General features: G+C 42.3%; 2 protein-coding genes across 4 annotated transcripts; one reads left to right on the top strand and one right to left on the bottom strand.

The window, feature by feature from the left end:
• Nucleotides 1-5,457: 5,457 nt before the first annotated feature.
• ZNF830 (zinc finger protein 830) lies at nucleotides 5,458-9,968 on the bottom strand. The gene has a single exon (XM_080827303.1). It carries the CDS (start codon nucleotides 9,951-9,953, stop codon nucleotides 8,844-8,846), a length of 1,110 nt encoding a protein of 369 aa, XP_080683429.1. The 5' UTR covers nucleotides 9,954-9,968; the 3' UTR covers nucleotides 5,458-8,843.
• A 162-nt stretch (nucleotides 9,969-10,130) lies between these two features.
• Nucleotides 10,131-38,680, top strand: CCT6B (chaperonin containing TCP1 subunit 6B; the record flags this gene model as incomplete). Of its 3 annotated transcripts, XM_080827230.1 has the most annotated exons (14): nucleotides 10,131-10,267; nucleotides 11,844-11,907; nucleotides 13,165-13,299; nucleotides 17,038-17,211; nucleotides 19,793-19,896; nucleotides 24,753-24,863; nucleotides 25,203-25,362; nucleotides 27,747-27,829; nucleotides 28,428-28,524; nucleotides 29,015-29,162; nucleotides 34,250-34,383; nucleotides 36,235-36,337; nucleotides 37,890-37,962; nucleotides 38,487-38,680. In XM_080827230.1, the coding sequence occupies 14 exons, from the start codon at nucleotides 10,131-10,133 to the stop codon at nucleotides 38,557-38,559; spliced, it is 1,596 nt and encodes a 531-aa protein (XP_080683356.1). In that variant the 3' UTR covers nucleotides 38,560-38,680. The 3 variants fall into 3 exon arrangements, with proteins under 3 accessions (XP_080683356.1, XP_080683358.1, XP_080683357.1); XM_080827232.1 differs by lacking the exon at nucleotides 13,165-13,299; XM_080827231.1 differs by lacking the exon at nucleotides 24,753-24,863.
• Nucleotides 38,681-64,571: the final 25,891 nt, after the last annotated feature.

Genomic DNA, 64,571 nt, shown 5'->3' with positions numbered 1-64,571 from the left:
AATCACAATATCGCAGTGATAGAGGTGGAGGGGCCTTAGGAAGTGCCCAGATAGCATAATACCCACAGATGGTAAAACTAAGACTTGGGGAGCAAACCGACTCGATAGATAACATACAGCTTGTGAATGGGAAAAGTCAGACCATAGACTTGACTCGTCCTCTTTCTGCTGCCTATACCAGTCGTTTAGTGAACAATTGGGTCCTACTCGATTTCTTATACCACTTACAATACAACCAGCTTATAGTTTTCTTGAATGTAAGGGTCTTGTCTTCAGTCATTTGTTTAATAGTATTATTGGCCTGTACTAAAAGCATTTGCATGCACTGAATTCATTTAATCCTCTCAGTAATTCTAGAAGGTAGAAACTCTTACTCTCCCTGTAGTGGAGGAAACCAAGGGTGAAGTAGTTTACCTAACATCATGTAGTTCTAGTTCAAGAGTAGAGGACCACAAGGCCTGGTCTAACTTGTTTCCTGGTTGCAATGTCTGGGAACTGAAGTCATTCTTCTTGATCCCACCAGCGACCACTAGAGAGTAAAATTGATTGGTGAAATGGAGGAAGGTAGGGCAGTGTGGGCAGAGTCTGTTAACAAACCTCAGAAAACATGCTTCCAGCCTACCCAAGGTCTCTGAACAGCACCGGGTTTCCATAATGTTGATCGTAAACTTCCCTGACCTTAATTCTTGGTATCCTGGGGGATGCTCTCCCATTTTCCACATTTCACTATTAAATAACAGAATAGTGGAGCAGGAATCAAATTCCATCTAGTCTTTTTTTTCTTTTTTTTTTTTTAGTTTATTTGACTGACAGAGATCACAATTAGGCAGAGAGGCAGGCAGAGAGAGGGGGGAAGCAGGCTCCCCACTGAGCAGAGAGCCCGACTCAGGGCTCGATCCCATGACCCTGGGATCATGACCTGAGCCCAAGGCAGAGGCTTAACCCACTGAGCCACCCAGGCGCCCCTGGTTCCATCTAGTCTCAAAGTTAGCCATTGCTGAGTGACCTTGGAGAAGTCATTTGGTGGTTGAGATAACAGTTGTTTTACCTTTGGGGAGGTGTTGAGACTTGAAAACTGACGTGAAGGTTATGCACAAATGATACTCTCACTATGTGAGTATAAGGTGGTGTTGAATGATAATGATGCGGGGTAACACTGGGGAGTCTGGGATTGGTGCCTGGAGCAAGCTCCTTCACTTCTGCACATCAGTTTCCTTGTTTGTAAAACGAAGGTCTTATGTCACTTGCAGGGTTGTTCTGAGGATTAGAGACAGTGTATGTCAAACCCTCACACAGTGCCAGACATATGGTAGGAATCCAGTAAATGGTAGCTATTATTAATAATAATAACCTGACAACCTGGCTTGGTCGACCCTCTCTTATAACCACATTTGGCAGAAGAGCAAGCAAACAACACCCCCACACCAGGAAAACAGCGATAACCACCGTCAACCACCCAATCAGAGTGGTCCCCTGAACTCCCCTAAGAGTGACCACTGGCTCCCAAGTGCATACGAAGCTGCCCAAATGCTGTTAGCGAAATGGAGGTACAGCCAGATGGAACTCCTTTCCTCCTCAGAGAGACTAGGAGTGATTTCTGTGAAGGATGGCTGAATGCAGACTCACTCTGAAATAGCTTTGACTGCCAAGTGACAGGAGGAGAGAGCCAAATGAAATGGTGGTGGCAGAGAAAGAGGATGGAAGGCTGAGAGCAGCTGGGAAGCAACGTGTCCTCGCTGACTGTTTGATCTTACTCGGCTACTGAATCACTTTCTTCCCCCTTCCCTCCACTTCAGAGGCCTCTAGGTGGTCAGAGCTGCCCTCCCACTCTCGCTGACATATGGATATCCCTATTGCTTGTTTGGTGCCATGAGGACTTCTCATTAGCTGCTAAATGCCAAGGTGGCCTGTTACACCCCAAAGGCTGTTGTGGATACCTCCTTGCGCTGCTGCTCTCAGAACAGGTGAGAGCTTCATGTGCCAGAGAAGGGAGACACAAGGGAGGAAAAGATTTCTCAGCCCCCTGAGCCCCTGAGTTGACTTCTGTTCTGGCTCCAACTTCCATTGAGTTAGCTTGGCCTTTTACCAGTTTTCCAAGCAACTTCCTGCTTCTTTCTTTCAGTGGGTATTTATTTATTGAGCTGTTGTTGCTTGGCATTATTTTAGGTTGTGGGCAAGACAGATGAACCCGTGCCCTTGTGGAGTTTACATTCTGGTGGGATAGAGACATAATTCACATGCAAATAAACAAGCTAATTCAAGATAGCAGTAAACTTAATGAATTCACAGAATGATGTGACAGAGCAACAAGAGGTCGGGGGGATGGCTGTTTATGTCATCTGAGGAAGAAACACTGGGGCTGAGAACGGAATGGTAAAACAGCCATGCTGTTTGAAGTCAGGTTCTGGGCAGAAGGAACTGCAAGGCACAGGTCCTGACACGGCATGTCTGAGGAACAGAAAGTTCATTGGCGAGAACTGGGACGTGGAGAATAAAGGGGAGAATGCAGCATTTGAAGTTAGAAGACAGGTCACAGTGCAGTGTGGGGGCCTAGAGATCATACTCAGCCCACATGGTGTTTTTGAGATTTCATGAAAAACAAAAACAATCTTGACTTGCCATGCCTCTTGGTAATTAAAAAGACTTGGCCATGAAAGCCCACTACTGAATGGCGACAACTGATTTCAGCACAGAGCAGTAATGCTCTCCTGCCTTTTCCATTCTCTTTAGGGGGATTCAGGGTCAGTCATTAGCTCACAAATAGTAAACATTTGAATCACCAAATACTGAGCACCATGTGAGCTTAATAAGGGCCTGGATTTTTTTTTTCTCCCCAAGTGTGATGGAAGCATGTGATGAAGGGTTTTCAGTGACAGTGACTTGACCTACATTTTTAAAAGACCACTCTACTTGTTGATAATGGATTGTGGCTAGGGTGTGTGTGAGGAGTGGCCAGGACTGGAGACAGAAAGGAGCAGAGAGATTCTGGGCGTATTTTGAGGGGGAAGTGCCAGGACTTGGCTAATGCATTAGATTTGGGGGAATAAAAGGGAATGAAGGAAGACTCTCAGAAGGGTCAAGGGTAGAGATGTAATTTGAGAGTCATCAGTATATAGGTGATATTTAAACCCACAGGAATGGATGAGCTCACTGAGGGAGGAACTGTAGATAGGAAATAGCATGCAGGGGAAAAAAAAAAAAACAACAAAGGAAAAAAGAAAATAGAATGCAGAATTTTCAGATTTTTTTTCCCTGTTCAAATTTAAAGCTTCTCAAGTAATTCCTTATATTATACAGGCTACTAGACTCTAAGAATTAAGAAGCAATCTAAAATGATCTATCTGGTCACCATTCCTACCCGTATACTTACTCAAATCCCCTTACACAAACATCTAGCCAAGTAGTGCATCATTAACAGGAAACATATCATTTCATATGACCATGATCATTAGAAAGTGGCTTTTCGGGGTGCCTAGGTGGCTCATTCGTTACGCATCTGCCTTCAGCTCAGGTCGTGATCCCAGCAGCCCCGTGTTGGCCTCCCTGCTCAGTGGGAAGCCTGCTTCTCCCTCTTCCTCTCCCCCGCTTATATTCCCTCTCTCACTGTCTCTCTCTCTGTCAAATAAATAAATTAAAAAAAAAAGTAGCTTTTCTTCCTATTAAAATTTTAGGTAAGTGAGTATCTATACTTCTAGAAAAGGACAGTGTTGAGAGTGAAGGGAGCAGGGTTATTCATAATTACACCAAGACAAATGGGACTTATGGTGGGCAAATCTTTTTCTTTTTTTGTTTTAAATATTTTATTTATTTATTTGACAGACAGAGATCACAAGTAGGCAGAGAGGCAGGCAGAGAGAGAGAGAGAGAGAGAGAGAGGAGGAAGCATGCTCCCCGCCGAGCAGAGCGCCTGATGTGGGGCTCGATCCCAGGACCCTGGGATCATGACCGAGCCGAAGGCAGAGGCTTTAACCGACTGAGCCACCCAGGCACCCATGCTGGGCAAATCTTATAAGTAAAAACAACAATACTTTAGACTGTCTGTCTCCAGATAGTCAACTGAGTGACTTTAAAAATGTTTAAAAGGTGGGCGCCTGGGTGGCTCAGTGGGTTAAAGCCTCTGCCTTCGGCTCAGGTCATGATCCCGGGGTCCTGGGATCGAGCCCCACATCAGGCGCTCTGCTCGGCGGGGAGCATGCTTCCTCCCCTCTCTCACTCTCTACCTGCCTCTCTGCCTACTTGTGATCTGTCAAATAAACAAATAAAATCTTAACAAAAAAAATGTTTAAAAGGTGAGATGCCATGTCTCAGCAACATTAAAAATTTGGAGTTAAAAGAAACCTCAAGAAAATCACCTGCTCTAATTACCTCAGTTTCAAAGAGGGAATTAAGGGGCATTACATTATTAGACTAAAATCAAGTTAGCATGCGGCAGGGGAAGTCCATCTTACTCAACTTAGATGGGTTTATTGGGATGTAATCCCATGGGAAGTCCCAATAAACCAGTTGTAATAAACCAGTCATAAGTTGAAAATGCATCTAACATAACCAACCCACCAAATCATAGCTCAGCCTAGCCTACCTTAAACATGCTCTGAACACTTAACGTTAGCCTACACTTGGGCAAAAATCTAACACAAGGCCTATTTTATAATGAAGTGTTGAATGTCCCATATAGTTTACTGAATACTTCACTCAAAGTGAAGGACAGAATAGCTGTGTGGGTACAGAATGGCTGTCAGTGTATCGGTTGTTTAAACTTGCGATCACGTGGCTGACTGGGAGCTATGGCTCATGGCCGGTGCCCAGCATCAAGAGAGAATGTCATACAGGCTGCTGCTAGCCCAAGAAAAGATTCAAATTCAGAACTTAAGGGGCGCCTGGGTGGCTCAGTCATTAAGCTTCTGCCTTTGGCTCAGGTCATGATCCTAGGGTCCTGGGATTGAGGCCCGCATCGGGCTCCCTGCTCAGAGAAGAGCCTGCTTCTTCTCCCTGCTTGTGTTCCCTCTTTCAGTGCGTCTGTCAAATAAATAAAATCTTTAAAAAAAATGCAGAATTCAAAATTTGATGTACAGTTTCTACTGAATGTGTATCACTTTCCCACTATTGTAAAGTCAAAAAATCTTTAAGTAGAACCATTTTAAGTGGGGGACCATCTGTAGTAGACATACTTGTATTACATTTCAGTTTATAAACCCCTTTTACACACATGTCATGTGACCTGAGGTATTTTTTTTAAAGATTTTATTTATTTATTTGACAAACAGAGATCACAAGTAGGCAGAGAGGCAGGCAGAGAGAGAGGAGGAAGCAAGCTCCCTTCCGAGCAGAAAGCCCGATGTGGGGCTCGATTCCAGGACTCTGGGATCAGGACCTGAGCCGAAGGCAGAGGCCTTAACCCACTGAGCCACCCAGGCGCCCCATCATTTTTTTTTTTTAAAGATTTATTTATTTGAGAGACAGAGAAAGTTGGGGGGAGGGTGCGGAGAGCACAGCATGAGAGTGACAAGGAGAAGGAGATTCCCTGCCAAGCAAGGAGCCCGATGTGGGACTCGATCCCAGGACCCTGGGATTATGACCTGAGCTGAAGGCAGACACTTAATTACTGAGCCCCTCAGGCGCCCCCCACATTATCATCACCTGGTAGTAGGGAGCACTAAGGTTAAGAGATGTGACTTGCCCAAGATCACTAACCATTAAAATGTAGAGTAGGAACTTGAACCCGTGTCTTCTCTTCTCTCTTGCCAATTTCCCTGTTCTTCCTATTGCTCCATACTAATCTAGTGATTGTTACTACTAAAGGTTTTAGGCCCAAGTTAACTTTTCTCCTGGAATTTTAATTCCATAGCCTCCTGTTTCCTGGTGTGTAAAAAGCAGTCATTACTTTCTACATTAAAGGAAATATAAATATGAAAGCATTTTCCAAGTTGTAAGCCACTGGGCAAATTTCTATTTCAAGGCTAGTTCAGCTTTTTCTCCCCCTCCAGCTAGGGGAGCTACATTAAATTGTATGTGAATGGGTGAGAGGATCACCTTTCTAGCATTTACAGTAACTCTAATAAATTGTTGGCTAAATGAAGAGGTTCTGTAAAAAGAAAAGAGTGACTGGAAGAAATCCATGGGACTAAGTCTTAGAATTTGGGAATGTTGGTGGATTCACAGCCTAATGGTGAAAACTATCTGACCCAGCTCAGAGGTATAAAGGAGCTCTCCATTGTGTGGACGATCAGGAAGGAAGCACTAACCCCTGTAGCTGTTTACATTGATTGAAGATCCAACAAGGATTTCCTTGATTTTGTTTGGGGCCCCACCATTCATTCTCTGGGATACAGAGCACTGGGAACAGAGCTTTCTGCCCCTCCTGAAAACCCAGTGCTGTTTATACGTATAGTAACATATCTGGCATTCCTTAAACTCTTTTGTGTTACAATTAAGGACCCAACAACCTCAAGGGTACTCAATTGTTAAAGTTCCAACTTCTTAGAGCATGGCGTTCAAGACCTTCTACAACAGTTCATAATCTATCTTTCTAATCGTAACTTCCACTGTTGTCAGGAATAAACCTTCTGCTCTAAACTGGTCTGCTCACTACCTCCTGTGTGTTTTATTTTTCCTCCTGCACAACTTTCTCTTTAAGCCTGCACTGTCCTTTATTGTAAGCCACATATGGTAGTACTTGAACTGTAGCCAGTCCAAATTGAGATGTGCTATGTCAGATACACCCAGATTTCAGAAATCTAGAACCCCTGATATAAAGTATTTCATTAATGATATTTAAATACTGATTATATATTGAAAAGTGAATATTTTGGTTATATTGGATGAAATAAATTACATTAAAACGAATTTCATGTTTTTTTACTTTTTCATGTGGCTTCTAGGAAAAGAAAATATACATGTGGCTTGCATTGTATTTTTAAATGGACAGTTCTCTGCTAGATCATTGGCCTAGCCTCTTAAGCCAATGTAAAACAAGGCCTACTACTCAAGCCCACCTTTGTTATTTTCTCATTCTAATATACTAAAGGAACGGATGATAGAAAAATTTAAGTACATGTGGGTTTATACATTTAAGGTAGGCATGCCCTCTGCTACCATATTGATACTTCTATTACCAGTCAGCTGACAGCTCAAGAAAAGACTTTCTGCCAAAGACCACAAGATAGTTAATATGCTCAATACATGTTAGATAACTTCTTTAGGGACCCACACTAAAAACCCCCAAGCCCTTAAATTTCATCTCTATCCCTCCTGTTTTTCCTTCTATGTCTAGTCACTAAAATATTGGCCCTTTCTGTGAAAATTTTTCAACTTTATTCCTTTACTCTCAGTCTTAACTAATCAAAGTCTTGCTCACCTTGCTTTTAAAATCAGTTTCCAAGTAGTCTCCCAGCTTATTTCTCCCCATCCACATTCATTTTACAAACTGCAACTAAAATCATCTTCCATAATCTTTTTTGCAAATGCAATTTTTTGCTCTAAAACTTCCACTTTTCCTACATTGCCGACAGAGAGAATTCCTTCATTTAGCATCCAAGCAAGGCTTTTTCATACCTTCTATCTTGATACTATTCTCCATAAAACCTGGACTTTAGAGCAACTAGACTCGGTTTATGTAAAGCACTTAGAACCACACCTATCATACATTGTAAAAGCTGTATGTTTTAGCTATTATTATTATTACTACTGACTTTTATTTGAGTATGCTGTATGCATTTCTGCTGCTGGAACATTGTTAATTCCATTTTCATTTGAATACCTCTACCAATAAAGGGAAAAGGAGTGATTTAAACAATCAGTGATAGGAACAAGCTATTGTTATTCCTTGAGAAAACAACTTATCCTCCCAACAATGGACAGAAACTCTGAACCCTAATTTACAACAAAATGTAATAAAATTTAACACTGGATGAAATCTAAATAAAAAGGTAGTGTTTCTTTCATACAATAGATGGCAAATTGTCGCATATGGTATTTCAAAAAAACAAAGCCTGAAAAAATATAAATGGGTTCTGGATTTAGGGCCACATGGCTCTCCAACTTTGGTGTATATTAGAATAACTTGGGAAGATTTCAAACTAAACAGATGCCTAGGCCCCACTCCAGATTTATTGAAATCTTTAACCATAGGCCTTGGGCACACAGTTTTTTAAAAGCTCCAAGGTGATTCATATGCATGTTTTCAAAAGCTTGGTGGGTGACCTCCATGTGCACCTCATCCAGGAATCATTGGTTTAACCAAGAGAAACATTGAGGAGATCGATCTATCTATCTATTCTCCTAGTGCATGTTTTTGAAACAGAGCAGACTACTCAGAGAACTGATTTACCCTGAATGACTTACGTGTTTATGAATAGTATTCATAAAAACAAAACAACCTCCCCTCCCCCACCTTCCTGAAAAACACTCTGGAATTGATTTAGGGGATTGGAAAAGAAAAAGCCACATATGTCCCAAATACCACACTTGGTATTCATCTAAAAGCTTGTCTGTTGGCTTGGCTTCTACTTATTATAAAATTCAAAACAGAATTACTTAAGTAAATATATATTTATCTATGTATAATACTTACAGCTTACAGATTCGACAATTCAAAATTATACACTTAAGTAAATGTGTGAAAAAGTTGACATTTTAGTATACAGTAGACCAAAAATTTCAAAAACAACTTTACCTCAAAAATATTTTACACCAATTTTCAAAAGTGCTATCTTCACAGGTTCATTGTATCTCAACAACCCAGTTAGGTTATCAAATCTCAAGGCATGAAGTAACCAGTATCCTATTGAGAGACAGCACTTTTGGTACTGTTGCTGAGGCTATGAAAATCCTGGGTCTTTGAAACCCTATAACAAGGCCCCTTTTACCCTCCAATCCTGAGACAACAAATCTTGTAGTTCTCCTTCATCATCGCTGTCAACATTCTCCTCTTCCTTTTTCTGAAGTTCTTTTATCGTCAGAACCTCTTTAAGCTTATTTTTTATTTCATCCTGGCGATTCCGAAGCTTTTCCACCCGACGGTAACATTCTATCTGCTCATCGATCTCCCCAATTTGTCGGTCCAACCGTCCCTCCTCATCCTCTTCAGCAACTATAGCTTCGGAAATAGTATTGACCTGTCTCATGGCCTTTTGAAATTCGTCCCACTCTTTGTCCATCTGATCCTTTGGGGCATCAACCTTTCGTACCCTAGCATCTATCTCAGGGTCGTCAAAAAAGCCTTCCGGTAATGCTTCCGCTGTGTTTTCTCGCCTTTCCACGATTTTCTCATGTATTTCTGCCTTCTCAATTGACCCCGAATGAGGAATTAAAGGGGCCTTGGGAGGATTTGTATCCGAGAAACCGCTTGGCAGCATACTTGTTGCCTCTCTCGAGGAGGAAAGCGAGGGTTCCTTGCCCTGTGAGTCGGACGGCTGCTTGCTGGTGTCCCCTCTTTTCCCTTCTCCTCCCTCTTCTTCCTCCTCCTCTTCCTCATCTTCATAATCAGGGAGTAAACCGAGTCCCGAGGCCTTACTGAGGGTCGCTCTGGCCGAGTCCTTCCCTGCTCTGTCAGAGTTGGTGGGCAAAGCTGATGTGGAGGGCTGTACCTGAGGCAGCGGGGAGGCCTTGGGTCTTTTGGCATCTTGGCCATCCGCATCCGGCGCCTTCCTCTTGGCTGACTGGGGCACGGCGCTGGAGGACGGACCCTGGGTGGCTTCCTTCGCGCCTTTGAGCTCGGCTACTTTCTCACGGTGCTGCTTTCCCAGGACGTGGGTCTGCCACAGGAGCTCGCTCTTCACCGGGGTGTTACACAGGGCACAGCTCAGCTGCCCCAAACGGTTGTACTTCGCAAATGGAGATTCTATGCGTTTCCGATTGGTGCTCAGACGCTGCTTCTCCTTCATCAAGCGCCGCAGTTCGTCCTGATTCACCACTCGCTTCCCCGCCGGAGTGCGAGCGGAGGCGAAGGACGCCATCTCGGCGTCCGGACCCAAAGCGACTCTGGCTTCCGTGCGGGCGAGGTCTGGTAACGTCATTTCCTGTCTCGGCGAGGATTGGCTGAGGCTCCGGAAGGCGGGCGGCGGCGCCGGGATTTCTCTCGAGATCCGGGCTGAGGTTGTTTTTACTTGCCAGGCCGCAAGCTCGACGCTGCTATGGCTGCGATAAAGGCGGTAAACTGCAAGGCCGAGGTGGCGCGGGCCCAGGCGGCCTTGGCTGTCAATATATGTGCTGCCCGAGGGCTGCAGGATGTGCTGCGTACCAACTTGGGGCCTAGGGGCACCATGAAAATGTGAGATGGCCCGGCGGTTGGAACGGCGGTTAGGGCCGGGGGTTTGTTGGATGTAGCGGCGCGCTCTGAGGCAGACGTTCCTCCAAGACCCTGGAGCGACGGGATACCTTCGTTCTCATTCCTGGACGGAGGTCACCCCTGGCCCGGGGCGGGAAGACAGCCTCCCGAGGAAAGGGCCCCGAGTGAAGCTTATACACACTCACTCCTTCACTTGTGTTAAAGTTCATGTGCAGTTGCAAGTCAGTTCATCTCGTGTGTCTTGAGAAGCATAAGCCATTTAACTCCCCTGCGCTTTGGGACTATATGCCCTTAGTTTGGTTTTTTTCCGGCACCGTGTTGTAGTGGTAAGGGCACCCAGGTCTTGGAGCCCGGCAGGCATGCGTTCAAATCCAAGTTCCCTTCTAGCTGTGCATCGTTAGGCAAGTTACTTGCACACTCTGTGCCTACGCTTCTTCCTTTTTATTCACCCCTTCAGCGTATGTTTACCTAGCATCACCATTTTTTTTTAGAAGAGTGAGGAAAAGAACGCTAAAATGTCTAAGAGGAGGAGTAGATTCTAAGAGGAATGAGCAGAATTAACGGTAGAAGAGGGCGCTTGTATGCTATTTGGATGCTGGGAAAATAGAAATGGTGGAGATGATTATATTGAGGAAAGGGACTAATTACTGATGGGAGTAGGGAGAAGGAGAAGCCTCTCAGATAACAGGTGTTTGATCAGAGTCTTGAAAGGTAAGCGAGAGTTCACCAGTTGGAGAAGGGAGTAAAAAGGCCTTCTGTAGTAACTTCAGGAACAAGAAAGCCCATTGCTGTAAATCCAACAGAAATAAAAACAAGCATGCTGTGTTAAGAGAACCACAGAATTTTCCCACAAGATCTCATTTGGTAGATGCAGCAGGAAAAGTAGACATAAGCCAGACTGGGAAAGGTGAACAACTTCATCATTGCTAAATAATCCGGATTTTACCTTGAAGGTGATGGAGAACATAAAAACTCATGGAAAGATTTTTGATCAGGTAGCTAATTGAGTCACACTACTTTTTAGAAATAAATATAGTGTGTGGGGTAGATTGGAATTCAGAGATACCAGGATGCTGTCTAAGTAGTCCAGGCTAGAGATGTTGATGACAGTGGACACGGAGAGGAGGGACTAGATGGAAGAAATACTTAGGTTGTGAAATTATCAGAACTTGATGATCTAATAAATGTGAGGGGTGAGGGAAGAAACTAGGTTGAGTGAATGAATTGTACATTGTACCAAAATAAAAAAACCTACAGGAAATTTATAGTTTTGTGGTTTATAGGCTTCCAAGTATTCTTTGACTAAACTTCTGTTCATAACTCATCAGTTCCTCTTAAACTTGTAAATGTTCCATTTGGAATGAAATCATCATAGTGGTCCATATGGGAAGTGATTCTGTAGGCTGCACATGGTGGCGATTACCATGGTGTTGCCCCATGGCACTTGGAAGTTTTGAAGCTCAGTTTCTTATACTAAGGATGGTGAGTGGCAAGAACTGAGAATGTCTTGCTTAACCCTTGCCATATGAGGTTAATAATATCACTGTTTTCTGAACAGGCTTGTTTCTGGTGCAGGTGACATCAAACTCACCAAAGATGGCAATGTGCTGCTCCATGAGATGGTGAGCTGATACTGCTGACTTCAATAAATCTTTTTTTTTTTTTTTTTTTTTTTAAAAGATTTATTTATTTATTTGACACGGAGAGGTGGGGAGAGAGAGAGAGAGAGAGATAGATAGATCACAAGTAGACAGAGAGGCAGGCAGAGAGAGGGGGGAAGCAGGCTCCCTGCTGAGCAGAGAGCCTGATGCGGGGCTCGATCCCAGGACCCTGGGATCATGACCTGAGCCGAAGGCAGAGGCTTTAACCCACTGAGCCACCCAGGCGCCCTGGCTTCAATAAATCTTAACAAGCCTAGAACATAGTACAGATTGCATATATATATATATATATATATATATATATATATATATATATATATTTGACAGAGAGAGATATAGCGAGAGAGGGAACACAAACTGGGCAAGTGGGAGAGGGAGAAGCAGGCTTCCCGCTGAGCAGGAAGCCTGATGCGGGGCTTGATCCCAGGACTCTGGGATCATTACCTGAGCCAAAGGCAGATGCTTAATGACCGAGCCACCCAGGTGCCCCTTTATTTATTTTTTTTTAAAGATTTTATCCACTTTTTTTTTTTTTAAGATTTTATCCACTTATTTGAGAGAGTGAGAGGACCTAAGCTGGGGGAGGGGCAGAGAGAGAAGCAGGCTCCCCTCTGAGCAAGGAACCCGATGTGTGACTCGATGTGTGACAGGATCCTGGGATCATGACCTTGAGCCTAAAGCAGGTGCTCAACTGACTGAGTCACCCAGGCAGCCCCAAACTGTGTATGTTTAAACCAAAGCTGTCAGTTAAATATTGCAGTTAGTGATACTTGTTGGATTAGACCTTAATAAAAGATGGTTTTGATTGTTTTGAAGTCTTTATCAGTCCAAGGAATAGCTTAGGGAAACTTCCAAATTAGTTACATCTTTTAAAGTCACTGAATTGTGTTCTTTGTAATATGAAAATATAAAAAAAAAATCCTTTGCTATTTAAATATATTCATCTTAGAGATTGAAGAATTTGATCTTATTTTGGAAACGTTATTGCATTCCAAAGCAAAGACTTTTACAAAGTGTTCAAGCCTCATTAGTTCTCAATTTAAAAAAATTGGTAATGACATTTATTAAGTATTGATAATAAGAATTTGTGAACTTGTAGAATGAAGCTTATTTCTTAATTTTATTATTGGCCTTTAGGTTATCTTGTTTTCATTGGACTGTTTTTTTTTTTTTTTTAAATCTCATTCTCTCTTTTAATCTGTTGCTTACTTTTTCCAGCAAATTCAACACCCAACAGCTTCCCTGATAGCAAAAGTAGCAACAGCCCAGGATGACATTACAGGAGATGGTACTACTTCCAATATTCTAATTATTGGAGAGTTACTAAAACAAGCTGATCTTTACATTTCTGAGGTATTAGCATTTTACAGAATTCACATTCATGTGATATTTTATTTTGAATGAGGAATTGTTTTCACTAGTAAAATGTTTTAATTTTAGAGGACAAAAGTAATTTTTATCAAGATACTTTTAGACAATTATAAATGGAAATAATCATGAACTTTTTTTTTTTTTTACAAAATAATGCCTTTCATTGGAATTATATCCCACTTTTTAAAATGAAGTATTTAAGATAGATAAGAAGGTAGAAAATTAGCCATCTACCCATGAATAATGACCTAAAAAAGAAAACATCACTGATAAAGTTGAAACCAAATTATGCACCTTAAAAAAAATAGCTAGAGAAAAATAATTGAAGGTTTTCACATTGTGAATTTACCTATCTTTCTAGTTTTATTTTCCTTATAAACCGTCTACTCTAGCAAGACTCCTCCATGCTACTCCCTAGCCTTTAAAATCACTACAACACATTTCTACCTCAGTGCTTTTGTTCAATCTGTATTCTTTTCTTGGCATTACTTATCTGTCTTCTCTGATTAAGGATTTAAAAGTTTCCATTCTTTCAAGGTCCATTTCAACAAAGCATTCCTTGGTCAAAGTGCTAGAATTATTACTTCTTTGCATTTCATTTAGAATTGGGAATTGTCTAATAATTCAGTACCTGCAACGTACCTCTTTTAGGATTCTTTTGGCTTTAAGCAGTAGAAATTTGACTAAAAATGATTTAAACAATAAATTATCTCCCATGACAGAACATCAAGGTAGTTGATTAAAAAATTCTATTAGTTATCAAGTACTCTGGTTCTTTCTGTCTCTTAGTGCCTCCATTTACAATGCTGTTTCATGATAAAGCTTATTTCCATCCTGATTATAAGACTGTCAGAGGAAATTAGGAATACCTGCTTCCTTTAGTAACACTTAGCAGGAGAGCACAAGAAAGAACCATTTGCCCAATTATGGAATATAAGTCCTTTTTTTAAAAAAAATTATTCATTTGATAGAGAGAGATCACAAGTAGGCAGAGTAGCAGGCAGAGAGAGAGGGGGGAAGCAGGCTCCCCACTGAGCAGAGAGCCCAATGTGGGGCTCGATCCCAGGACCCCAAGATCATGGACCTGAGCCGAAGGCAGAGGCTTAACCCACTGAGTCACCCAGGTGCCCCAAGTCCTTTCTTTATATGATTGGGTCAACTTTGATCTGTGTCCATCCTGTTGGAATTGACTTAATCTAAGCAGGATCTACACTTTGAGCTATCTAGAGAGGGTAGCTTCCTCTGAAGACTGGAGGAAGGGATAACCTAAACAAAATTAGGGTTTTGTTAAGGAGGAAGAAGTTTAAGAAAGGGGAGATGCTGACAGACACTGATGTAATTATAAATCTGTGGCAGTATAGTGATAGAGCTAGGCACAAAATGTGATAGAAACACTGAGGAGGGAGGGATATCCTAAACTAGCCTGAATTAGGAAGCACTTCTTGGAGGAAGTAATAAGACCTGGGTTAAATCTTCAGGATGAGAGGGAGTGAGCCAGAGGAAAGACCGAGGGGTAAGGAGAATGACATTCCAGGCAGAAAGAACAACACGAGCAGAGGCACAGAGAGGAGAAGCAATGTGGTATGTGTGTAAAGCTACAAACACTATGGTATTGGCAAAGTTTAAAGTGATAAGGGTAGGAGCTCCTGGGTGACTCAGTTGGTCATCCGGCTCCCTGCTCAGCAGGGAGCCTACTTCTCCCTCTCTCTCTGCCCCTGTCATGTGTGTTCTCTCTCAAATAAATAAATACAGTTAAAAAAATAAAGTGATACGGACAGTAATGAAAGCCTGGAGAAGTAGGTGGGAGCCAGATCACAGAGGGCATGTAGTATGCTAACCAAGAAGAATGTTCATGTTTATATGTTAATGACTGATGCAGTCAGATTGGCATTTTAAAAATTTGGGTGACAGTTTTAAGGGAGTCAAGACTGGAAGATCATAGTAGTCTAGGCGAGAAGGTGTGAGATCCTAGACTGAGGTAATGTTTTGAAAATGGTTCATAATCATGCTCTAGAGTCAGGCTCTGCAAGTTTAAATCCTGGTTCCACTTACTATCCTGGTGATCTAAGACAAATTACATTATCCCGATAAGCCTCCGTTTCCTCATCTGTGAAACAGAAATAGTAGTACCCACTTCATAGTGTTGAGAGGATTGAATTAAACAATACATGTAAAGCCCTTTGTTTTTTAAAAATTTTAAAAAAGATTTTATTTGAGAGAGAGAGAGAGAGAGCACAAGAGGAGAGAGGTCAGTAGGAGAAGCAGACTCCCCACTGAGCAGAGAGCCTGATGGGGGATTCGATCCCAGAACTCCAGGATCCCGAGCCAAAGGCAGTTGCTCAACCAACTGAGCCACCCAGGCGCCCATGTAAAGCCCTTTAGATTAGTACCTGGTACAAATGCTCAATAAATGTTAACTTTAAAAAAATTATTGTAGGACTGATGTAAAAGAATGGAAGAAGGGCATAAATTAGACCCAGTTCCAGCTTTCAATAAGTTTATGTATTTTTTCCAGAATAAACAATATTTTAAAAAAAATTATTTTGTTATAATGTCAGACCTAGAGAAAAGTTTTGGGACTATTCCAAAGAATAACATTTCTCTCTCAGATATATCCATATATATGGTATATATATATACATACCTTTTCCCAAATGGTGTAAGTTGCAGACATGATTGTCTAAATATTTTAGTGTATATTTCTTAAAACCAGGATATTCTCTTATATAATCACAGAATAGTGATCAAAAACAGGAAATTAATATTAACATTGACACACTGATACAGTAGTATAACCTACAGATTTTAAAGATTTTTATTTATTTATTTATTTATTTGACAGAGAGAGAGAGAGAGATCACAAGTAGGAAGAGAGGCAGGCAGAGAGAGAGGGGGAAGCAGGCTCCCTGCGGAGCAGAGAGCCTGATGTGGGGCTCAATCCCAGGACCCTGGGATCATGACCTGAGCTGAAGGCAGAGGCTTAACCCACTGAGCCACCCAGGCGCCCCTAACTTACAGATTTTATTCCAGTTTTATCATCTGTCCCAACAGTGTCCTTTATAGCAGAAAAATATCTGGGCTCATCCATTGCATTCAGTTGTCATATCCCTTTGGTTTCCTTTAAATTGGAATAATTCTGAGCTGTGTTTTGTGTTTTACATTGCTACTTTTAGAATATAGGCCAGTTATTTTGCAGAAAGTCCTCAATTTGGATTTGACTATTTTATTGTAATTAGACTCTGGTTACAAACTTTTGGCATGAATACCATGGACATGCTTTAGTATTCTTAATGCATCGTATCAGGAGGCACGTGATGCCTATTTGTCCCATTACTGTGATGTTAACATTTGGTGAAGGTGATGTCTGTCTGTACATTTCTCCAAATCAGTGCTGGTTCTTTTCCTCCACATTAAAAGGGGCCTCTCTTTTCTTTTGTGCCCATACAGAAAAGTACCACATGGCAATGTCACGATATTTGGAAATAAAGAGGACTTTTGTAGTTTTTTTGTACTGGACTTACAATTTTTCTGTAAGTCTGAGATTATTTTCAGTATGAAGCACTGAAAAATTACTTTTATAAATTATATACATACCCATATTTAATGGCATTGATGTGGGTAATATTACTTTTTCTGGATATACCTGTTAAAAAGGGAAGATGGTTACTTTTACTTTGGATGACTTACTTTATAATTTTTAGTTCTATGTTGATGTAATAGGGCCTGCACCCTAGAATAATAGCTGAAGGATTTGAAGCTGCTAAGATAAAAGCACTTGAAGTTTTGGAAGAAGTTAAAATTAACAAAGAGATGAAAAGAGAAATCCTCTTAGATGTGGCTAGAACATCTCTGCAAACTAAAGTTCATGCTGAATTGGCTGATGTGTTAATAGAGGTATGTGACTAAACTTGCTTTCAGAATGAGTATAGACTAATGCATGATGGTATTTTATTCTATAAGATAATCAACCACTGCATGTGGTTCTTTTGTATGTGAAATAAAATATGGAAGACAAACATTTATAGACCTATCTAGAGACTAGACTTGATTGGTCAGAACAGTATGTGAAATTTTTCAAAAGTATCATAATAAACCTTTAAATTACCATGAAAGTTACTGCCTGTGGATTGCCACAGTGGCTGCCTGCGGATCATCCCTTGTGGATGCCATTGGGGTGACGTACTGGTCTCTTAAACCTAGAGGTCCATATTTATTATGTGAGGAGACACAAAGGGAATTGGTTAAGCTTACCACTTTAATGAACCATGATTAATCTGATAGATAATATTCACATCTGGGAAATGCATATTTGTTTTGTTTACTTCAAAAGGTAAAATATATGTAATATAAAGACAAGACTGGTTATTTTGGGAAGACTTATATAAGGTGGCTATAGTTTGATATCATCATTGTTCCTCAGCTTTGTGTTTTTTGAAACTTGAATATATTGGTTCATCAGGAATGATGAATTCATAACCCAAATCACAAGACATTGATATATAAATCAGAATGCTCTCTTGCTAATTTACTTTGAGAGATATAAATGACAAATAGACTGGAACCAATAGGAAAACCTACTTGGCAAATGAGATTAAGATCAGACAATTTCTTGCTCAACAGAGTTCAAATAAAGACTGCAGTTGGAGTCTTGTTGGAGTACATATATCAAGTGACCCAGAATCTTCATTTTATCTGGTTAGGGCGCCCATTCTCTTTTGGAGTTCTGGAAACACTGATATTCTCATTATTCAGTGGTTTCTGTCATTATTCCCTATTAGGCTCTAAGACCAAATATCATGTTACCTCAGGTAAAGTTTTCAAAGGTATAGTTTTTTGCTTTATTTATATTTTAGGATGGTTATACTATAGTACTTAATTTCTGTAATTAGTTGTTTTCCTATTACTTTCTTTTTTTATTTTTATCTTTTTAAAAAAGGTTTTATTTATTTATTTGACAGACAGAGATTACAAGTAGGCAGAGAGGCAGGCAGAGAGAGAGAGAGAGGAGGAAGCAGGCTCCCAGCTAAACAGAGAGCCCGATGTGGGACTCGATACCAGGACTCTGGGATCATGACCTGAGCTGAAGGCAGAGGCTTTAACCCACTGAGCCACCCAGGCGCCCCTTCCAATTACTTTCTGAGCTAAGCAGTAGGATGTATTGTACCATGCTTCTCAAATTGTATATCCCTGGGTATATATGGCAGAATAAGTGAGATAGGTCTTTATAGAGTCTCAATTTTACTTTGCAGTTTTGGGGAAAAGCATTACTTTCACATTAAAACAAGCATGTATATTATAGCATGATGTGGAAACTTTTCATGATAAAACACAAAACCTTAGAAATTTCCGGCTTGTATAGCTAACAAATTTTAGCTCTTACCTTACATTACTTTTCCTTCTTTTCCATTATTATGTTCTTTAGTGGAAAAGTTTGAGTAGTGTTGGTAGTAGAAAGAGTAGTAGCTTGGCAGTTGAAAAGAATTGAATTCTAGGGACACCTGGGTGACTCAGTGGGTTAAGCCTCTGCCTTCGGCTCGGGTCATGATCTCAGGGTCCTGGGATTGGGCCCCGCATCAGACTGCCTGCTCAGCGGGGAGCCTGTTTCTCCCTCTCTCTGCCTGCCTCTCCGCCTACTTGTGATCTCTCTCTCTGTGTCAAATAAATAAATAAAATCTTAAAAAAAAAAAAAAGAAAAGAATTGAATTGAATTCCAGTACTGGTTCAGCTACTGCCTTTTATTTTTTATTTTTTTTTAAGATTTTATTTATTTATTTGACAGAGAGAGAGAGAGAGAGTGAGAGTGAGTCACAAGTAGGCAGAGAGGCAGGCAGAGGGAGGGGGGAAGCAGGCTCCCCACTGAGCAGCCAGCCGGATGCGGGGCTCCATCCCAGGACACTGAGACCACGACCCGAACCAAAGGCAGAGGCTCAACCCACTGAGCCACCCAGGTGCCCCTGCTACTGCCTTTTAGACCCGTTTTAAGACTCTTAAGTTCTTCTTCTTCTTCTTCTTTTTTTTTTTTTTTGAGAAAGAGTGTGAGCTGATGGGGGTGGGGTGTGGGGGAGGGACAGAAGGAGAGGAAGGAAAATTCCAGGCAGGCTTCAGGTCCAGTGCAGAGCCCAATGCGGAGCTCGATCCCATGACCCTGAGATCATGATCTGAACTAAAATCAAGGGTTGGATGTTTTACCAACTGAACCACTCAGGTACCCCTAAGACTGTAACTTAAAGTTTTATCAGAGTTTACTTATCTGTAAAATGAAGGATTTGGGCCTGATGATCTCTGAAGTTCCTTTAGGTTCTAAGGTATCCATTGGCATTGGTTATTACTGGTGTCCATGACAAAGTGGCCCTTTTGGGCCTTGCTCTGTATTTTGAGGTCTGAAGCCCTTTATCTGCTTAGTCTGGTGATTACTTAGGCCAGTGATTTCTTTTAATAGAACAGTAATTACTGTTCTCATTTGCTTCTCTTTGAGGCTGTGGTGGATTCTGTTTTGGCTGTTAGAAGACCGGGTTATCCTATCGATCTCTTTATGGTTGAAATCATGGAGATGAAGCATCAATCAGAAACAGATACAAAGTAAGTTACATAAACTTTGACAAGACATAGATTCTAGAATATTTGGTTTAGTTCAGATGTTTTTTCATTAATTTCCTTACTTTTATTCAATATCAGTCTATTAATTCAGCATATATTCATTGAATACTTAACCCAAGCTAGTCATTGTTTTGAGTACTAGGGATAAAGAGTAAACAAAACAGAATTTCTTTCTCCAAGGAGATTTTGTTTCTAGTTGAGGGAGGTAATAAATACCTAAGTGATAATAAAAGCTTGAAGAAGATAGAGTGACTATGTGAGAGCTTGTGTGTGATTTTAGAATGTTTAGGGAAGGTCCTCATAGTAGGAAGATAGGAGCTAAGAAGGTGTCCGAAGAAGTAAGGAATAGCCATGTGCACATCTGGGGTAAGAGTGTTCTGAGTCAAGGGAGTAACGGTTGAAAAGGCCCTGAGGCACACAAGTGTGCTGGGGTGTTTGTGTGCCTGGAGCACAGGAAGAGGAAAAAGGAGTAGGAGATGAAGTCAGAGAGGAAAGAAAGCCAGACAATTGCTTGAATATGTAGGACCTCAGAGTATGTGGCGTCTTGTTGATTTTGGACTTAATGAATTTTAAATGTCTTATTATGGAAAATTCTAAACATATATGAAAGTAGAGAGAAAAGAATAGTGGACTCCTATACACCTGTCACTCATCTTTCAATTTTCAACATATCGTATTTTTCCTTTTATTTCCCTTATATGCCCTTTTTCCCTCCCTCCCTCCTTGTCCCAAACCTGGATTATTTTGAAGCCAATCCAGATAATCATTATTTCATTTTAAAATACTTTATTTAGGGACGCCTGGGTGGCTCAGTTGGTTAAGCATCTGCCTTCGGCTCAGGTCATGATCCTAGCGTCCTGGGATCGAGTCCCACATTGGGCTCCTTGCTCCGCAGGGAGCCTGCTTCTCCCTCTGCCACTCTGTCTGCCTGTGCTCACTCACTCAGTCTCTCTCTCTCTCTCTCTCTCTCTCTGACAAATAAAGAAATAAAATCTTTAAAAAAAAAAATAAAATAAAATACTTTATTTATTTTAATATATATGTATGTGTGGGCATCTTTATTTACCTATTACTTGACGTTTTATTTGGTTTTTCTTAAATCTGCCATGGTACTTTTTATGGTGTCCTATTCCCTGCAGATCTTTATAAGACTGCCTTATATATTTTTAAGCATATATCTGATAACATTTGAAATTTTGACTCGTCTGTTTCTGGTGTTTATTATATTTTGCTGGTTCTCCCTAACTGTGTTTTGTTTCTGTATGTGCCATTTGTTGTGTTTGAAAAAAGTATTTGTAGAAATAATTTGAGACCTAGGATGAAGGTCCATTTTTGCACAGAGAATTTGAATTTGTTGCTGCAAGGCGCCCAGGGAACACCTTGTTTTTTATTTTTATTTTTTTTAAGTAGTTTTCATGCCCAGCATGGAGCCTGTTGTTGGGCTTGAACTCATGATGCTGAGATCAGGATCTGAGCTGAGATCAGGAGTCCAGGTGCTTAGCCAACTGAGCCACCCAGGCAGCTCAGGGAATACTTTAAATTAAATCTACAGCTTGAGGGCTGTTTGTTTGTTTGTTTGTTTGTTTTTAATATCCAGCTAATTCTTTTTTTCTAAAAATTTATTTATTTTAGAGAGAGAGTGAGTGAGTGCACACATGTGAGTAGGGGGAGTGGAAAAGGGAGAGGGAGAGGCAGAATCCTTAGACAGACTCCTTGCTGAGTGTGGAGCCTGATGCAAGCCTCCATCCCAGGACCCTGAGATCATGACCTGAGCCAAAATCAAGAGTTGGCTGCTTAACCGACTGAGCAACGCAGGTGCTCCTATCTAGTTAGTTCTAACTGCTGATTGGTATAAGGGCTGCTTGCTTATACTTCATCCTTCTGATTTACACCCTGAGTATGTACCCCTGTGGAGTTCCTACTTAATGGGAAAAGTGTCTCCTGTTAGACTCTCTACCTCGGATGAGCCCTGAGCTTTTAATTCTGTCCCCTTCTCATTGTGAGGTTATTGAAAACGAAGTTCAAATTTTCCTGAATTGTCTAATGACTTCAGGGTAAGAGTGCCTGCAGTTCTTTTCTTACCCCTTGGAGTTCATGCTTTCTTTACTGTTTTATAGCTCTTCAGTGTTTTTAAGGGTTTTTGTTTGTTTTTGGGAGAGTGAGTGTGTGTGTGTGTGTGTGTGCATGATCCAGTGAGGGTGAGATGCAGGAGAGGGAGAAAGAAGATCTTATGCAGGCCCCACACAACAGCATGCAGCCTGATGCAAGGCTCAATTTCAAAACCCTGAGATTATGACCTGAGCTGAAATCTCGAGTCGGATGCTTAACTGACTGAGCCACCCATGTGCCCCAGGGTTTTGTTTTTAACCCAGAATTTTTAGTTGCTTTTGGTGGTAGGGTTGGTCCAGATTAGTCTGCCATTGCTGAGGGCAAAGCAGTTCTTGGTTTATATTTCAGAAGGATCTCTCTGGTGGTTGTAGGGAGAATGCACTGTGGAGCAGGGGATCTCCCAGTACAAGGGCAGAAGCTGGAGGCCAGTCAGGAATCTGTTGTAATTCAGGAGAGGGATGAAAACAGTTTAGACCAGGGTATACTTAGAAGAAGAAACAATAGGATCTATTGATGGTTCAACACAGTGTGACAGATAAAGAGTGAAGGATGTCTCCTGGGTTTTTGCGTGGAGCAGCTGGAAAAGGAGAAGTACTTTTTCTTGGGATGGAAAAGACTGGGAGGAAAATATTTGGGGAAATAAATCAAGAGTTTAGTTTGGGAAATGTTATGTTTTAGATGCCTATTAGGCATCCATGTGGAGATGCTGAGTAGGGAGTTGGAGAGGTGTGTCTGGAGTTTAGAACAGAGGTCTGATCTGGAAATATATTTGGGAGTTATCCGTGTATAGGTGACTTAAAGCCTATGAGAGGTAATGAGTTCATCTGGGAGGTGAATATAGATAGAAGAGGACGTTTACTCTCCCTCTACTCTTCCTCTTGCTCTCGCTCTCTCGCTCATTCACTCTCTCAAAATAAATCTTAAAAAAAAAAAAAAAAGAGGAAGTTTAAAGTTAAACCCTGGAAACTCCAATGTTTAGAAATTGAGAAGAAAAAAGGATGTAGCACAGGAGACTGAGAAGGAGTGATTACTGGTAGAGGAAAGCCAAGAGAAGTTAGAGGCCCTGAAAGCTAAGAAAGGAAAATGTTTCAGAGGGAGAATAATCAACTATGTCATATGCTGCTGAAACTTTGAGCAAGTTGTGGATTGAAAAATCACCTTTAGATATGGAAAGCATTTAATGTTTTTGGTGGCTTTGATGAGAACTGATTTAGTAAAGGAGTGGGTATGAAAGTCAGACTGAAGGTGGGCTCCACAGAGAAGGGTTAGGGAAGTGAGGATACAAGCTTACACCATTCCAAAGAAGTTAGAGAAATGGGGCAGTAGCTAGAAGGAAGTATGGGAAAGGACTTGAAGGAGAAGCATTCTTTGTTTTAAAGATGGGAATTATCAGGGCGCCTGGGTGGCTCAGTGGATTAAGGCCTCTGCCTTCGGCTCAGGTCATGATCCCAGGGTCCTGGGATTGAGCCCCGCATCAAGCTCTCTGTTCCGCACGGAGCCTGCTTCCCCCTCTCTCTCTGCCTGCCTCTCTGCCTACTTGTGATCTCTGTCTGTCAAATAAATAAATAAAATCTTAAAAATTTAAATATGGGAATTATCATGGCAAATCTGTATCCTGATGAGAATGCTCCTGGAGACAGGAGGAATTGATGGCAGTAGGGGGATGGGGTATTGCTGGAGCAGAGAGGAGAAAAGGAGTAGAGTACATATGTGCAGAGGAGCATGGACAGTTCAGTCATAGGAATAGGAGGTTCAGGTTCAAGTGCAGGTGGATTGGTAGAGGTGTAGTGATGGGACAGTGCTTGTATTTTCTCAAAGCAGCAAGGTCATTTGCTGAGAGCAAGAGGGAAAGAGTGGAGGCTTGAATACTGAACGTACATTTGCTTGTTTCTTCCTAAATATCTTCATTTTCAGTTAGAAGTTGGAGTGATTAGATTAAATTTTGTAGTTAGATTAAAATCAGTAGTTAGATTAAAATTTTGAAAACTTCCTTGTAATCATGTTTATTTTAAAAATTATTTCTTTACTTTAATGTAGAACAAATACTGGTTATAAAAAAGTAGAAATATCATTCCCTAATTGGGTATACATGAAGTTTTGAAAGTTACAAAAATATTTTCTTTTGAAAGAAAATTTGGAAAACAGGAAAAGAGCCTCTCCCACCCCCAAATTATCTGTATTCCTACTGCCCAAGCAGAACTTTACTCTAGGTTCCTTTCATTTTTTTCTTGTCAATACCAAGGTGCTTATATTTTAAAAGAATAGTTATAATCATGCTTTATAGGTGGTTTGTTGTTCTGTGTTTATCAGCTACCTATGTAAATATTTTTCCATGTCATTAAATAGTTGTGTCATTTATTTACTGAACAATGCCCTATTGTTAGACATTTAGGTTAACAATTTTTGGTTGTTCCATATAATTATTTTGAACAAATGTTCCTAAGAAACTCATTGTGTGTCTACCTTTCATTATTTGACCAGCTGTGTCATATGTTTGAGCCACATAATTTAGAGAATAATTCTGGGTTGACTTTTCATTGTGACTTCATAGTCACACTGTGTTAAGGTGGATTTTCTTTTCCAATTTTACTAATTATGTGTTAGACTTAAAGTTGGTGCAAGGAAACAATGTGTGTCCTGATCTGTTACAATTTTAAGAATACAATCCTTATTTTATAACAAATTTAGAGTGTATATTCCAAGTAAGACACATTACATATTTTTAATAGATTGATCAGAGGATTAGTTTTGGACCATGGTGCCCGTCATCCAGACATGAAGAAGCGAGTGGAAGATGCATTTATCCTTACTTGCAATGTGTCACTAGAATATGAAAAAACGTACGTGGCAGTTACTCTTTGTAAATGTTGAAACTATATTTTCTAGAAGTGTTTTTAATTTTGATTAATTAATTGATTTAGAGACAAGTGGGGGAGGGGCCAAGGTGCGGGACAAAGAAAGAATGAATCTTAAGCAGGCACAGGGCTCAAGTCTCATGACTGAGATCATGATCTGACTGAAATTAAGGATTGGCTGCTTAACCAACTGAGCCACCTAGGTGCTCCCTAAAAGTCTTTTTTAATCTCTTTCTTCCCTCCCAAATGTTTAGTGTAAACTCCTACCTTTCCCTCCTTCTTTTTTTCTCCACTTTTACTTGCTTGTTTTTATTAATCTTTTAGAGAGGTGAGCTCTGGTTTCTTTTATAAGACTGCTGAAGAGAAAGAGAAATTGGTAAAAGCTGAAAGAAAATTTATTGAAGATAGAGTACAAAAAATAATAGACCTGAAAGACAGAGTCTGTGCTCAGTCCAATAAAGGATTTGTTGTCATTAATCAAAAGGTGAGAAAGAAAGTTGAGATTTTAACTATTTGTAAATGTTTTTCAGCATTTCTTGCAGTGTGGTCTGTGGATTCCTAGGAATCCCAAAGACCATTTCAGGGAGTCTTTGAGGTTTAAAAAAAAAAATGGCAGTTTCATTTGAGATATCTTTTTTTTTTTTTTTTAAAAGATTTATTTATTTATTTATTTGAGAGGGAGTGAGAGAGTGTGTGTGTGGCGGGGAGGGGCGGAGGGAAAGGGAGAATCCCAAGAAGGCTCCCTACTGAATGTGGAGCCTGACATGGGGCTCAATCCCATGACCATGAGATCATGACCTGAGCCAAAATCAAGAATCAGACGCCCAACTGACTGAGCCACCCAGCCGCCCCCATTTGAGAATATCTTGAAGTGGTAAAACTTATTAATTAAATTTTCGTTAAATATGCATACTTTTATAATCCTATGTGACAGAGTGTGAAATCTGAATATCAAAATGTGGTTGTTGTGGGGGCGTCTGGATGGCTTAGTTTGTTAAGCATCCCACTCTTGGTTTCAGCTCAGATCATGATCTCATGGTTATGAGATTGAGCCCTGCATCAGGCTCTGCACAGAGCTGCACATGGAATCTGCTTGGGAGTTTCTCTTTCCTTTCTCTCTGCCCAGCCCCCATGACCCCCCTGCCCTCCTCATGATCACACTCTCTCAAAAAAAAATTTTTTTTAAATATAGTTGTCTAGAGGGAGAGTTCTTATATAATTGAGTTGCAATTGTATAATTGCACAATTATACATATATACATATGTATATGTGTATATGTATATATATGTATACATATGTATATATGTATAATTGATCCACTTTAAAAAAAAAGATTTTATTTATTTGACAGACAGAAATCACAACTAGGCAGAGAAGCAGGCAGAGAGAGAAGAAGGGAAGCAGGCTCCCTGCTGAGCAGAGAGCCCAACGTGGGGCTCGATCCCAAGACCCTGAGATCATGACCTGAGCCGAAGGCAGAGGCTTTAACCACTGAGCCACCCAGGAGACCCTAATTGATCCACTTTTTTCATGGAATGCCATTTTTCCTTTTTTTTTTTTTAAGATTTTATTTATTTATTTGTCAGAGAAAGAGAGGGAGAGAGCGCAAGCACAGGCAGACAGAGTGGCAGGCAGAGGCAGAGGGAGAAGCAGGCTCCCCACCGAGCAAGGAGCCCGATGTGGGACTCGATCCCAGGATGCTGGGATCATGACCTGAGTGGAAGACAGCCGCTTAACCAACTGAGCCACCCAGGTGTCCTGCCATTTTTACTTTAAAGAGTAACTGGCAGGAGTGCCTGGCTGGCTCAGTAGAGCATGCAACTCTTGATCTTGGGGTTGTGAGTGCAAGCCCCATTTTGGGCAGAGAGATTACTTTAAAAAAAAAAAAGAATAACTGACAGAAAAACTGTGGTTATTTAGACATGGGTATTTGGCAGGCTTCTCTCAAAAAGGAAGAAGCGGTTCTGTCACTTCAAGGAAAACAACTGACAGTGTTCCAAATAAATTTGAGCTTTCAAGCCAAAATTAAAATTTTGGAAAACTTGTAACTGCCTCTGTGAACTTGGCTGCTTTCCAGTGCTTAAAGGACTTTTCTGATAATATTAGTATTGATATTAGCAAATGTGATATTTTTGATATTATATACCCGTGAAATGTATCAACATTTGGAAGCTCTGTTTAACATAGTGAACCACTGTTTTCTAAATGAGTAAAAAATGTATGATTAACAAAGACATGCCTGGGTAGATAATACATTCAAAGTGTAAGATAGACAAATGGATTTTAATATGAAAGAATATGAAAAGATTATTGATAGGTCCCATATTTCACATTGATACTAACCTTTAAGGAACTGTCATTTATTCAGTTTTGATATAGTATCAAAGAAGAATATCCACATGTATCTGGAAAGGCTATTAAAATATTCCTCCATTTTCCAATACATATTTGTGTGAGTTCAAGTTTTCATAATATACTTTAACCCAAACAACATATCACACCAAATTGAATGCAGAAGCAGATCTGAGAATCTAGATGTCTTCTATTAAGATAGACATTAAGAAGATACCAAAAACGAAACAGTGCCATTACTTTAAGCCTTATATTTTTTTGTTTAGGAAAGTTTAGTAAATTTTCATTTGAAGATGTTATTTATGTTAACATAAAATGGGTTTATTATTTTGAATGGATTAATATTTTAAACATTTCACAATTTTAATTTATAATATGACAAATATTATAGAATACAGTTCACATAAAAGCTTTTTGAGTTCTTAATAATTTCTAAGAACGTGAAGCAGTTCTTAGAAGTTTGAGAACTACTGGCTTAAGATGTGCTTATAACTTTTATGCTAACTTGGTTTTAGGGAATTGACCCATTTTCCTTAGATGCTCTTGCAAAACATGGCATAGTAGCTCTTCGCAGAGCAAAAAGAAGAAATATGGAAAGGTAAGCTTACAGATTACTATGTATCCTGTTTTTTAACAGATAAAATTGAAATGATCCCATGGTATTCCTTTTAGTTTATATGTAAACATTGTGAGCAAAATAGCATACAGATTCCAAAATACTGTTTTTAATTTCAATAAATAATGGAAGTGTCAAAAATCAAGACTGTTAAAAAAAATCAAGACTGTTAACCTACCTCAGAACTTTGTTGAAGTACAAAGAAGGTTTTTATCTTAAAACATTTTTTTTGAAAGGATGAATGGGCAGAGCACTGAGGATTTTTTTTAAAGATTTTATTTATTTATCTGAGAGAGAGAGAGAGAGAGTATGAGGAGTGGGGAGGGGCAGAGGGAGAAGCAAACTCCCTGCTGAGCAGGGAGCCTTATGTGGGACTCAATCCCAGGATCCTGGGATCATGACCTGAGCCTAAGGCAGCCACTTAACTGAGCCACACAGGCGCCCCTTCTTAAAACAGATTTTAAAAACAATACAACACAGCGACAATGCGGTCTTCTGTGTTAGGTATCTTTTCACCTTTAAGAAATTAATTCTTTAGTGCTTTCTATAACAAAAGCTATGGTGACATATGTCATTTCAGACTCTCTCTTGCTTGTGGTGGAATGGCTGTGAATTGTCTTGAAGACCTGACTGTAGATTGCTTGGGACATGCTGGTCTTGTACATGAGTGTGCTTTAGTGAGTATCTCTGCTGACAGTGGTTATAAAGTGAAGAGTAAACCTTTTGCTTTTTTATTTTATTTTTTTATTTTTTAATATTTTGTTTATTTATTTGAATAGAGGGCACAAGCAGGGGTAGTGGCAGGCAGAGGGAGGGGGGAAGCAGGCTCCCTGCTGAGCAGAGAGCCCAATGTGGGGCTCCATCCCAGGACCCTGGGATCCTGATCTGAGCCAAAGGCAGATGCCCCACCCTTTTTAAAAAAAAATGCTAAGTCTTTTAATTCAGGCTTTTCCTTTTGGTGTCTCAATAATCCACAGGACAGATCTTACAATTTATTTATCTAAGTGTTTGTTGAGAGTTCAAATATAACAACTGCTTTTAACACAAATTTAGTTATGTTTGATAAGAAAAATTCACATGAAGATTGGGTTCTATTATTATAAGCTGGGTTTTCATTTCATAGTAACATTAAGTATTAGAGTTATATCTTCTTGGATTATCGTCTAGGGTGAAGAAAAGTTCACTTTTATTGAGGCCTGTGTTAACCCTCGTTCTGTCACCTTGTTGGTTAAAGGACCGAATAAGCATACTCTGACACAAATCAAGGACGCTATAAGGGATGGACTTCGTGCCATCAAAAATGCCATTGAAGATGGTAGGCTCTTTTTTGTGATGGATATGAACCTTATGTATTTTTAAAGTAGTAATACATCTATCATGATATATAGTATTTTTTATGTGTTTTTTTTTAAGATTTTATTTATTTATTTGATAGACAGAGATCACAAGTAGACAGAGAGGCAGGCAGAGAGAGAGGAAGGGAAACAGGCTCCCTGCTGAGCAGAGAGCCTGATGCGGAGCTCAATCCCAGGACCCTGGGATCATGACCTGAGCCGAAGGCAGAGGCTTTAACCCACTGAGCCACCCAGGTACCCCGATATATAGTATTTTAAAAGATATGAATGATTACTCTATTTTTTTTTTTACTAAGTTTTTTCCATTGGAATATTCTTAGTAACTATGCTGTGCTTTTTTTTTTTTTTTGAGAAAGGGTGTATGAGCACAAGTTGGGGGGAGGGGCAGAGGGAGAGGGAGAAGGACAAACAGACTCCCAGCTGAGTAGGGAGCCCAACTTGGGGCTTGATCCCAGGACCCTGAGATAGTGACCCGAGTTGAAGTCAATGCTTAACTGACTGAGCCACCCAGGTGCCCTAGTAAGCTGCCCTTTTAATTATAAATCATAAACTTAATCATAATTAAGTATGATAAAAGTATAATTATAATCATAAACTTCTGTTTATGAAGTGAAAAAGCACTTAATTTGATGCTGTAGTATCATTTTTTTATTTTTAGAAATTTATTTTTAAAAACACTAGGGTTCCTGGGTGGCTCAGTCAGCTAAGCATCTGAGTCTTGATCTCAGCTTAGGTCTCAATCTCAGAGTCATGAGTTCAGGCCCAAGTTGGGTTCCATGCTGGGTATGGAACCTACTTAAAAAAAGAGAAAAAGAAGAAATTTATTTTTAAAATCATGAAAAGGCTTCTACAGCTTAGAACTCATTCCATTACCTTAGGTGCAGTGTAATTTTCAGAAAAGTTAGGGAAGAATATTAGTATGTATTATTTATTGATAATTTATAAACTAACTCCATTTAAAATAGAATAATAAGCACATGAAAAGATGTTCAACATAATTAATCATTAGGAAAATGAAAATCAAAACCATGAAGAGATACTGTTTTACAACTGTTATGATGGCTATAAATCAAAAAGCTGGACAATAGTAAAGTTGGCAAGGATGTGGAGAAATTGGAGCCCTCAACATTGTTGGTGGGAACTGTTGGAAAATAGTAGGGAGTTCCTTACAAAGTTAAACATAGAGTTACTAGATGACCCCGCAAATCAACTTTTAGGTATATACCTATGGTATACCTTAATATTCTTTGATCAAGTTGTTCTGGCTGCATTTGTTGAAAAGATTTTTTTTTTCCAGTGAGTTGAGTTGCCATTGAAACTTTTCATTGAAAATCAGTTGTCCGTATTTGTGTGGTTCTATTTCTGTATTCTTATTCTGTTCCATTGATCTGTTTGTCTATCTCAGTGTTAATATACTGTCCTGTTTACTGTAACTTTATGATAAGTCTTGAAATTAGCAGTGTCAATCCTCCCATTTTGTTCTTTTTCAAGTTATTTGGTTATTTAAAATCTTTTGCATCTTCATATGAATTTTAGAATTAGCATGTCAGTTTCTACCAAAAAGACTTGAGATTTTGGTTGGAATTTCATTGAATCTGTAGAACATTCTGGGAATAATTGGTATCTTAATATTGAGTCATGGTATATTTATTTATTTGAGCCTTCTTGACTCTATCTCAGCAATATATATATATTTATTTATTTCAGCAATCTTTTGTAATTTTTAGTGGCATATCTTTTTTCAGATTTATGTAGTCCATGAATTTTGGTCCTTTGGTACATGATGTTTTTAAAATTTCAATTTCTGATTGTTACAATATAGAAATACAGTTGATTTTTGTATATTGATCTTAAATTCTGCAACCTTGTTAAACTCACTCATTCTAGTAGCTTTCTTATAGATTTCACTGACTTATATAAGTGGTATAAATGATCATGTTGTCTGCTAATAAAGACAATTTTACTTCTTCCTTTCTAATCTGGATATCTTTTGTTTCTTTTTTCCTTTTATTCCATGGGCTAGAAACTTCAATACATTGTTGAATGGAAATGGTGAGAGTGGGCATCCTTTCCTTGCTCCTGATCATACGGGGAAAACATTCAGCCTTTCTCTATTATGTATGATATTTAGCTGTAGATTTTTCTAGAAGTCCTCTGTCAGATTGAGGAAGTTCTCTTGCTGAGAGTTTTTATCACAAATGATGTTCGATTTTGCCAGTTGCTTTTCTGGTGATCTATTGAGGTGATTATATGTTTCTTCTCTGTTAGATTATTAATGTGGTAAATTACATTAATTTTTAAACGTTCAACCAACCTTACATTCTTGAGTTAAACCCTACTTACTTATGATATATTATCCTCTTTAAATGTAGATTACAGTTTTTAAATTATTTTTTAAAATTTTGGATATATATATGTATATAATTTGTTATTTTAATCATTTTTAAGTGTTACAATTCAGTGGCAATAAGTTACATTCTTTCATGTTGTTGTGCAACCATCACCATCATCCATCAATAGAACATTTTTCATCTTATAATACCGAAAATCCATAGCCATTAAACAATAATTCTCCATTCCCCTCTCTTCCCATCTCCCGGAAACCACTCTTCTAATTACCGTGTCTCTGAAATTGACTATTCTATGTACCTTGTTTGAGTGGAATCATCCAGTATTTGTCATTTTGTGACTGGCTTATTTCACTTAGCATAATATCTTCAGGGTTCATCCATGTTGTGGTATATGTCAGAATGTCCTTGCTTTTTAAGGCTGAATAACATTGCATTTTATATATATATAAATATATATACATATGTATATATTCTCAGATATATACGTATGTATATATATATATATCTGAGATTAGGGAAGAATATTAGCATCTATCTATCTATCTTTCCACTTGGTGACTGCATCCTTGCCACCCATTCACATTTTTAAAAAGTTCCTTGTGAGGGGCATGTATACACACACACACACACACACACACACACACACATACACAGCCTGTTACTTATCCATTTATCCATTGATGGAAACTTAGATCACTTCACTTTTTGGCTGTTGTGAGTAATGCTGCTATGTGTATTGTCTTTTCTATATATTGTTGGACTTGATTTGCTAAAATACTTCAAGAATTTTTATATTTGTATTCATAAGGGGTATTTATAAATTTTTTTTGCTTATAATGCCTTTATCTTTTTTGCTATTAGAATAATGCTGGCCTCAAGAATGAGTTAGAAAACATTCTCTCCTTTTTAATTTTCTGAAAGTGTTGAATTCTTGTATAGAATTGTATTACTTCTTTCTTAAATGTTTGGTAGAGTTTACCAGTAAAGCCATCTGGGCCCCAGTTTTTTTCATGAGAAAAATTTAAGCTATAATCAGTCCTTTTAATAGATACAGGGCTATTCAGATTATCTTTTTTTTGAGTTTGTTTCTTTGAAGAAATTTGTCTGTTTTGTCTGTTGAGATCATCAAACTGTTGCCCATGAGCTAAATCCTGTTTGCTGCCTATTTTTGGTAAATAAAGTTTATGGGGATATAGCTATACCCATTTATTCAGGTATTACCTGTGCCTCTTTTGTGCTACAGTGGCAGTGTTGAATAGTTACAAAGGAGATGGCATGGCCAACAGAGCCTAAAACATTTAAATGTGGTGTTTTGCAGAAAATTTGCTAATCCCTGATCCAAGTTTTCAAATTGATTAGCATAAGTTGTTCATAATATTCCCTTACTATTGTACTTTTAACGTCTGTGGAATCTATAGTTATAATTACCTTTTTCATTTCTGACACTGTTCCTTTTTTTGACACTGTTCATGTTTATTTCATTGATTTCCACTCCAATTTTTATTATTTTCTTCTGTTTACGTTAAGTTTCATTTGCTCTTTTCTAGTTCTTAGGGCGGAGGCTGAAATCATTGGTTTGAGACTTTTCTTCTTTTCTAATGTAGGTGTTTAGTGATACAAGTTTCTTTTTAGGTGTTGCTTTAGTAACATCCCACAAATTTTATGTGTTTTCACAGAATGGGACCAGGGAAGTTTTTACAGCTACTGGTAATGTTCTTTAATGTTCTATTTCTAAAGGTGGGTGGGAGGTACATGAGTACATTTATTTCCACATTTGTTCTTTATACCTTATACATATAAATATCCTTCTATGTATATTCAGTATTTCACAAGAACTTGAAAAATTTTTTTAAATTACTTTTTAATTCTGGTGTAATTAACATACAGTATTATATCACAAGGAACTTTTTAAAAATGTGAATGGGAGGCAAGGATGTGGTCACCAAGTAGACAGACGACTCTTTTGAGCAGTTATATTGTACAGGGAAACAGAGGAAGGGGCAAGTAATTAAAAAATAATGTGGGATAAAGGAGAGATTCTTTTTGTGTTGTTCTGTTTTAAAGATGGGTAATTCCAAGGCAAATTTGTTGATTCAAGGAGAGTCATAAACTTTATGAAAACCATATCAGCAGGTATAAAAGTCATATCCTGTTGTGAAAATTGATGTTTTTAACCAGAGCTTTTACCTTCGAGTAATAAGAACACCTGTATTTTTCCCTCAGGTAGCTGTTTGTGTTTCGCTTCAGTACAGAAAACAAATACTATCATAAGTCTCAAGAATTCTATACCAAAATGGTGACGAAATTATCTTGGCCTAAAGTTGTTGTTTTTTTTTTAAATTTCAAATCAGATACTACAATTAGTTTCCTGTCCCCAAAATTATAAATAACTACCTTTTAAATATAGTCATGAAGAATAAGATGAAGATGGAGGAAATGTCTACTCTTACAGAGAATGAAGTAAGCTGCTTGCAGCCAGTTGTCTGTACCATGCCTAATTATTTAATGGTGTGTAACTTCAGGATGCTTCATAAGGCATCTGAGTAACCACTGAACTATGCAACTTACTTTATTTCTGTATATATTTAGGTATATTTTAGGTGTCGGCGGTATAATTGAACACACTTGAATAGCTAAGTGCTTTTTTCTCCAGTGTTTCTATCCAGCATGCCTTGCCAATCTTTTCCCTCCAACAGGCTGTGTAGTTCCGGGAGCAGGTGCAGTTGAAGTGGCAATAGCGGAAGCCCTTGTTAATTACAAGCACAGTATAAAAGGAAGAGCTCGTCTTGGAGTCCAAGCTTTTGCTGATGCCTTGCTCATTATTCCTAAGGTACAACTATCCTAATGGCCAAAGAACAAGTGGTTAGACATAAGGGTGTTGGATTATAAATTGTCCATATTATCTAAGACCAGAGTAGAAAGAGTTTTTTTAATTAACATATAATGTATTATTTGCTCCAGGGGTACAGGTCTGTGAATCATCAGGCTTACACACACACTTCACAGCACTCACCATATCACATACCCTCCCCAATGTCCATAACCCAACCATCCTCTCCTACCCCTCTCCCCACCAGCAACCCTCAGTTTGTTTTGTGAGAGTAAGAGAGACAGTTTTTATTTGCATTTCCTCAGGCACTTTTGTTTAAGATATGTTACAGTTAAGCAGGGAAACTTTTGAATAATAGCTCGGAATCCTTGTCAAAGTTTCATGAAATAACTAAATTGCCCCTTTGCCTATCTCTGAGTGCGAAATTTGAAGTAAGTCCAGAAATTTCCTTCAAAAATGGTTCATGATTAATCACAATGAGAAAGTTTAGAACTTAAAATTTAACTAGACTTTAGGGTAGATTTTTATCTTGGTGGTGGTATCCAAAGTATTATCATCACTTTAAATTGTGGGAAGTGAGAACTTCAGGCTGTTTAGCACTGCCAAATATAAGCGTGCTTTTGTCATTTTCATTTTAATACCTAGAAAAGGAGAGAAACCAGATATTCCATGTGTCGAAAGAAGGACAGAGAATTACCATTCCTTTTCCTTTGCCTTAATCTGGTTGTGAACCACTTAGAAACAGAGAAGACCATGTCAAAGGTGTTATTACCATGAAGTAAAAGATTAAGAACAGTGCTAGCAAAGTCTCTTTGTTAATTGCTTTAAAATTATTCATAATTTGTGGAATCTTTGAGAATTAGATATCTGTTTTATCTTTGCCCAAAACAGCAAAATCAGTAAGTGATGGTCCGGTAGTTGACACAAACCGGTAAGCCTGGTATATAGTGGTGGTTTGGTTCTACTTGGAAATAAACCAGGTTTAGAGTGCTTTCGTCTCCATTCCTGTTGCCACAGGTCATGACTATCCTCATGTTGATGAGGACATAAAGATCCTGAAAATATGGAGGGTTCCTTTAGCAGGTGCCTAGGAAAAGCTAGAAAATGTGTGGCTCAAGGAACAAGAAGAAATAATACCATTCTACTAATTTTCCATTTATTATTATTATTTTGTAAAGATTTTATTTATTTGAGAGAGCACGAGAGAGAGAGAGAGAGCGCGAGCGCATAAGCGTGAATGCATAAGCAGGGAGGAGAGGCTTGATCCCAAGACCCTGAGATCATAACCTGAGCCGAAGGCAGATGCTTAACCTACTGAGCCACCCAGGTTCCCCCCCCCATCAATTTTTTAAGAAATCCTTTGCAAGGAGGGAAATTAATATGGGGTGGGGATGAGGGACTGTAATGTCCTCAGAATTTAGTGTAATACACATAGGGAAGATGTTTATGTAAATATAAAAACTGCTAGATACATGAAATAATAATTTGATTAAGAATGGAATTCTTTGGGGACGCCTGAGAGGCTCAGTTGGTTAAGCAGCTGCCTTCGGCTCAGGTCATGATCCCAGGGTCCTCGGATCGAGTCCCATATCGGGCTCCTTGCTCAGCAGGGAGCCTGCTTCTCCCTCTGCCTCTGCCTGCCTCTCTGTCTGCCTGTGCTCACTCTCTCCGACAAATAAATAAATAAAATCTTAAAAAAAAAAAAAGAATGGACTTCTTTGAAAGGAAATGATTACTGTATTATGAATATGTTTTCACAAGACTAGAGGGCAGAGCCTCACTTTTTATATTTGATACTCAAATATATATGTGAAGATAATTCACACACATATATTTTTTTTATTCTTAAAGGTTCTTGCTCAGAATTCTGGTTTTGACCTGCAGGAAACTCTAGTAAAAGTTCAGGCTGAACATTCTGAATCAAAACAACCTGTTGGTATAGATCTGGATACAGGTAAGAAAGTGAAGAAAAATTAGCTGCTCAGTAAAGAAAGAGGTTATACTACAGTGACCCAGAAGTTATAGTGAGGGATTGGAGATTCGGGTGACATCAATATTTAAAATTTGGGTGCCTTTAATTTGCTTTTGAACTTCTTGAAAGAAAACATTCTTTTAAGAAAAAGTTTTTGAGAGCTTGTTATTTGACTCTTGAGATTGACCAAGAACAAAAGAGAAAAAACCCCTGCCCTTCTAAGCTTCTATTATAGCAGGGAAGGATAGGCACTAAATAATTAGCTTAGGGGCGCCTTGGTGGCTCAGTGGGTTAAAGCCTCTGCCTTTGGCTCAGGTCATGATCTCAGGGTCCTGGGATAGAGCCCTGCATCGGGTTCTCTGCTCAAGCGGGGAGCCTGCTTCCTCCTCTCTCTCTCTGCCTGCCTCTCTGCCTACTTGTGATCTCTGTCTGTCAAATAAATAAGTAAAAATCTTAAAAAAAATAAATAATAAGCTTAATAAATAAGTTCCCTGAGCATTTAAGGAGTAATAAATACAATGTAAAAAATAAAAGGATCCTATAAGGAGGACTATGAATGCTAGAATGAGGGGGCGGTCACAATTTAAAGAGAGAGGGTGGGCAGGGTAGACCTCATTGAGAATACGTCTGTAGAAAATAATCAAAGGAAGTAAGAAAGTAGCCATGTTCGGGAACTGAGGAAAGAGTGTCCTGGGCAGAAGGAGCAGCCAGTGGAAAGGCCAGCGTCTGAAGTTTTTGAAGAGGAGGAAGGAGATTAGAAAAGTAACAGAGAGATCATGCAGGGTATAGGGGCCAGTCCAAGGACTTTGACTTTTACTGCAGTGGAAGAGGGAGCAATTTTTGGCAAAGCTGTGAAGTGGCCTAATTACATTTAAAAGGATCACTCTGGTTATTCTGTGGAGAGGAGTCTGCTGAACAATAGAAGGTTGGAATGGCCATTAACCACATTGGAGAACTGTGGGTAGAGCAGCTTTGGGGGAGGAGGCCAGCACTGAGCTTTGGCAAAGTTAAAATCGAAGTGTCTTAGACTTTCCAGTGAAATAGACAGTTGGAAGTATGAGTCTGGAGCTCAAGAAAGAGCTCTGGGTTGGAGATAAAAATGAGAGTCTTTGGAGTGTATACACTGGTTTAAATCCAGAAGACTTGGTGAGAATGCTTGGGGAGTGAGTATAGAGAGAGAAGAAAAGAACCCAGGACTAAGTCACTGGCTACTCTAAAATTAAGAGCTCTGGGAAGACGAGGAAGAACCAGGAAAGCCAACAGAAAAGGAGTCACTAATGTAAAAGAAAAAACCGGGCTGAGTGTGGTATCCTGGAAGACGAGTGAAGCTAGAGTAGTCGGGAGGCCGTGTTAAGTGTTGCTGATCCACGAGGCTTAAGAACTGACCACTGGGTTGCATTTGATAACATGGAGGTCATTGTGACCTGGACACTAGTAGTTCTGGTGGCATATTAAACACTGTTAGAATATATAACCAGTATTAACAGAATATGTCAAGATTGTGGTGTTAAAATAGTTTGTTTTTGCTTTGCAGGTGAGCCCATGGTAGCGGCAGATGCAGGGGTTTGGGATAATTATTGTGTGAAAAAACAACTTCTTCATTCTTGGTAAATTCATATTAGTAAAAAGGGAAAGACTTTTAGGGACATAATCAGTAACTTTAAAACTTGTTTATTGTTTTTGCCACCCTATAGTGAAAAATGGTTAAGTGTATGAAAAGGTGTAGTATCCAGTTACTAACACTAGCTTCTGTCATTTTACAGTCCTTTGTCCATTTTAATTCTAGCAGTGTCAGATTTGGAAATGTTTCCCTTACTGTTTATTTGAGGGGGAAGGGAAAGAAGAAGTTTACTGAAATTGTACCACACGTATAGTGGGGGGGGAAAGCAAATGATGTGCTAAAAATGAGCTCAGTTTTGCTGGTACATAAAGTCAAACTTTTGTTTTATCAGCTGAGGATCTGAAATTATAATACAAGGGTGATATTTGTATTTACAATAGCTTCGTCTGGTAATTTATCAGACTAACACATTAAAGAACAAAGTACTTTTGGTAGCTGAAGATTGCTGGGTGGGGGGGGAGATGAGAGCGGGTTGGTAGGCTTTACTTACCCTGTTATCTTTTTCCTCAGCACGGTGATTGCCACCAACATTCTCCTGGTTGATGAAATTATGCGAGCTGGTATGTCTTCTCTTAAAGGGTGATTGAGTTCAAAATCAACTCTTCCAGAAGCTGAGATTTAGTACATTTACATCAGCTACCATTATATAACCTGAGCCATTCTTAATTTTTGCACAATAAAAGCAGTTTATATTTGCTGGCCTTAGCAGTCTCAATAATACTTCATCAACGTATAAAGAACACAAGGACTTTCCTAGTAAAGGAATAATAATGAAAATATTTTTCCTTTAGAGTTCTAACTTTGGGGCTCCTGTCTGGCTCAGTTAGAAGTGCATGTGACTCTTGATCTGGGGGTCATGAGTTTGAGCCCCACATTGGGGGTAGAGATTACTTAAATGGTAAGAGAAAAAGAGTTCCAACTTCCTATCCTTTATTGTATGTGTGATATGAAATAATAAGAAATCATGAGCTTTTAAAACTTTTGTAATTTCCTGAGTAACAGGTGTGATAGGAGCATTTTTTGCGTTATAATATTTGGTCTTAGTCTCTGTTTCCAGAGAAAACAGAGCTTAGAAGCTTAGATCTTTAGAGGCGCCTGGGCGCCTGGGTGGCTCAGTGGGTTAAAGCCTCTGCCTTTGGCTCGGGTCATGATCCCAGGGTCCTGGGACCGAGCCCCGCACCGAGCCCCGCACCGAGCCCCGCATCAGGCTCTCTGCTCAGGGGGGAGCCTGCCCCCGCGCCCCCCCCCCACCTCCCTCTCTGTCTGCTTGTGATCTGTCAAATAAATAAGCAAAATCTTAAAAAAAAAAAAAAAAAAGAAGACCCTTAGAGCTTCTAAGACCATTGGAATTTCTGGAACTAATGAGTGTCTTTTGTATGCTAATTAGTGACTCTTGATGGGCCCTTAGGAGGGCAACTGGGTGCCAGAGGAACCAACCTTGTGGTCAGAGGGTTAGAACTTTCAGCCTCTCCCCACATGTCCCACTCCACCCTTCTACCTCTAGGGTAGGTAGAGGGGCTGGAAATTGAGTTACTAACCAGTCATGCCTATGTGATGAAACCTCCATAACAATTTCTAAACTGTGGGATTCAGTGACCATCCAGGTTGGTGAACACATCCATGTACCAGGAGAGTCGGCCCAGTCCAGCTCTCCTCGGGACAGAAGCTCCTGTGCCTAGGAATCCTCTGGACTCGCGCTATGTACGTCTTCCTCAGGTTGTTCATTTATACCCTTTATAATGTCCTTTATAATCTGCTAAATGTGTTCCCATGATTTCTGTGAGCTTCTGTAGCAAATGATTGAACATGAGGAGGCGGTGATGGGGAGCCCCTGATTTGTAGCCCAGTTGGACAGAAGTGTGAGTAAAATGAGTACCCACCGCTTGCAATTGGTGTCTGAAGTGGGAGTCTGTCTTGTGGGACTCAGCCCTTCATCTGTGGGGTCTGCCCTTCCTGCAGGCAGGTAGTATCAGAACTGATTGTAGAACACCCACTGGGTGTCTGGAGAGTTGGAGGATTGGTTTGCGTATGGAACCCACATATTTGGACACACATATTTGGTGTCAGAAGTATTGTGAGTAGGGGAAGCAGTGTTCCCTTTGTAGGCTACTGCACTTTTCATAAAATTGAATCTATTGGGATTCTTAGACCGTTGGACAACTTTTAGTGAACAAAATACAGAGCACAGGTTTTTGAGTACCCAAGTCAATCTCCGGTTTGTCAGAGGGTATAAATGTAGCAGGACAACATTTTATTCTCTCAAAATTCCTTCAGTAACTTCTTACTGCCACTGATTCCGCTTATAAGTATGACATCAGTTTGGGATGATAGCTTTGGATTTCATTGAAACCTGACATTTTATTTTGCATATAACGTATTATATCTTATCTGGCTCTTTGGTATATATGATCAGCTGCTTACACTTCTGTGCTAGCTCTCTGACCAGGTGGTTAAATGGAGCAGGTCTCATCTGGAAAGCTGGGGGGAGTGTTGGCACCAACATTGGGAAATAATTGTTTTTGGCTTTGAATGGAGCTTTCTGTATCAGTATTATAGCAATAGCTTTCTTGTTTGAAACACTAAATAGAATTAATCTGTTATATTCTTTATTATCATTAGACTGCTTGTAGTTAATTTCTTTCCACGGATGCAAGTTCATAAGAGATTAAAAGCCAAATGCATTTAAAGGAGCTTTGGTCCGTTAGTGCATAAAAGAGGTTTGTTTAACCATTTCCTGCCTTAGTTGAAAACCTGTACTTTGATACCCCATTTCCCCTGACTTGATACGTTGTCAACATCTTTCCAAGTTAATAACCATCCTTCTGAGCTGTAATTTCTTTGTGGTTATATGACATTTGATTGTATGGCTTTTCTGCGATTTATTTAATTCTGTTTTCGAATTTTTTTTCCCATTAAAAACAAACATCTCAGAGTGCCTGGGTGGCTCAGTGGGTTAAACCTCTGCCTTTGGCTCAGGTCATGATCTCAGGGTCCTGGGATTGAGCCCCGCATCGAGCTCCTTGCTCTGAGGGGAGCCTCTCTCTGCCTGCCTCTCTGCCTACTTGTGATCTCTCTCTCTCTGACAAGTAAATAAATAAAATCTTAAAAAAAAAAATCTCCTTTTTTAGCTTCTATCCTTGTTTTATAGGATAGGCCTTTTAAGACGTGCACACCAGGCATACTGCCAGACTTTGTTCTACATAAAATGGTTAAATTATGAAATATTTTATTTTATTTATTTATTTATTTATTAAACATATTTTATTTATTTATTTGACAGAGAGAGAACACAAGTAGGCAGAGAGGCAGGCAGAGAGAAAGAGAGGAGGAAGCAGGCTCCCTGCCTAGCAGAGAGCCTGATGCGGGACTCGATCCCAGGACCCTGAGATCATGACCTGAGCTGAAGGCAGAGGCTTAACCCACTGAGCCACCCAGGCGCCCTGAAATATTTTAAATATACCAGAAGGGGGGCGCCTGCGTGGCTCAGTGGGTTAAAGCCTCTGCCTTCGGCTCAGGTCATGATCCCAGGGTTCTGGGATCGAGCCCCACATCGGGCTCTCTGCTCCGTGGAGAGCCTGCTTCCTTCTCTCTCTCCCTGCCTGCCTCTCTTGCCTACTTGTAATCTGTCTGTCAAATAAATAAATAAAATCTTAAAAAAAAATATACCAGAAGGACAGAAAAAATATAAACTCCTTTGTATCCTCCACCTAGCTTTAACAAATAGTAACATTTTGTCATGTTTGCTTCAGATTTTCTTTGTTGTTAAATTGCCACCCTTCCCCACCCACATTCCATCTCTTGCTTTTCCCACTATTCCTTGCTAGAAAAAGACTGCCTAGAGGTAGTCTTTGATCTTTGATATATATCATCCCCATGCACTTAAAAAAAAAAAAAAACCCACCCTTTTTATATGTATGCATATGCCCGTAGCAATGTAAAATTATTCTTTTTGGGTTTTTAAAATGTAGAGAAAGTATATACTTTTACTGCTTTTATTTCCTGCTTGACATATGGTTTTGAGATTTATGTATTCGTTCACTTTAGCTGTTTTTGAGTATTCCAGTGTATTTCTATACTATAGTGTATTGATCCATCAGTGGGCCTTTTGGTTATTTCTAATTTTACATCACTTTAAACACCACAGCATTGAATTTCTATGTACATGTCTTTGGGCACATTTGTGAGAGTGTTTCTAGAGATTATACCTACAAATGGAATGGCTTGGGTTTAGCATTCCTCATCTTTATATTTACAAAGTGATTATACCAGTTCACATTCTCCCTTGCGATGTATAAAACTGTTGTTCCATGCCCTTACAACCTTGCTAAGTCTTAATATTTTTAAAGTTTGAATTTTTGCCCATCTGAAATATTTAAATTATAGCTTATCTTACACAGTTGCCTTGATTACTAGTATAATTGAACATATTTTCATAAGTCTATTGGCCATTTTCATTTCTATAGGATTGCCTATTCACACTGTTGACCATTTTTTCCATTGGATTTGTCTTTCAGGTTGGCATATGTGGGGTTCTGTCTCTACTTATGTATCTATCTGTATTTTACAATATTTCCTTCCAGCCTGAAGCCTTCTCACCTTTGCAAAATACACAGAAGAATTTGATACACATTTTTATTTTTATAGACTGAAATTTGTCATATTTTTCTTTTCAATTTTTTTTGTGTCTCTACAAGAAATTCTCTGCTTCATTAATAAAGATCTTTAAAATAGTTTATGAGTTTTCAAATTTTATCACATTTAGGCCTTTAATTCATCTGGAATTTATTCTTGTGTATAGTGTGTGTTGTGGATCTAGTTTTTGTCCCCCTACATTGCCAACCAAGTGTTCTCAGACTGACTGATTTATGTTATCACCTCTATCATATATTGTATTCTCTTGAATTGAAAAAATTTTAAAACTTGCATTTGTTTCTGCTTTAAATATTTTGTTCCCTTGGTCTGGGTAGATTGTTATGGTAACAATATTGCTTTAATTCTTAAAACTTTATAAAAAAGTTTTGATATGTGGTAGGGGTGGCCCCAAACCCCTTCTTCATTTTCTTCAAAATTATTTTGGCTATTCCTGGATCTCATCTTTCCCTTCTTCCATATGAATTTTAGGATCAGCTTATTGAGTTAGTGTTTTGATTAGAATTGCAATAATTTTATAGGTGATTTCAGGTTGAAATGAATCTGTAGGTGTATATACACACCTCTTACTCATAAATGTTTAATATCCCTTCATTTCTGTCTTACTAAGTGCTTCAGTTTTTTTTTTTTTATTTTTAAAAAAGATTTTATGTATTTATTTCGAGAGAATGAGCCAGGTGAGTGGCAGGGGAAGAGGAAGAAAGAGAATCTCAAGCAGATTCCATGCTGAGCATGGAGTCCGATGGGAGCTTGATTCCACAATCGTGAGGATCATGACCTGAGCCAAAATCAACAGTTGGATGCTTAACTGACTGAATCACCCACCCACCCCAGTGCTCCGGTTGTTTTATATTAGTAAATGTTTTGTTTACAATAAAGCTTTAGATGTTTCCTATAAAAATGCTTTGGATCTTTGGCTAGATTTACTCCTATTAGTCTCATTTTGGAAGCTATTATGAATTGGATATTTTATAAAAATTGTACTTTTTAATTGTTCATCACTGTATTGTAGGCCCTTTGTGGAGTCTTCATATTGGGTTTGTATTCCACAACCTTGCCAGACTCTCTTATCAGTGCAGTAGTTTTTTGTAGCTATACAGGGTTAAGTCTGTTTTTTTTTTTTTTTTTTAATTTATTTGAGAAAAAGGGAGTGCATGAGCGGGGAGAGGGACCTCGGGAGAGGGAGAGAGAGAATCCTCAAGCAGACTCCTTGCTGACTGGGGAGCCTGATGTGGGGCTGATCCTAGGATCCTGAGATCATGACCTGAGCCCAAATCAAGAGCTGGCAACTTAACTGACCGAGACACCCAGGTGAGGTGTCCCATCAGATAGCATAAATTCTTCATCTGTACTTGAGCATGGTGCAGACTTTGGGCTTCTGTTTCTTGTAGGAGCCCTGAGCAGAGCAAGTTTCCTTCCTGTTTACTCGATAAGTGGGTAGAGTTTGCCTAGTATCATGAAGAGGTGGCTTTCAAAGCCTCTTCTTCCCCTTGGGGCCTAGTATCAACTCCTTCCTTCAACGGTGGCCTTCCTTCTGTATGAGCATCAAAAACTTGACACCTGAACTAGATCTTATATCTAGTTTCTTATTTTCCTGGGCTTCTGCTATTCACCTTTAGAATCACTCTGTTTGGGTTTCCTCATGAGGAAAATCTCCCTCCCTTTTAAGTTCAGTATAGTTTTAAAAAAATTTAAATAATTAAATAATATTTATTTATTTATTTGACAGGGAGATAGAGCTGGAGAGCACAAGCTAGGGGAATGGTAGAGGGACTGGGAGAACCTGGCTGTGTGCTCAACATGGGGCTCAATCCCAGGACCCTGGGATCAAGATCTGAGGCAAAGGCAGACGCTTAATGGACTGAGCCACCCAGGTGCCTCTGTAGAGTAGTCAACTTTTAGTACGTAAAAAATTCATGACAGTTCCCTTAAAAAAAAAAGACTTTGTCCCAAGTTTGTTCCATAAACCTCTCAGTTTCAGTTAAAGTTTCATGAGCCAAGAATTGTTTTCCCCCGTCTGCCATTCTCCTAACAGTTTGTTTCTTACCTTTTTCTTTTTTTTTAACAGTCTTTTCTGTAACAATAACTCTCTCTTTGAGATCACTTTATTGGTGCCATCACTATTGTTTTATGTTTTGATCCTATCTGATAGTCATACATTACTATCCTCCCAACCTCCCACAATACCACTGCTATCCCAGAGTTTTGGCTCTTGAACATAATTCAGTTTAATATCTCTAAGTATTAAGGTCTTGTAACAATCTATTCACTCTTCTTTTACAGCTGCCTATATAATTGTCAAAGAGATCTAGGGGAACAGGAATACAATCATTAAGGACATCCCCAGTGACTCTATAAATAGACTTGCTTTCCTTATCCTATTCTAGATTGAGGTCTTTAAGCTTATCAACAAGGAAATCAAGGGCTTCATGAATTAATCTTCAGCCCTGCTTTTCCTGGACAGATCTTTAGGCTATAAGGGAAAGGGACAGAAATGGAAAACCGGAAGATCAGTGTTTCAGAGTTTAGAAGATCAGTGATTCAGTGCTTTAGTGAAAAACAAACATGCGGGTAAGCTATTCTTAAAGATTGCCTTGCACCGTAGACTTGATTATGGATTCTTTAAAGATTTTGTTTATTTATTTGACAGAGAGTGAGAGCAGGGGGAGCAGGAGAAGGAGAAGCAGGATTCCTGCTGAGCAGGGAGCCTGATGTGGGGCTTGATCCCAGGACCCTGGGATCATGACCTGAGCCAAAGGCAGATGCTTAACTGACTGAGCTACCCAGGTGCCCCTTTATTATGGATTTGTGACTACATTGCTGTTTAGTTATTTCATAAATATTAGCCCTTAAGGGTTTTTAAAAAGATATATTTATTTTAGCGAGAGAGGCCCAAGCAGACTCTGTGCTGAATGTGAAGCCCAGTGCAAGGCTCAATCTTATGACCCTGAGGTCATGACCTGCGCTGGACCAAGAGTCAGATGTTTAACTGAGACACCCAGGAGCCCTAATGTTAGCCTTTCTTTAAAAAGGAGACTTGAGCATCTAAATTGGAGCCTTTACTGAGGGGGGTTTTTATTTGAGGACAGAGAGAGAAGTACCAGAGTGCTGATATTTCCCCAGAGCCTACAGATGGTAAGAATGATTTACCCATGACCAGATTTGCCATCTTCTCCATGCTCAGTAGAGTTCTTGATGGTATAGAACTGAGCTGATGACAGTCACAATGAGCAATGACTGCAGTTTCCTTCCTTCTGAGATTTTCTCAGCATTTCTCAGTTACTTGGTCCCAGAATCAGCTGGCATAGCCTGTGTCTGCTCATTGCCTAGGCCAGGATGGAGCCAAGTGTCTTGTTGGACAAACAGCCTGTGGGCCTAAATCTGGCTCCTGCCCATGCCTTGGAGATAAATGTAGATGCAGAGGTTACAGAACAGGTTTGGGCCATATGCTTGCCTGGCAGGTGCTTCACAAAAAGCTCAAGATGCATAGGGTAAGGCTGCAAAAGCAGTGAGCTTAAAAGGATCTTTCCTATTGCCTCTTTCTTCTGTAGCCCTTGACTTACAAGCAGGGCCCCTGTGCTGTATGCCGTTTGTTGGTGGAGGCGCTATTGATGTATGGGAGGCACTATTCATTGTGCTTGACTGTTCTATCCATTGTTGGGTGTTCCACATCCCTGGCGCTCAGGCAGTATACCCCAATTTCTTATGACAGCCAAGAATGCCCTTGCATTTCCAAATGTCCTCTGAAAGATGGTACCACTGGAGAAAACTCCAGCCGTTCAGGAATCGACCCATTTGTATATCGCTTTATTACCTGGCTCTTTGTCTTCACTAAATTTCAGCCTCAACAAGTACTCTCTTCTCTTTCACCCCCAATCTGGGTCAGAGAATGTGACGGGCTGTCCTCTGCAGAAGACAGTGCTGGAGACTCCCTCTGTCATGCGGTTGTCTTTGTGGAACAGGGTTGTGCTGGCAGTTAAGAATGCTCACCCTGGAACAAGAGTGCGTGGGATCCTATTCTGTCTTGATCATCTTTTAGCTGTGGGACCTGGGGCCAGTTAATTAACCAAAGTTTTCTCATCTGTTAAAGAGGGATAATATTGTGCCTATCTTAGAGGATTCTTGTGGGGATAAGTTAGTATATATAAATTGCTTTACTCAGTGCTTGGTCCATGTTTTATACTTAACAGCTGTTTAGCTATTATTTTTATTACCGTCGATGGTATCCATAAGAGAAGGGTAGTTGGTGACATAAATAGAGTAACATCAACTAGTGACAATAACTCTGCAAGCTTCTGGCTTTAGCTGCTAGAGCTCAAGAAGTGTCAACACTACTTCAGTGGTAGGACCACCATCCTGCTGCTTGGAGGCAGGTTGGATGCTCGAGACTATGCCAGAGGGGTGTGTCAGATGAGTGTTTTCTTTCCTGTTTCCCCATTGGACGCACTGTTAGTCTCTACCGCAGACTATGACTGATGAAACTTGTGTAGGTTTTTTTTTTGTGTGTGTGGGGAGGTAATGTTCCTGAAAGACCATAAGGCCTATAAAGCCATTTTCCCTGCAGTGTAGGGAAAATATTTCTGCCTAGGCACTGTGTGACATTAGCTGAGAGTTCTTTTCTGTCACTCCAAATTAAACTTTCTAGAGATGCAGGCTTGACCTTACGCATACATGTGGGTAAGCTGGAAGTAGCGTCCTCAGTAGCATCAGGGACCCAGGACCCTAATTTTTTTAATTGCACAATTCTGAACATAAGATTTCCATCCTCAGGGTTGCCTTTATGATCGGTGATGTCTGTTGGAACTTCAGCCATCATAGCTGAGTTCCAGGCAGGAAGCAGGAGAAAGGGCCCACCTCAGGAGTCTCTTCAATTTAAAGATCTTTTCCAGAAGTCCCACACAATGACTTTGACATTTCGTTGGCTACAGTTAAGTCTTATGGCTATACCTAATTGCAATAGAGACTTTAAAATGTGGTCTTTAGTTAGGCTCATTGATACTTTCATTAAGACCAGAGTTCTCACGCTGTAGAAGTAGGGAAGCGTGGCATGGGATAGGCAGAGCAGTCCCAGCCACATCTGCCTTGCTGAGCTAGCTGATGGAAGGTTTCCAGGATGTCATGCACAAAAATCCAACTCAGAGCAGGAGCTCAGGGGTGTTCTTCCCCACCCCCTGGCTCTCCCTAGCTGTGGCCAGGAATAAGATGAATGTTCCTTAGGGGGCTGAGTAGAGGATGTCGGTGACAAGGGCACTAACCAAGGGCTCCTTCTAAGGGCTGTGCCTTTCCCCACGTTTGAATACTTGGGTTCAGTGCCACTTCGTAGATGCCCATCAGTGCTTTTGGATGAATGGAAGAGCAAGGGATCTGGAGTCAGGCAAACCTTATACTGGAATCTTATCTTTGCCTCTCCAGCACTTGGGCTGCTGTTCTGGGAGCCCTGTTTTCTCTCCTGGCTCCAGCCAGCACGGCTTGGCTCTCTGCTCTGTCTCTTAACTGGCTGGTACTTAACTGCTCTGTGCCTCAGTTTCCTCATCTATAAAATACACAGACCTCACAGGCTTGTTGGGAAGATGAGGAGACTTGATACAGAGCTTTAAGAATAGTTCCCTACGCATGGCGTTAGCTGCTACCTTCATTTGCCATTCTCCTTCCTCTGCCTGGCACCTTGTCTCCACCAATGCTCTTTTCTCCATGGCGATTCACATCCTCTTGTCTCTCGTGAATAATGAAGCACCTCTTCTCCGGTGCTTGTGGCCACCTGGGCAGCCCTCCCTCACCACCCTGCTTCTCTTTGGCGATGCCTCAGTGGGTGACAAAGAGTTTGCCACCTTCTCTTCCTCCTCCTAGAACCTTAAGCAGCAGCAGAGCGTGCACTTGGGAGTAAGGGGTGTTGCTGTGGTAGGAATGGGAGCAGGGCTCCTGTCAGGAGGGCTCTCCTCTATCTTCAGCCTCCACCCATGACTGTCGCCTAACAGGCCTTACCTTGTACCACCCCATCCACCTCTGCAGCCTCAGCTCTTGCCCCCGCCTCCCCCCCCATTCACTTCTCTTTAGCCACACCGGTCTCCCTGTTGTTCCTCCCCCCACGCTTGTTTCTGTCTGGGGAACTTGGCTTTTCTCTCAGCCTAGAACATTCTTCCCCCAGGTCCCTGCATGCCTTACTCCCTCACTTAATTTAGTCACACTTTTTTTTTTAATTACCCTTCCTCCTGCCATGTTCTGTATTGTCTGCTTTATTTTTCCTCAGACCAGGCATCACTGCCTGGGATTTCAATAAAAATGCTAATTGTTAATTGTTTATCTCCCCTGCACCGGAATGGAAAATGCTTTCTATTTCTATCTGAGTGCTCAGTGCCTAGAACAGTCCCTGGCACATAGTAGGGGCTCCAGCAGCTTTTGTTGATGGAGTGGGATGCTGGTTAACGCTGACCTTTCTCTGACCATTTTTTCCTTTTTAAGCCTAAGGTTGGGGTTGAACTCTGGGTTGAGACTGGAGGGGGGGAGGCTGATTGTCACCTGCTGGGCTTTAACATCAAGGCTTGGGGTGCTGTTCTGGGATCCCTCTTTTCTCTCCTGGCTCCAGATCCTCTGCTCCTGTAATTATTTGTTTGTTTATTTTTAGAGAGAGCTTGAGTGAGATCAAGCAGGGGAGGGGCAGAGGGAAAGAATCTTAAGTAGGCTCCGTGGTCAGCCTGTGATGTGGGCTTGATCTCATGACCCTGAGATCATGATCTGAGCCGAAATCAAGAGTCAGTTATTTGACCAAATGAGCCACCCAGGCAGCCCTCTGTTCCTGTAATTAAAGTTAGTTACAATTAGTTTACAAAGTAAATTCGTATACATTGTCCCAGTTTTAATATCCACAAGGATCAAACAATTGACCTCAGGTACAACTCGTCACTGTGTGAGTCGCCTGCCCTCCTGCCCTCCTTACTGCATGCTGCTACGGCACAGAAAATCCAGGGTGCAAGACTTTCTCATCCTCAGGGCAGGCCCAGGGGTGCAGACTGGGCTGGCCACAGAGCGACAGGGCTGAAGGGCAGGGCTCCTTCTCCAACTTGGGCATCATCCCCTGACCCAGGGCCTGCTCAGGGCCAGCCTGCTCCACCACCATCCCCAGCCTCGGCATTTTGCTGCAGGCTTTTAAGGGCCCCCATCTGCACATCTCTCATTAATTAAAAATGCTACAACCATCTGTTTTGAGAGGAAGCCTCAGAGAGGGGCTGCCTGCCCGAGACCGCTTTTTCTCATACCTCTCAACTTTAATTGAAAACTTAATTTTAGAATACAACCCAGGCCCATAAACCCTTCTTGCTGCCAGTGGCAGTGATGATGGAGGGGGGTGGGCCAGGTGAGTCCCTAGATTACAGAGGCTTTGGGGTCCTGGGGCAGTGGTGCTGGGCAAAATTTAGGAGCTTGTGTTAGCCAGCTTCTCAGAAAGGGTGGAGAGAGGAGCTAAAACCCAGAAGCTGGTGGCTAGAGGAACAAGGCTAGAGATGCATGGGTGGCCCTGCTTAGAGGAAGGCACCTTGGACATGAGGGGAACCAGGAACCCCAAAGCATCTCCTAACTGCCCTGTGTCTGGCCAGGCCACTTCCCCAAGTCAGCTTCTTCCCCTCCCTGAGATACTGGAGTCAGGATGGGTCCTTGGCTTTGTGCAATGGGATGGTTTAGGGATGAGGGCCTTCTCAGGGAGTAGGGGCAGACCCTGATTTTATCCTGCCTCTGACTGCTTCCTTCCACCCTCAGTCTCTTTTCCTGTTACCCCTGCCCTCCCTGTTTCCTTGGGAACATTTTGAAGGCTTTGAGGTCACAGTCACTTATGACACTTATGGCAGGGCTGATGGAGATGTTATCCAAGGCTTGATCCCCTGGCTATACTGCCCCATGGCTGGATTTCTTGGAGATGGGGAGGGCAGCTCCCTGGCAATTGAATAGATGGCAGTCCCTCTCCCCCATCACGTACAAAAGGCCCTTGGGTTCACTAATGACATTCTTTTCAATAGTAGCCCTCCCTACTCTTCCCCCACCACCCACCCCAGCAAGATAGAACAGGAGTCATCATCCCCATTTCCCCATTTTCCAGAAAAGGAGACTGGTGAGTAGGCATAGAAAGTGACTTGCCCAAGTCACTAACACAGACTTGGAGCCAGAGCTGGCTCCAGAACCCAGGCCTGGCACAAGACCAGTTCTCTTTCTGCCCCATCTCACAGTCTCTTCTGGTCCTTCCACTGTGAGTCTTGGAGCAGAGGGAATGATGGAGGCAGGCAGTGTACTCTGAATCTGGTGCAGAGCTCAGTCCATGGTGAGGGTAACTATGCCAGCCAGAAGCAGCTGATTGACACCTGTGTCCTCAGGGCCCACTGCAGAGCCTCCTACAGGTCCTCAGTCATGTGTACTGAGTGCAGAGGTGAGTGAGTGGATGGATGAGGGAAATCAGGAAGGAAGGAAGCTTGTTTCCTTGAAGGCAAGCCATTCTGGCATCCTCTGAGACTTAGACACTGGAGTCATGCAAGCCAGGAGAAATCACTGGTAAATCTGGACTAGCCCAACTTGCTCGTTGTAAAGGAGAGGCCCAGGCAGGGAGTGACAGGCCTGGGTCACAAGTCTGCTTTTGGAGGGCCAGGCCCGAAACCCACATCTCCTGACGTTTTTTTCTTTCTCCTCTTGCCCTGGGTGGGAATCAAGGGTGGGAGGAGCTGAGCTGCTTAGAATGGGCTTCACATCAAGTCACGCCAGCCTCTCTCCATCTAATCTCCCCAAATCAATTTGCAGAACTTCCATTAATGCTGTCAGGAAATCTGCAAGCTGTTTAAAGCCAGGGCAGCACCATAACAGCCGGCATAACAGCTACCTGGGGGGAGACCAACATTAATGGCATAATTAAAGATTAGTGTGGCCTTGGGCAGTTCAATAAACTTTACCTTTCTCAGAAACTGCTGGTAGAACTTGGAGTGGTGGGAGAGCCCCACACTCGCCAAGGCCCGGGCCAGGTGGCTTTGCCCCTCTCTTGCTGACACTGTGCATATCCCCAGGAGGCTGGCGTCTTCTGGGGACAGGGATAAGGAGCAGCAACTTGTTTGGCCAGGTACAGTGAGGTTGATCCAAAGAAATACTGTAGAGCAGAGCTTCTCAGACTCTGGTGGGGAGCCACACCACCTGGGCATCCTGTGAATGCAGGTTCTCATCCATGAGGGTTGGGGTGGGGCCCAAGATTCTGCATTTCCAACAAGCTTCCGGGTGATGCTTGTGCTGCTAATTCTTGGAACATATAGTAAATAGCAGTGGTATAGAGCCAAAATCCAGGCACAAGGACAGGAGCTATAGCTCTCACACGTATGAACACAAGGCTGTTTCACTGGTGTTTCCAAGCCAGCCCTGAAAGGGGGTTCCTTCTTATGTGGGAACCATGGCACAGGGCTTAAGACATAGTTCTGAAACCCCAGCTGCCCCAGTTCAGAGTCTTGGCTCCAGTGTTCAGTGCCCAGAAGATGGAGATAGTAATTGTAATTACTATATGGAGTTGCTGAATGAGATCATTCATTTAAAGTATTAGTTCTGTGCATGTAGGAAGTCCTCTGTGTCACTGAGATTTCTTTCCAGCCTCAAGACAGTTTGCACAGAAAGGGTATTCAGAGGATTCTTATGTTTTTGAAAGGAATATCTAATTCATTAAAGTTAATCAGTTTTATAAAAATCTGAATTTTAAGATTTAGCTTAAAAAGATTTTTCTTTATTCTTTTTATGTCTACCAGAATTTTAACAGACATTTCAAGGGGCCTTTGGATGATATTTGTTCCACTTACAAAGTTAACCAAACATCCTCAAATATTTAAAATATCATTTGATAAATTTAATATCTTTCATCTTATTTTTAAGTACTACAATTTACTACCTAACTGACAAAACTTCCCAAGTAATTAAGTAATTCTTATAAATGCAAGGGAATCTTAAGTTATCTTAAGTGTTCTAACACTTAACACATATGAATTTTAAGATGATTTTTTCACCTTAAAATCACAAATCTAACTTAGTTATTAAATTACATTTTAGATTGGAACTAAAGGCCAACTTGCTATTCAAATAGGCCAAATTCTCAAAACATTACAAGTACTTAAGGTGCTAATATGTACGGACCCTTTAACATCTAAAAATATTTATCCTGTGCGTTTGAATTTCTATCCTTGAGGATACTTCTAAACATTTCTATATTTGAGGATGGAAGATTTTTACCCAGTAAGGAGATAATTATACCTTCCTAAGTGGTTTTGGGGGTCACCTTCTCAGACAGTTGAGGTTGCATAATAATCAGTTATCGGCCACGATGCTGGCTAGATTCTTATCAGTGGCCTTGATGGAACCCGCTCAGCTCCATATTGAAATGCTTTGTCAGGGACTCCGTAAGTAAAGAAGGAGGTGGGTACGCAGTCTGCGCCCCAGGATTGGGGGCCTTCCTTATGCAGTTCTTCAGTTCACTACGGAAGTGTGAGGCCCCTCCTAAGCCACCACAGCATATGGTCAGGCTTCGCATCTGTTGGCCTCTTGAGATACTGAACTATCCTCTTGTCCCCAGGCTTCAGTAACCTTTGACCTTGAGGAGATGCTGTTCTGTTTATATTCTTTTTATTTCTTAGATTCACACTTCCTTAGATAAGAAAATGGTATCATTTGGGAATTTTGGTTCTCTCTTGTGGTTTGGTTTAACTTTGTGGCTGCCACTCCCAGGGTTGTGCTCTGATAAATCAATGTTAGCACTAAATTAAGATTATCATCTTTTTTTTTTTTTTTAAGATTTTTATTTATTTATTTGACAGACAGAGATCACAGGTAGGCAGAGAGGCAGGCAGAGAGAGAGGAAGGGAAGCAGGCTCCCCACTGAGCAGAGAGCCCGATGTGGGGCTCGATCCCAGGACCCTGGGATTATGACCTGAGCTGAAGGCAGAGGCTTTAACCCACTGAGCCACCCAGGTGCCCCTAAGATTATCATCTTAAAAGGAAGGTGAAGTAGTCTCTGTGCAGATCCTTAGGATATCCAGGAGGATGCCAGACGGTGGTCCCCAGCTCCTCAGGTCCTGAGCACTTGTGGTTGCTCCTTTTCTGGATGCTTACAGTACAAGGGAAGGATCATGAGCTCAAGTTCTGGGTGGTCACCTCTCTGAGCCTCAGTTTCCTCTTGTGTGAGATGGGGATTGTGGTATTTCCCTTGGTAGGGTAATCAGGAGGAGCCAGTGAGAATGAATAATACAGTGTAGTACCTGGTACATTTTAAGTCCTTGTTCCATTTCCTTCAGTCCATTTTCAAAATGGCAGCTGATTCCATATATCTCCATAATTACAGGCAAGAGAAATCTAAGCTGACAGACCAGTCAGCATCGTCTTTAAACGGCATCGTTTAACCATGGCCACTGTCCACTAGGGCTGTCTGGCTGACTGAGAATGTCACCCCAAGGGCAGGGGATCGCTCAGCTCAGACCTTGCAATGTGGGTGGATTGGCCTGGTTCTGGGGGTGGCAGCTGACCTGTTTCGGGGAGCCGTGGGCATTTCTTCACAGCCCTCCCTAACCCTGCCTTGGGCCTACTCCAATCCCACTGCCTCCCCTGCAGCACTCTCCTCCTGGGGATAAATTGGCATCCTTGAGAAAGAGCACAGGTTCATGGAGTCAGACAAACCTGAGCTTGAATTCCAGTTCTGCCATTGATTGGCTGGAGTCACCTCACCCCCTCACCGGGCCTCTGTTTCCTCATCCACAGTGAGGGTTATAGAATAAGCCCTGCTTCACAGGGATGGCTTGAGATGAACTAAGATGATCGTACCTTTGCAAACTGTAAAGCCCTGTACACATTTACTGTGCAGTACTAGAATGCCATTATGAAATGGACATTTTTTCCTCCCCATGTCACCTGCCTTTCTGAAGAGCAGCACAAATGCCTCGTCCACTGCAAAGTCTTCCATAGCCAGAGTGAAGCCTTCCCTGGTCCTTGCTCCCTGAAAGCCCAGACTTTCCCGTATTTGAATTTGTGGAATGCTATAATCTGTATAGCTAGTGGCTTATAGGTTAGTGTCCCCCATTACACTGTGAATCCTGAACTGTGTCTTTCTCTTTTCTGTCTGTCCAGCATAAAACAGGGCCTACCTCAATGGATACTAGTTGAGTGAAAGCATGATTCACGCGCTACGTACATAGTAGAGAAGCAATGCCCTGTCTCCCCAAGAATTTCGTTTCCAGCCATCTTCCCCTCTGAGTCTCTTCCTGGACTCTACTGGCTCTGGCTTCTCCACCCCTCTTCATTTCAAGCCTGGAACTGGATGTGCAGTTCCCGTTCCCTGCCTGAAGGATTAAACGCAGTGATGAGAAATGTGTTTTCTTATTGTTTTAGGAAGCCCCCATAGGGCAGGGGCGAGGGAGGGAGAAATGAAATCAGAGGCAACAATTTATCTTGTGCTAAAGGGTTCCAGGAAGCTGTGCTCTTACTGCACACCTCTCCCCCAGTGCTGACCCCATGAGCTGGGACAGCTGGCAGCCCAGGTGTGCCTGCCCTTGTGCCTGAGGGGATGGGGCTCCCTGGCCCTGGATGGAATTCTGATTCTGTTCAGGGGCCTCTCATTGTAGGAGCAGGCAGGGGGCCACACTTCACTCTGCCTGCCCTCTGCCTGCCCTTGAGGCCTTTGCCTCAGTTTCTTAGGCATTGAGGTGCCACAGGGGGATGCAGTAGGAAGGAGGCGGGAGACAATTGCCATTCCTAGGTATGTCATCTTGAGCCTATTTGCCTCTGTGAAGTGGGGATAAGGACAGAAGTGTGTGCCTCATGGGCTGGATGAGTCCTATGAGCTGGCCCATGCCTCCTAAGCTCCAAGCCCTAATTTTGTCCTGTGCTGAGAAAGGTTGTCTTTGGGGCTGATTCACAATGACACATACATGGAAGAAGCCGATGCACACCAGCCAGGATGCTACCCTGAGGCTTATACAGAGAAATAAAACTACCAGGTGCACAGAATACCCACCTGGGCAGGGCTGATGTAACAGAGACGCAGTGTGAACTCTCCAAGTTGGAGCCTCAGATTCCTCTTCTCTAAACTGGAAAGAATAACTATACCTACCTGATAAAGTTGTACGAGGAATGAGGTAAATGCTTACCTCTGTTTGACTTTTAGAAAACACATCACAGCACGTTAGCTCTTACTGTTATTGTTAGTTGGCCTTAATTAAGGCTTTCATCCATTGCTTGTGTAGATTTTCCAAGAAAGAAGGAATAGTTCCGTCTGCTTAACCAAAACATTCCCAGGGCAAGAGCTGGGATGGGCTCTTCAAAATTTGCTTCTGGGAAAGCCATTCTTTCTGTTCCCATTGCTGACCAAGCTGCTATGCATGTTGGACAGAACACAACAGCTGGGGGCATCTGGGTGGCTCAGTCCATTGAGCGACTGACTCTTGGTTTTGACTCAGGTCGTGATCTCTCGATCGTGGGATTGAGCCCCGCATTGGGCTCAGTGCTCAGTGTGGAGTCTGCTTCAGATTCTTTCTCTCTCTCCCTCCCCTCTTGCCCTACCCCACTCCCCACTTCCTAAAAATCAGTCAATCAAGTCTTAAATTTTTTTTCCAAATTGCCTTCTATACCCATTTTGTCAGTTCACCAGCAAAATGTGACACTTCCTGTTTCTCCAAGATGTTCTCAAACTTTAAAGTAAAAAAATTTTTTCCAGCTTTATTGAAGTATAATTGACAACTTTTTTTTTTTCAATGATGGATAAAAAGCCATAGGTACCATGCTTCTTGTTTTGTGTGCTTCCTTGTTAATGAGGCTGAGGATCTCATGTCATATGTCTGAGAACTATTTTTGTTTCTTTCTCTGTGGATTGTCTGTTCTTTACCCATTTTTTCCAAACTGGGTCTTTGTTATTTTCTCATTCATTTCTAGTTCTCTAAGAAATGAGGCCTTTCTCTGAAATATGTATTGAAATATGTTCCCTTGACTTTATCATTTGTCTTTTAATTTTGTTTACAGTTTTTTTCATGCAAAAATAAATAATTTTATGTAGTTGAATTGATCTGTCTTTTCTTTTACAGTTTCTGGGTTTTGTGTCCTACTTAGAAAGGTGTTTTTCCCACTTTCAGATTCATTTTTTAGAAGTACATTTATGGTTTCATTGTTTACGTTTAAATCTGGGATCCATCTGGAATTTATTTTGGTGCGTGGAGTGAGGTAAAGATCTAACTTTAAATATTTCCCAGATGGCTAGTTTCTCAAATAAGAAGAAATAGAAGTCCTTCATATTTGAAATCAAACCCAAACAAATCAGAGGCTGTGATTTGTTTGAATTTGTTTGAATTGAGCCCAAACAAATCAGAGGCTGTGATTTGTTTGAATTTGTTTGAATTGAACCCAGACAAACCAGAGGCTGTGGTTTGTTTGGGTTTTGGCAGATGATAGGACCCACAATATTCCTGGGTCCATATGAGCAGTGAGAGGCCACAGTGATGGAACATGTCCATAAAGTGATCTCCCAGGGCCCAGCCAAGGGGTGGGCTACAGGAATTTTTGCTACAGGAATTTTCCTGGAGGCCGGCAAAAGATAACTTAGTTAACACTTAGTGCTTACCACAGGCCAGACAGTCTTCTAGGCGTGTTTTAGGCATTTGCTCATCCAAAGCTCACAGCATCCATAGGAACTACTGTTTATTCCCATGTTACTGACTGAGGTTTGGAGAAATGACTTGCCCAGGCTCTCACTGCAGAGGGGCGCCCCAAACATAGGCTCTGCTGCCTTTCATAGGGTATGAGCAGTGATAGCACCCCAGAGTCTGAGCCTGGAGCTTCCCAAATAAAGGCGGTGGGGTGAGCAGTGGAGGCCCTGTCCTGCGGGAGCACGTAAGAATCTCCTGGGAGCAAAGAGGAGTTAGCACATGAAAAAGCAACTTTGGGGGCACCTGGGTGGCTCAGTGGGTTAAAGCCTCTGCCTTCGGCTCAGGTCATGATCCTAGGGTTCTGGGATTGAGCCCCACATCGGGGTCTCCGCTCAGCAGGGAGCCTGCTTCCTCCTCTCTCTGTCTGCCTCTCTGCCTACTTGTAATCTCTGTCTGTCAAATAAATAAATAAAATCTTAAAAAAAAAAAGCAACTTCGGTGTTAGGATCTTTGGAAATGGAGCTTCTCTTTGAAAACAAAATTTTGGGGACGCCTGGGTGGCTCAGTTGGTTAAGCAACTGCCTTCGGCTCAGGTCATGATCTCAGCGTCCTGGGATCGAGTCCCACATCGGGCTCCTTGCTCAGCGGGGAGCCTGCTTCTCCCTCTGCCTCTGCCTACCACTCTGTCTGCCTGTGCTCGCTCGCTCTCTCTCTCTAACAAATAAATAAATTAAAACAAACAAACAAACAAAAAAAAGAAAACAAAATTTTGTTTTGGGAAACAAAAAATCCTTTACATTTTTCATAGTGTAGGTCACTGACAGAGCATGAGATCTTGATGTTGCTTAAACAGAGGTGTATATTTTAAAAATATATATGTATATATGTATATATATATTAGGGTGCCTGGGTGATGCAGTTGGTTGAACATTTGACTCTTGATTTTGGCTTGGGTCATAGTCTGGGGTCGTGAGAGTGATCCCCTGTTTTGGGCTCTGCACTCAGCATGGAGTGTCCTTGAGACTGTCTCCCTCTGCCCTCCCTTCCACTCTCTCAAATAAATAAATAAATAAATAAGATCTAAAAAAAAAAAAATATATATATATATATATATATATATATATATATATATATATATAAAGAAACATTGGTCCAAACCAATTTGCAGGCAGGAAAAGGAAGGTCTAATGAGGTGTCCGAGGTGGTGGTTGGGAAGCACTCTGGCTTTAGCGTCAGGGACACGAGAGGTCCAGCATCGTGTCCTACTAGCTGAGTGACTTTGGGCCTCCCCCGGGGCCTTCTTCAGACATACCCTCTCCTGGAAAATGGGAAAAAGATCACCCGACTGTCAGGTAGGGGAGCCAGGAGTAAATAAAGTGGCCCAGCTTGTGCTGCATTGTTACCGTGTGTTAGAGGGAGGCCCGTACAGCAGCCAGGGTCATGAGTCAGTGCTGCGTGCTCTGGCTGACATCTAGGGAGCACATGCTGCAGAGTGTACCCCGAGGGTCCTGCCGCCTGGGTCTCTTTTCTGTTACCTGCCACTGTGCTGACCCCTTCCCAGGCTAGTACTGCTGAGCCTGGAGTGAGGCTGGGGGGGGTCTCCCTCCTCTGCAGGGGTGGAGTCGGGGGCTCTCTGCCAGCAAGGAGATGGTCAGTGGGGGCTGGGAACCTGCCTGTGAGCTGCTCAGGAACTGCGGCTCCTGTTTGGAAATACAAATTGCTGCAGATTTGTCATCTCTGGAGAGAAACTGCATTTGGTAATTTCAATGTTTTTCGTGCTTTGTTGCTCCCGCCTGTTTAAAGGGAGGGAAGAGTGTGTAGGGCCTTGGTGGTAGTGGTGGAGGGGAGCGGTTTGTAGGCTGGAAAGCAAGCAGGAAAAGCAACCTGATGTGTAGGAAAAGGCTCCTCTCCCCATCTTGATGGGTGGGCCTGCATTCTGGGGCTGAGCTCTGGGGTGTGGATCATCCTCCAGCCCCGGGCCTGGCTGGGTGCTGGCCTGGGTATATTGTGGCTGTCTTTACAGAAATATCAACAGACTCAGACGAGGGGCCAGAAATCCCTTGCTGGTGGCTCTGCCAGCGAGTAAGGGCTTGGGCCGAGGATATAGTAAAATAATGCACCAGGCTGGAAAAGCTGCAAGCCTAGTGATTGGTTGATAAGAGTGCCTAACAGATACTGTGCCTAGTGTTACTTTAAGGCCATGTGTCTATTAACTCATGAATCCCCACAGCAACTCTATGGGGAGGGTACTGTTATTTTCCCCATTTATAGATGAGAACCTGAGACACAAAGAGGTTCAGTCACTGGTGCGAGAGTCATACAGCAAGTTGGCGGCAGGAACTCAGGTCTTTTGACTCGTAGGCCTGAATAGAGGTCGGTCCAAGTGCTGACCCTCTAAGACCAGGTGTTGGGGGAAAGTGGTGGGAAGTAACCAGGGTGTTTTAAATCAAGGAGGATTGTTGGGGTCCACTTGGTTAATTGTGGGTGCCTCCTGAAGCAGGTGAGTCTTGGGGAACAGGTAGGATGATCTGAGAGGTTGACGCCTATGTGCTGGGCACCCCTGGCATACGACCCTGCATCGGCAAAGGCTGGGTGGCTGGAGCGGGACGGTTACACAGAGGGGCCTTTGGGCCGCTTAGCCATCTGGGAGGCTTGTGTGAGGAAGACCGGGAAGAGATACCAGTAGGCAGAGCAGTAGCACCCGGGCCTGTTCATTCATTCTTCTATTTACCAAGCATTTCTGCAGCCTCATCTTCATAGCAGGCCTTATGCAGTGCTGGGGCTATAGAAATGGGGAGGACCCAGTCCTGGCCCTGGACTTGACTGTTTCTTTGCAAGACAGGTTGGTAATAAGCTCAGTCATAGTATCATGTGCTAAGGGCTTTGGTAGTTGGAGGTATCAGGGGACCCGGGAACTCAGAGGGGAGATACCCAGCCCAGGTGGGGGTGGAGGGATGGTTAGGGAAGGTTTCTGAGAAGAGGTGACTTTGGGGCTCAGGTATGAGAAAAAGGGGCAGTTCCACTAGAAGAAGTCCTCATATTGGCATGGTGGGATGTCCCCCCCACCCCCGTGAGCTTTTAAAAGATGCTGATGTCCAGGCCCCGCCCAGAGTCACTGAATCAGAATGTCCCTTCGTGATTCTAATGTGCAGCCAACAGTGAGAGCGGCTGAGCTGTAGGGAGAAAGGAAGACCTGATGATGGGGAAGGGGAGAACAGTGTGAGGCAAGGGATGGTGGGGAGGTGGGAGAGAAGACTGTGTGTTCTGGGGGCTGCAGACTGGTGCAGGGGCTGTGAAGCAGAGGACAGGAGGTTGAATGCAAGAAGAGCTATGAGGGCTGCAACCAGGGCCATGGTGGGCACATACCCAACAATACAGCTCCTGGCGTCCTGGGTAGGGCTCTCCATGCTGCCAGCCCACACCATACCCTGGACCTATCCTGGGGATGCTGGCCGCCTCAATGAGGGGCAGGGAGGGGGAAAGTACCTCTTTCCCCCTCCCTGCCCCTCCATGGAGCTGCCAGCCGTGCTGCTAGCTGTGGGCAGAGCTTAGCTGGCAGAGTGGTGCTGGTTCAGTAGGAGAGAGCCCTGGGCTCCCAGAGTCAGCTCAGGGCTTCCAGAAGGGCATGGAAGCCTCATTGGGTGGATGGCCATTGCCTGTCAGAGACCTTGGGACTTGGAGGAACCCTGGAAGGGCCCAATGACACCACGGGAGCCCAGAGCCCAGGGCTACTGGGAAGGGGTGGGGAAGGTGGCTGCGCTGACTTGGTTAAGCCCTGACGGCCCTGTGGGTGTTGGGCACTCTTCAGAGGCCTGTTTTTGAGCAGGCTCTGTCTCAGAGACTTCTGGCATCAGCCCTGAAATTCCGGTGTCCCAGGGTCCACAGATCTGAGTTCCCTCCCCAGGGCTGTTACACATCTGCTCTCTGACCATGGCCAAGGGGCTTCTCTCCTCTGGCCTCAGCAGCTTTCTTGGTAAAATGAGGGGTTGAAGTCCTAATCTGACAGGGTGTGGGGATTGAGACAGTGTGTGTAAAATGCTCAGCACACAGTCAGTACAAGCTCAGCGAATGTGCTTCTCACTTCTTTCCCCTGCTCCACTCTGCCTTTCCCTAAACATTGGTCCCTGGCGTTACACAGCTCTGGGTCTTCACATCTGTGTCTTCCGAAAAGTGTTCTCCGATGGCTCTGGATTCTGGCGGGATGGTTCAGAGTGGGCTCTGCCCTTTCTCCCTTCTCAGGGCAGGACTGTGGGCTTCCTCCTGGGCCCTGATCCTGCCCAGCCCAGGCCGGCTGCCCCTTCCCTGCACATGGAACACCTTGTCATCGAGGTCACCGCAGTGCTTCCCACTGAGAGGTGGGCACAGGGGACACATCAGGGGTGGATTTCCAGGCGAGGGCAGCTTGTGCCTGGAAGGAGGGTGATGGGGAGTTATGGGAGGCACTGCTGAGGAGATTGAGGAAGGGTCCAGGGTAGACGCTTGTTGCTAGGTGACCAGAGGGGCCGGTTGGGAGAGGTGAGCAGGATTGCTGTGGAAAACCCAGGTCCCTTTTTTGTTAGCTCCTAGGTGAATTCCTGCCCCTTGTCGTGTCTGGTTCTCCTGCTTCCTATTTTCCCTCTCCCCCAAGTGCCATCAAAAGCAAATTTGTACAGGGATGAGACAAAGTCCCAGGTTTTGGCTTAATGTTTTATTTTTCTTCGTAGAGGGGTGGTCGTGGCAACTGCTCCCCCATATTGCATGCTTCTCATGTACCAGGCACTTGCTATGTCCTTTTCCCTAACTCATTTCCATCATCTCTCTGAATCCTCCCAGCCTCTGGTGAAGGAAGCAATTTTGCCACCATCTTACAGATTACCCCCCTCCAAAAAAAAAAATCCACAGAGGCTCAGAGAGTTTAAGTGGGTTTGTGTGAGATACCTGGGAAATGGGAGAGCCAGGCTTTGAACCCAGATCTGCCTGTGCACTTTAGCACTGAGTAACGCTCTGTTGAGACAGGGCTCCCCAGCTCAGGGAAGCCATTCCTGGCCTCAGGAGAAAGGCGGGTGCAGAGGAAGTACTCTGGCCCAGGACTTAGCAGGCGTGAGGTCTGCTCTCAAGTCTGTTCACTGGTGACTCATTCTGTGACCCTTATTTCTCTGGGCTTCTCCTATAAATGGCCCTCTCCCCAGCCACAGCCTGACTCCTGTAGATATGGCAGCTCAGAAGGACTGTCTTAGCCAAGGGCTGGCCAGCTCTGGGGGATCCTCAGGACAGAGCCCTGAATGGAGCCAGGCAGAAGCCCACTCTCTGTTGTCCTCCTGGAGGTTTCTGGGCTCAGGCAGGCAGATGGAGAGTGAGTTGATACTAAAAGTCTCAGAGCTAGAGTTTGGGGCGAGTCTAGCATGGTGTGAGGGCCCTGAGGTGCAGACACGTAGCTAACTTGTCCACACCACACCGGGGGAACCAGTGGTGATCATCACCAATCTACAGGCACATCTTTTTGCTTCTTCCCCAGTGAGGGGTCAGGGACTCTGACCCTGAAATCCTGGGCCCTAAAACATTGGGGATGACTGTTCAGGTGGAGGAAACTCAGCATTGGAGGGGCTGTCAGGAAACCCCTCAGTGGCTTCAGAATTCCCTTTAAAATGTCAGAGTTCCTTGCTATGTCCAACAGTTGGCTGATGGCATCTGGTTACCAATGATTCTGACTCAACACGGACCTACTATGTGCCAGGAGCTTTTTACAAATGCTGCCTTATTCAAGTGTAATGGCAACCTTGTGGTGGGTATTGTTGTCTGTGCTCTACAGATGAGGAGACTGAGGCACAGAGAGGGTAAGTTACCCAAGATGGCTGGATAAGCAACCCAGTCAAGGCCATGCCTAGAAGGACTTGCTGTTGAATGTGTATGGAGCACTGAGAATATTGGTTGGTGCATAGCTTGGTGTTAAAACCTTCCAAAGCAATACCCCACTTAAATTCTTCCCAATACCAAATGAGACAAGGATTATTCTTCCTCCTAACAGAAGAAGAAACTGTGGCTCAGAAGGGAAGTGGTAGAGCTGGCATTCCAACCCAAGGAGAAGCTGCTGTGTCCAGGCCCTGGCCTGGCCACAGGGGCACCCACAGGCTAGACCCTGCTCATGCCGGCTAGTGATGTTCCCGCTGGTGTCAGCACACGTTCCTTCCTACGGACATGTTCCAATTAGGCGAAAGAGCAGTGAGGGTATCTTAATGGAAATGGGACTTTGGGCTGTAGGAAGCAGAGACATCTGTCTTAAGGAAATGCTCTGTTCTTGACTTTGCTGCCCTTGTCCTGAAGATTTCCCCTGGGACTCCCCAACCCTGCTGGCTTCCTTCCAGTACTTGCTCTGCCTGCTTCTCTACTCCAGGCAGCCCTGAGGGTGCAGCGCTACGCCCACTCACCCGTCTCCCCCAACCCTGGACTGACCAGGACCAGAGAATTTGGGCCTGGGTTTCAGTTGTAGCAGGTGGGATTCTGATTGGCTCCTAGGAGGCACTTTGGGACGCTTAGGAGTTGTGGGAGGGTACATGTGGGACGGGAGTTTTTAAGCCCCAGAACAAGCAGTAGGGGCAGTGAAAGGGGTGGGGTGGTGGTTGGGGGGTGGGCGATGTCCTCTGACCCTGCTCTTGGGGAGAGTTCTGCTTCGGAAGTTATGTCCCCACCGCATTCCCCAGTCCCACATCCAGGTGCTGGACTTAGAACTCCTTCACCTGCAGTCTCTACTCCGAGCCTGCTCCTAATATCCTTTTAAATGGATTTCTCCCAGCTTCAGGGTTTGGGGGTGAGGCTCAGGGTCCCAGCTACAATCCAGCATAGAGACACCCCACCCCAGGTTTACAGAGATTTCAGGTTTTCTGAGCAAAGCAGCCTCCTCCCCTGACTGCCTGTGGGGGGCAGCCTTACCCTACGCACCCTCTGTAGAGCCCTGTGGAGCCCAGTTGCTCTAAGGATTGGGCTGGGGCTCCTGGAGGAAGAGGCAGAGGAACTTGACCCCCTCCTCTCTTCCCCTGGGCTTGTGAGAGGGGAGAGGAGGGAAGATTGCACCCTGAGTCTAACCAAGGGCACAGCTGGGCATGTGGGTGGGAGTGTCTGGGGATTCTGAGGGGCAGCTCAGCCAGGTCCAGGGGAGCAATTCTCACCCATAGCCCAAAGCTCTCCAGTGCCAAGCTATGGCCCTGCCAGGCACCCCCCCTCCCCCCCGCCACTGCAAGGCTCTTTTGGGTGCCCTGGACAGGACGGGCAATGGGAAGAGAAGGTAGGGAGCCCAGCAGCTGGCTACCTGCACAGGGAGAGATGGACACTGTGGCAGGGGGTGTGA

This window comes from Martes martes, assembly GCF_963455335.1.
Source record: "Martes martes genome assembly, chromosome: 16".
NCBI classification, from domain to species: domain Eukaryota; kingdom Metazoa; phylum Chordata; class Mammalia; order Carnivora; family Mustelidae; genus Martes; species Martes martes.
This window is presented reverse-complemented; position numbering and strand designations above follow the sequence as displayed.

What these genes read in the sequence shown, in the direction of transcription:
- ZNF830 (XM_080827303.1), bottom strand. Translation starts at nt 9,953, where the DNA reads ATGGCGTCCTTCGCCTCCGCTCGCACTCCGGCGGGGAAGCGAGTGGTG.